Consider the following 72,089-nt stretch of genomic DNA (forward strand, 5'->3'; position numbering starts at 1 on the left):
GCTAGGACTATCCTGTTCTTATTTACAAAACTACAGATTTATGTCAAGCAAAGCCAATTATGCTTAATGTTTAAACTATTGCAGGTGCTGAATGACTTTGTTGCTAGGCACTGGAAATGAAAAATGCTCTTTTAACACATCTCATTGCAACGGAGAGCATGTGCTTCATCAGCAGTACAAACTGAACAGATGGGTAGCTTAATCCCTGCCCTGAGCTCCCTCTCCCGTTTCCCTCCCGCTTCTTCCCCTTGTCTACCTGAAACAACGTCCCACGTGTTTTGTCTTGCCTTGTAGTCCTGAAATTATTCACGTTTGAAAAAACCCTAAAATGAAGTCACCTGCCTGACGTCTACCTTGGGGTCTGTTTAACTTATTCAGAACCTGCTTGATCAAGAGTGTTGTTGTTGTGTGGCGAAAGAATGTGGGCTTTGCTGCTCTAGACCAGAGAGAGGAGCTAAAAGCAATCAAATCTAATCTAAGGTAAAGGTAAAGGTAAAGGTTCCCCTGCACATGCGTGCTACTCGTTTCTGACTCTAGGGGCCGGTGCTCATCTCCGTTTCAAAGCCGAAGAGCCAGCGCTTGTCCGAGGACGTCTCCGTGGTCACGTGGCCGGCATGACTAGACGCCAAAGGCGCACGGAACGCTGTTACCTTCCCACTGTAGTGGTCCCTATTTTTCTACTTGCATTTTTATGTGCTTTCGAACTGCTAGGTTGGCATAAGCTGGGACGAGTAACAGGTGCTCACTCTGTTACGCGGCACTCGGGATTTGACCCGCCAAACTGCTGACCTTCTGATCGACAAGCTCAGCATCCTAACCCACTGAGCCACCGCGTCCCTGATGAAGTCTAGAGGTGCCTAACCCTAACCCTAACCCTAAATCTAATCTAGAGATGGCCTAATCCAAGAGTGTCTGACTTTGGCAACTTTTAAGACTTGTGGACTTCGCCAGCCAGCATAGCTAAATTAGGGAATTCTGGGAGTTGAAGTCAACAGGCCTTTTAAGTTGCCAAGGTTGGACACCCCTGGTCCAATCAACCTGATCCAGGGGTGGGCAATGAATTTTCCAAAGGGGCCACAGGAGAAACTGGGACTGTCATGGAGGGCTGCTGACACTCCCTCCCCTGTTGATGCCCCACCCCCACTGACACTCTGCTCCCTGCCAAAGCCTTGCTGACACCACTGACACCCACCACCACTGATGTCCTGTCCCACAACCTACGCTGTCACAGGCTAAATAGGGAGTGTCAAAGGGCCAGATAGGGTCTATGGGCTGTAAAGTGCCCAGGTCTGATCTTACCTAACCGAATCAATGGAAGGGAAGAACTGTTAGGGAGGGAGGCCCATTCTAGTCGTCTTGTGTTGAACGAACTGTGAGAATTGTCATGAAAGTTCCCAGACTGACCCCTATCAAGTCCACAAATGAAACCAATCTCTTTTTCTGTTTATATAGTATTTCTACATATAGGGACACGGTGGCTCAGTGGGTTAAGACGCTGAGCTTGTCGATCAGAAGGTCAGCAGTTTGGCGAGTCGAATCCCGAGTGCCGCGTAACAGAGTGAGCGCCTGTTACTCGTCCCAGCTTCTGCCAACCTAGCAGTTCGAAAGCACGTAAAAATGCAAGTAGAAAAATAGGGACCACTCTGATGGGAAGGTAACAGCGTTCCGTGCGCCTTTTGCATCTAGTCATGCTGGCCACATGACCACGGAGAAATCCTCGGACAAGCGCTGGCTCTTCGGCTTTGAAACGGAGATGAGCACTGGCCCCTAGAGTCAGAAAAGACTAGCACGCATGTGTGGGGGAACCTTTACCTTTACTAGTATTTCTACACAGCCACCATTTCTATCTTCTAAGCCAGTGGTGGCGAACCTGTGGCACGCGTGCCAGAGGCGGCACTCAGAGTCCTCTCTGTTGGCATGCGCACCACTGCTGCCAGCAGCAGGTCCACCAGACCACCACTGCTGCCCAGAGCAGGAGCCCCACCCAACACAAAGGAGGTGAAGCAGCCGACTAGCAAGCTCGAGTAGAGGTGGTAGAGCAGAGGTCACCAACCATTGTCGATTGGTGGACTGGAAGAAAAAGGAGGGAGAAGCGTTTTACATGCATGCATGTATGCACAGGGCCACGAGCATGCATGCTCTGCAAATGGGGTGGGGCTACTGCCTGCGTGATACTCAGTAGCCCTGCCCTGTTCTTACGTGGTACAGTGCCTTGTATCTGCACCACACGGTGCGGCGGTGGCTGTTTTTGCACCTTGCAGCACGGTGGCCCATTTTTGCACCGTTTTTTGCATGCCAGAGGCAGCACTCAGAGGTACTTCTCTGCCCCCCCCCCCAAGGGCACCACAATGCTGATGCGGCCCTGGCACTTTGCGATAAATAAGTGGGTTTTGGGTTGCAATTTGGGCACTCGGTCTCTAAAAGGTTCGTCATCACTGTTCTAAGCCTTCCAAAGCAGTTTGAAGTTGCTCCCCGATTTACTTCTCTTCTGCCGTCTCTCGGTGCTGAGAATAAAAAGCGAAAACTCGTAGCTCCATCCTGAGCTGTTGCAGATCCTAAACAAAACTTTCCTCCCTCTCACTCTTGCCCAGAGGGAAACAAAATCAACCGTGGCAACTTTAGGACTTGTGGATTTCAACTCCCAGAATTCCTCGGCCACCTGGTTGAGGGACACTGAGAGTTGAAGTCCATAAGTCTTAAAGTTGACAAGGTTGGAGACCCCTGATCTGGATGCTTTCACCCCCCCAAGCTAATTGTTTCTAATTGAAGAGTTCCCATAAATGAGTCAGGAGCTGCTCATATCTTTCAAAGAGAAGGAATTTTGCAAGGCTAGGCAGATATCAGTTGGCTGAGCTCTTCAGCACTGCCGAGGTTGAAATTCTGGTCCCAGTTGTGATCATCTGTCAAAGACTACCTGTATTCTTATCTGTTAATTTTGACTCACCATAACTAAAACCGTTTAAAGATTTTAATATAGTGGTAGTGGTAGATCCGTGGTGGCACAGTGGTTGGAATGCAGTACTGTGGGCTAAGTCACTGCTCATTCTAAGACAGGGGTCTTCAAACGTGGCCCTTTTATGACTTGTGGACTTCAACTGCCAGAATTCCTCAGCCAGGCATGCTGGCTGAGGAATTCTGGCAGTTGAAGTCCACAAGTCATAAAAGGGCCACGTTTGAAGACCCCTGGTCTAAGAGTTAGATTCTGAGAGGCTCAAGGTAGACACAAGTCTTCCATCTTTTTGAGGTGGGTAAAAATGAGGGCCCAGATGGTTGGGAGCAATACGCTGACTCTGGAAACTGCTTAGAGGGCCGTACGTAAAGCACTGTGAAGCGGTATATAAGTCTAAGTGCTATTGCTCTTGCTACCTTGAGAACACTTCCCAAACCACTGTTATTAGAGAGCATTTGCAATGTATATAGTTAAAAGGTGTAAGAAAGGGAAAGAGAACAACGTAAGCTATCCAGTTCTCATACCTTCAATTTCATCAGAAGCATCTTTGTTTAAAGCTATCAGTTACCCATGGGGGGGGAAAAACATGGAGACAAATAAAGTGTACATGACAAGCAAGTATATTGTCGGTGGTAAAATTCATGCCCTCGTCACATTTGCAAGGGATAGAGTGTACAGACCAAACCTAATAGCCTTTTCTCCTTCCTGCTGCTTTGCTCATACGAATACTTGCATTATTGCTAAACTTGACATCGGCAAGCAAAGAATGGTTAAGTGCTAAACTTGGGAGTTTCAAGCTAAATTGATCCATACATTATTCCGCACTTGTGGCTGCGCACTGCTGCCAGCCATTGTTCATGGTCAATTTTCATGGTTTTTATCCAGCAGATGACTGCCAGGTGAGTCAGGAACTACCGTATTGCAAATATGCAGGTGTTCAATCACTAGCAGCTGAATCAGTCAGCGGTATAAGATTAATTCATAGTGTTTGAACAAAGAACGTAGGAGCAGGCAGAGTTTAACATCAGCCCAACTAGCCAAGATACTAACAATAAGGATAGACCCCAAAGTTCAGCAGAAGCATAAAAGTGGTAGGTAGTAGCTGCATTAGAAACCTCAGGATCCTGATGATTTTCTCAGAGTGCCATTCATTCTGTGGATCATTAGAAAAGATCTTTCAAAGATTCTATGCATGTTCTTGTAAATAACTCATGAGCATTTTAGTGCAATAGTTACTCATTCACTTGAACACTGGCCGTACGTACATCTTTTTTGTTCGCCTTTGTCACTCTGAGATGGACTTAGATATTGATATATTTCAGTCTGATGGAATATATATACAAGGGGGCTGTCTCTAAGGGAATGAGAGTCTTCTGCTTCTGCTCAAGGAATCCAGACGTATTTGTCTCTTCCCTTCATTAAGTGCTACCTCTATCCTCAAAAAAGTAGTCTTTCAAAAGGAAAGTTGTACAGTGAGAGTTATAAGAAATTTTATGAGTTCATTCTAAAATGACTTTGGATCTAATAAAGTTTCATATAACTCCCACTATACAACTTTTCCTTTGGAGATAGTTATATCAGACATGGGTACTATGGCCCCTTTATGACTTGTGGACTTCAACTCCCAGAATTCCTGAGGCTGGCTCAGGAATTCTGGGAGTTGAAGTCCACAAGTCATAAAAGGGCCATAGTTCCCCACCCCTGCTCTACATACAGGACTAACAAATATAGTCTGCAAAAATCTGGATGACCACTACATGGCAGCAAAGAGAAACAAGAAAATTCTTCCTCTGTGATGCCAACATCTGGGGGTTTTTTGCAGACAAGATCTGGTAGCCGTACTACATAAGGAGCACAACATTAGAAAAAAGTTCATGTGCCTTATTAAAAGGCTTTGTCACCCATGAAGCTCTCAGTGATAGGAAAAGGAATGAGATGTATGGATTTAGAATCGTCCAGGTGTTAAGTCCTGAACTTATAGAATTAATTTTCACAGAGAGAAGCAAACATGAAAAAGACAAACTACAACCCACTATTGCTAAGTCAATCCATAAACAAAGAAAGGAACATATCATTAAAATATGACAGGCAATAGTCTGAAGACAGAGTAGACCAAGTTCTCAGCCAGTCATTTTCAAAGCGTGCGTTCACAGGAGAGTCTCCATCTGGGATAAGGGAGAGGGACAAACCAGGATGCTATCATAAAATTTAAGTGACTTCTCATGCTGTAAAAGCTGCTCTTGGAGAAGGCTCCCTCTGAATCCTTCATCATAGTCTTCCCGCAGATTATTATATCTGCAAAGCAAAAATAAATTAAACCTCTTTTGCAGTACTATAAAACATACGGCTATGCCTAACGTCTTCAAAGTCTGATATAAGAAAAAAAAAATCAGAGAGAAAGGGAGAATTGCTAAATCGAAGCAAGGGTTCTTCCTGGCTGTCAGGAACATCTGGCCAGATTGTTCGTGTTGAAGGATAAAGTTGCCTATCAAAAGAAAGTTTAAGAGTGGGAGGTGGAATCACCCATCAACCCAGCCTGGACAACTTTGCAATTCTTCAAATTTTCTTTGTGTAAGCACCATTTCTGATAGAACTATCCTGGTTTGAGAAAGCTTCACTTCGAAAAGCTAAGCATCGAGCTCCTCACCGTCAGATTCAGCAGTTTCTAAACGGTGGAAGAACATTTTATAGTCAGAAACCTCTCCCAGGCAAGAGAGACAGACTGGTCACCCAGCATGAGATGAGGCTGTATATTGCTGAAGAAAACTTACAGCCCTTTGTATGAAACTCTTAATGTGTTTGCTCCTCAAGGACCGATGCAAGATCCTATCAGAAGAATGGATTATGTACAGGTAATCCTCAACTTACATTATCCTGAACCATTTATTTATTTAGTGACCATTATAACGGCACTGGAAAAAGTGAGTCATGAACGATTTTCACACTCACAACCGTTGCAGCAACCCCACGGTCCCGTGATTAAAATTTGGATGCCTGGCAAACCGATTCATATTTATGATAGCTGCCTTTCTGTCAAGCAAAGTCCATGGGGAAGCCAGATTTAATTAACAACCGTGTTATAACTTAACAGCTGCAGTGATTTACTTAACTTTGGCAGGAGAGGTCGTGAAATGGGGCAAAGCTCCCTTAACAACTGTCTCACTTTTCAAAATAAATGTTTAGGGTCAATTGTGGTGATAAGCCGAGGACTACCTGTAATCTTAAAATCAGATTTACTAGCTCTTATCTGCCCGGGAACCATTTAAAGTAGCCATAGGAGGGTACTCCTTCAATTTAGTGACAGACTTGTTCTACAAAAGATTAATATACCAAGAGCTGAATAGTTAAGTACTTACTTGTGTGAAGTGGTCCAGAAGCCTAAAGTGTTCACAATCATTAATGAGGCCAAGAAGAAATAAAATCTCTCAAATTTACCCTCATTTAGAAGGTTTGGAAACCACTCACCTAGAAAGGGGGGGGGGAGAAATATAGATAGATGCTGAGTCAGAATGCAAAAAAAGAAGAAATCTATTACCAAATTCTGCTTGCAATGGGCTCTTCTGGCCCAGTCCCACAATTGCAGAATTATTTTTCTGTTGTGGATTATGGGTCAGTTTCAGTAAGATTACCTTCTTATTCTTATTCTTTCATAGAGGCCCCACATTCATTTTTGACATTCTTAAAGCTCTTTAGGATAGCACTGTCAAATTCAGCAGCAACATGGCAATTTTCAAGGGTCCGTTTCCCTCCCATTCTCTTAGGAAAAATAAATAAATCTTAAAACAATAAAGCAGGCTTATGAAACCTCTGGGAATCTTAATGTACCAATATCATGCCACAATTCAAGAAAGAGGAATTGAGTTCTGCCACCTCTGGTGACATCCCACGTTGCCTATCTTAGCTTGAGTTTAGAAAATATCCATCAATGATTTGATTAAACATTTCACAGTACTATCAGCCCAGCCCTTGCCCCTCCTATCTTCTCTCACCTGTCTTTCTCCACTTAAACACCTTAATTCTTCTTGACAAATCACTGCATCTTAACCCTCTAGTTCAGGGGCGTCATACTCGCAACATCACATGATGTGTCACGACGTATCGTGACTTTTTTCCCATTGCCGGCAATGGGGTGGGCGCGGTTTGACCACGACGCATCCGGCCCGTGGGCCGGCAGTTTGACACCCCCTGTTCTAGTTAGAGGATCTGCAGAATAATCAGCTGAGACTCAACTCGTACAAGAGCTTCTAGCTTTCCTGCCTTTAAGTTCCAGAGAACTAAAGAAAGGTCCCTTATTATGAGATGTTTCCTTCACTACCGTTCATGCTTTGGACTCAGACTCCTCTTATCCAAACATTGTCTAGTCTGGGGCTTTTCCTCCTGTCTTTCCAGGTTATTCTCACAGACCACTACATCAAGAGACTTGCTTGCTCTCTTCAAGAGCTGAAGTAGCTTCTTGGATGAGAAGCGAAATGTCTTCCAAGAAAAACAAGAAAGTCCAGTTGCCTCTTGAAAAAAACACCTTTGGGACAACCATGACCTGGACAGGAAGGCTTGCAGGAATGTTGTCCATGGGGTTGCGATGGGTCGGACATGACTTCGCAACTAACAAGAACAAGAACAACAACATGACCTGGAGGTCTGAGAATCTCCATACACATTTGCAGGTAAACACACAACCTCCTATTGGTTTGACTGACATTCCCAAAGCTATCTCATTGTCTCCCTTTCAACTTTCTTCCGCTGTTGACTGTCCAGTTCAGATTTTGCTCCCCCCTCGGTTTTTCTCCACCATGGCGGACACCACACTGCAGATAGTCCTCGACTTGCAGCCATTCGTTTAGTGACCATTTGAAGTTACAAAAGCACTGAAAAGGGGACTTAGGACTGGTCCTCGCATTAACAACTGTAGCAGCAGCATCCCCAGAAACACAGGATCAAAATTCAACCGACATGTATTGATGATGGTTTGCAGCATCCTGGGATGTGATACCATTATTATTTTTTTTGCAACCTTCCCAGTCAGCTTCTGACAAGCAAAGTCAATGGGGGAATCCAGAGTCGCTTAACGAGGGGATGATTTACTGAACCACTGCAGCAATTCACTTTACCAACCATGGCAAACAAAAAATGTTGTAAAATGGGGCCCAATTCACTTAACAACTTGCTTAGCAATGGGAATTTTGGGCCTGGTTGCGATCATAAGTCAAGGACTACCAATATATTTTTTTATTTTTTTTTAATTTTAATTCCATTTATATCCTGCCCTTCTCCGAAGACTCAGGGCGGCTTACAAGCTTAGCAGTAGCCTTCATTCTATGTATATGCCTGCTTATTAGGGCTTTCACACACACCCCAAGCGGCATTATTACAAAGTCAGCTTAATTGCCCCCAACAATCTGGGTCCTCATTTTACCTACCTCGGAAGGATGGAAGGCTGAGTCAACCTTGAGCCTGGTGGGACTCGAACCTGCACTAATTGCAGGCAGCTGGTGTTACTTAAGGAGGCATTAGCCCACTGCTCCACCAAGGCTCTAATTATATATATGATTAATATATATATATAATATCTAATTAAATATATGAGGATGATGGGTGGAATCAAAGCCAAATGAAATCAGAGACCCTGTTTTTGGCTACATACAGGTAGCCCTTGACCTACGACCACAATTGAGCCCAACATTTCTATTGTTAAGCGGGACGGTTGTTAAATAGTTTTGTCCCATTTTACCACCTTCCTTGCCACAGTTGTTAAGTCAGGGGTCTTCAAACGTGGCCCTTTTATGACTTGTGGAACTTCAACTCCCAGAATTCCTCAGCCAGTGTGGGAGGAATTCTGGGAGTTGAAGTTCCACAAGTCATAAAATGGCCACGTTTGAAGACCCCTGTGTTAAGTGAATCACTGCAGTTGTTAAGCTAGTAACTTATCTGCTTCCCCACTGGCTTCGTTTATCAGAAGGTCGCAAAAGGTGATCACATGACCCTGGGATACTGCAACGGTCATAAAGATGAACCAGTTGCCATGCCTCTGAATTTTGATCAGGTGACTACGGGGATACTGCAATGGTTGTAAGTGTGAAACATGATTATAAAGTGCTGTTGTAACTCTGAATGGTCACTAAACAAGTGGTTGTAAGTCAAGGACTTCCTGTACATTCATAGCACTTTTAAGTCCCTTGCCCACACCTCTGTTACAGATGTAACTCCAGCAGCATCAATCTTGTCACCATCTATCCATCTGAATCCTAGAGGCGTTATGTAAGTACAGCTCTTGAACAAGTGACTCTCTTTTTATTCCTCTGCTCTACTTTCCATAGATTGTTAGATTTATAGTCTTAAGTTTCCCCTTTAGCTGAAAACTGCCTAGAATAGAATCTTTCTTTCTCACTTCTTCCCCACAAGTCTAAAATCCTCAAAAATGCAATCCTTCTTATTGAAGCATCTAAACTTTGTATTCCTTTTTTGGATGCTTGAGCATGTGTCTTCTCATTGTTAACTTAAGGTTAAAGGTAAAAGGTAAAGGTTCCCCCGCACATGTGTGCTAGTCGTTTCCAACTCTAGGGGCTGGTGCTCATCTCCGTTTCAAAGCCGAAGAGCCAGCGCTTGTCCGAGGATGTCTCCGTGGTCATGTGGCCGGCATGACTAGATGCCAAAGGTGCACGGAACACTGTTACCTTCCCACCGTAGTGGTCCCTATTTTTCTACTTGCATTTTTATGTGTTTTCGAACTGCTAGGTTGGCAGAAGCTGGGACGATTAACAGGCGCTCACTCTGCTACGCGGCACTCGGGATTCGACCCACCAAACTGCCGACCTTCTGATCGACAAGCTCAGCGTCCTAACCCACTGAGCCACCGCGTCCCATATAACTTAAGGTTAGCTAATGTTAATTATTTTGTTAATATTAAAATTAACAATTTAACGTTATTAATAGCATTAAAATTTAATATTAATATTAATTGTTTAATATTAACTTAACTCATTTACTCTTAACAGTCTAACTTATCATGTGTGCTTTGCAAAATAGGCAGAGAATGAACCAAACTGAAGGAGCTTCTTGGATGAGAAGCGAAATGTCTTCAAGGAAAACAAAAAACAAAAAAAGCCCAGTCGCCTTTTTAAAAAGCACCTTTGGGACAACTGCAACCTGGATGACTGAGAATACACAAACCGCCTCTCAACAATTACCATTATCACGATGTACTGGAAAAAAAGCTGTGGGCCAGGATTTTATGGTGAACTAGTAAAATTCCACTACCATATGAATTAGACGGAATAATAATAATAATAATAATAATAATAATAATAATAATAATAATAATAATAATAATAATAATAATAATGATGATGATGATGATGATGATGATGATGATAATAATAATAATAATAATAATAATAATAATAATAATAATAATAATAATAATAATAATAATAATAATAATAATAATAATACCACATCGCAAAATCTAGGTTCTAGGTAAGACGTCAATGTGTATAAAGGCCAACACCATCTAAGGAACTAGAAGCTGTGATTTGATGTTGTTATGTGTATAATAATGAATTGGTTCAGACCAATTTCCTTCCCTCTTAGCAACCAACTCAAAACACAGCATTTGAGTTTATACCACAACTTTGGATAAAGTTACTTCCGTAACTCTGTGTGTGTGTGTGTGTGTGTGTGTGTGTGTGTGTGTGTGTGTGTGAGATAGAGAGTGTGTGTGTGTTTATGTGTGAGTGAAACAAGGGGGAGGGATGATGGGAATAGGATTTATCATATATCTCATTAAAATGTCAAGGGATGTACAAGTGCCTTAAGGAACCAGCTTCCTCAGTGTGTACTGAAAATATCACTGTCACTTGTCATCTGTTTGCACTCATCAAACTTCTGAAGAAGTCTTATTTTATCATCTTCACACTATCTTTCAGAGATGTGATTTTTTTAAAAAAAGTGATGAGCACCACTTAAGCCTCTAAGTGAATATCTAAGTGAATATCTTATCCATTTTGCTAGTAGAACAGGACTCTGGAAGAACAAGATGCATTGGATGCAAACAGTGATTAAGTGATTAAGTTATAATTGCAAATGGTCGCTGAATGAAATACCAAGGTATCTCCACACCCCTCCCTTAACGGAAGACTCACGTTCACGGCAATAGAGAATGGAATTTAAAAGAACAGGTTCTCCCATTCATGAAAACAAGGCTATAGACTTCACCCTTGCTTCACCTAAAAGCTATGAATATAAATATAATCCCAGACATTGTCACTAAACTGGAAGCAAAGGTAAAATACTCCCTCCGATTGAACTCTACTCCTGGTGACCGCATGGGATGGTTAATCAATTCCTTTGACAACAATGCAACTAATCTGATAATCTCAATTACACCCGGGACTCCTTTTTTACGATAATTTATTGACTGCTTTTAACCACTTCTGCTTTATAAGGTTTCCATAGTAGCTTGAAGGAATGAGCTTGTGATTCTTTAGGCGATGGCAGGATTTTTCATGTCGCCACGAAGAATCCAAAAATTGACTGGGGGGGGGAGGAGAAACTGAAGCTTCATAATGTTGTTAACCTGGGTCAACTTTCACTCCTGTACTAAGGTGGAAAGGTCTATAGCATATCAGTGAGGTTGTTTTACTGTAGCTTTGTCCACCAACTTCAGTCTGGTGATTTGTCAGCCCATAAATCCAAATCATGAATAAATCAAATCCATGGCAACCTTTATTTCCTAAATGTGACTAGCTGACTGCATCCAAAGTGAAAATGAGGATAAAATTGTCTTCTGGAAGGGAGGGATAACTATGCCAATTGTTTGCCACAAAGAACATCATTTTTTCTCCCCCACAGAAAGAGGCCAAAACATTGACAATTCTAACTATGTTCTGGAGGTGGGTATCTGTAGGCTACACAAGGTCCGAGAACCGTTTGATGCCCCATCCAAGCATCCCAAGATCACATTGCTAGTCTGGGGTAGCACAACTTGCTACATGTAGTCCTCAATTTACAACAGTTCATTTAGTGACCATTTGAGGTTACAGTGGCACTGTAAAAAAGTGACTTAGGATCATTTTTCACACTTCAGACTGTTGCAGCAGCCCCATGGCCACGTGATTAAAATTCAGATGCTGTTCTGTCCCAGCCTACGTACGTCCTTGTTACTTCACAAGGCAACCCCTCTTTTAACAGTAGACTGGAAAAATAAACCCTTTTATATTTGAGTTACAGACCTTGTCCACAAACAAAACGGAGCACGAGCCAAAACAGGAAATAACTCACTGGTAAAATAAACAGACCACCATCTCTTGACACAGAAGTTCTTTGCAAACGGTTGCCTCCAGCAACCAGCCCTGACCACACATTCCCTTTTTGTTACGCAGCCCCCAAGGCTTCTCACTGCTTTCTCCTTCTCCCCTGGAGTCATCCCATTGCCTCCCTCTGATTTACTCATGTGACCTGTCTACGTTTACCTGCGTCTCTGAGGTCTTCCAGCTGTGCTTCCTCTGAGTCTGACTCAGCCTTCCAGCCCAGCTGGCTTTCAGCTTGACCACGAGTGGAGGGGCCAAGTTCTTCCTCACTTTGTAAGTCTGGTAACTCATCAGGGCTTTCCTCCAACTCTGATGGCTCCCCAGGCCCCTCCTCCTCCTCCTCTGATTCCCCGGACTCAGCTGCTGGGATCACAGGCTGGCACGGAATCACAGGATGCTTGGTAACTGACCCATATTTATGATGGTTGCAATGCCTGAAGTCACATGATCATTTTTTCCAAACTTTTGAAGAGCAGAGTCAATGGGGAAGCTGGATTCACTCAGCAATTGTGTTACTACCTTAACAACTGCAGTGATTCCCTTAATGACTGTGGCAAGAAAGTTCGTAAATTGAGACAAAATTCACTTAGAAAATGTCTCACTTACCAAGAGAAGTTTTGGGCTCAATTGTGCTCGCCCCCACAAAAAAGAGGCAAAGATTACATGCTTATTACCTATGTCAGGGATAGGCAACCTTGGCTCTTTTATGACTCGTGGACTTCAACTCCCAGAATTCCAAAGCCAGCATGGCTCAGTTTGGAAACTCTCCATTTCCCCTCAGCATGGCTGGCTCAGGAATTCTGGGAATTGAAGTCCACGAGTCACAAAACAGCCAAGGTTGCCTACCCCTGACCTATGTCGTCACTATGTCTCGTGGCTCTTGGTTTGAAAAGTTGCCCATTCCTAATCTATGTCCATTTCCAAATGTAACTACTGTATTCCCCTCAAAATAAGACCCAAATGGAAAATAAGGCCTAGCGTGATTTTTCAGGATGCTCGTAATATAAACCCCACCCCCAAAATAAGCCCCAGTTAACATCATCAGCTAGACAGACACATATAGTACGTCCGTTGCAACACATGATGGATGTATTGAATTATAAAATATTAATATATAATTAGATATAAATAATAGTATTGACATTATTTATTTGAATAAATGTAGATTGTTGTATATGAAAAAAATAATTCATCACTGAAAATAAGCCCTAATGGTGTCTTTTGGAGCAAAAGTTAATATAAGACGTGGTCTTATTTTCAGGAAAATACGGTATATGTGCTATAAAGTGATAAACTGATAAAAATTTTGGAAGCATATCAAGATAGCTACAGTGTAGTATAGTTGTTTTCTCTGTAGGAAGTCTGGCTCATTTGTTCTATAGGTAGTCCTCAAGTTATCACCATAATGGAGCCTACCCACCATGGTCCTATCTTCAGTGGTGGGATTCAGTCAGTTCGCACCACTTCGGCAAAACCAGTAGCCAATTCTTTGTTGCCCAGGCACAGAACGGACTTCCAGAAGCGGCATCCACACAGAGAACCAGCTGTTCACATATTTGAATCCCACCACTGCCTAGCTCAGGGCTAGGCAACCTTGGCTCTTTTATAACTCGTAGACCTCAACTCCCAGAATTCCTGAGCCAGCTGTGGAATTCTGGGAGTTGAAGTCCACGAGTCATAAAAGAGCCAAGGTTGCCTACCCCTGGCCTAGCTCATGATGGTCATAAAGGGGCATAGTCACGTGACAACCCATTTTATGATTCATTAAATGAATCCACAGTAGTTAAGCGAAAGCCATGTCAAGCAAATAAATGATTTGTTATGGGTGCAGCTTTGCCAAAAACCAGAGGTAAATGCTGGTTTTCAGCAAAACCATCACAAAACATGGTCAAGTAACTGCAGAATGCTGTAAAAAGGACATCAATGTGGTCCAGTCAGCGGAGACTTGAAGTGAAATCACAAGACTCTGTGTGTGTGTGTGTGTGTGTGTGTGTGTGTGTGTGTGTACGTGCACGCGTGTGCGTGTGCATCTATGTGTGTGTGGTGGGTGACTGTCAGAATTTGAAATCTGGGTCATAAGTAACCCCCCCTAGGTAAATCCATTGGAATTTTGAACGGTCACTAAGCAATTGGTCATTCTTTGAGGTTGCCCTGTACTTAAGAGAAGTTAATACTCACCATGAATATATGAGAAAAAAAATTATGTGAATGAAATCAAAATACCTCTCATTGCTTCATGACTGAAAACATTTTAAACCAGGGGTCTTCAAACTTGGCCCTTTTATGACTTGCAGACTTCAACTCCCAGAATTCCTCAGCCAGGCATACTGGCTGAGGAATTCTGGGAGTTGAAGTCCGCAAGTCATAAAAGGGCCAAGTTTGAAGACCCCTGGTTTAAACAGAAAATGAGATCTCAGTGATGTGCCTGTCATTTATTTTAAAATCACAGGATCCCCTTAATCAAGCATAGATGCTGGAGGTTTTTTTCCCTTCTTAAAAAAAATGAAAAATTCCTTATTCTTACAACTGTTCATAAAGTTATATTGTAATTGCAACTTTATGGTTAACAACCTCCAGAATTTCACATAAAAATTTCGGTGAGCACAAAACTCCAAAATATGACAGTAGTGTCTCTTATTTATGTGAAAAGTGGAATATGTTATGCAAAAAAGGCATATGCTTAGGAAAGAAAGACATTTCCTCTCCTTAATTGATTTATACAGGTTGCAAAAAAGCTTTTTCTTCAAGCAGGATTGTCTGAGGTTGGTGCTTTAAGTCATACAATATTCATTTTTATGTTTTGGTGAAGGTGCCAAACTGCAGACTAGGAGGATGGGAGTTGTATTTTTTTCTTGGGCACACAAACCAAATGGGTGACTTTGGACCCATCACTCTTTCTCAGCCCGAACTACCTCGAAGTGTTGCTGTTGTTATGGAGAAAATAGTGCAGCCACATTATGTATGCTGCTGTCAGGCATGAAGGATCCAGACCACATATTAAGTTCCAGTTAAGCCGATTTATTGCTCATGCCTACACAAAAGGATCTCGTCAACTAACGGTCAGCACTAAACTGACTCTAGGTAAGAGTCAACAGAATTCAAGAGGGGTTGGATGAAGACCATTTGTGAGAATGTAATGATTCCAGGCTGATTCCTCTCTTGACTCCACCCCCAGCTGTGCTTGTTTTTCCACAACTGCCTTGAATTGTACAAAATAAAGGTGGGCTTATATAGCTAAAAAAAGGTGGGATATACACCTAATAAAAAAAGGATATACACTCTTCGTGGGCCAACATCCTGACTCCATTGTAAGAACTGTATTTGTAGATTGTCTCCAGCTACTGCTAACAATGTGGAATACCCTATACCAGGAATGTCAAACTTGCGATGTCACATGATGTCACATGACATATTGGGACTTTTTCCCCATTGCTGGCAATGGGGTGGGCGCGGTTTTGCTGTGACGCATCTGGCCCATAGGCCAGCAGTTTGACATGCCTTCCCTATACAGTGTGGTTTAGATGAGGGGTCCTCAACCCCCAATCTGTGGACCAGCACCAGTCCATGGTATGCCAGAAACTGGGCTGCACAAACATACAAAGCTCCATCCGCGGGATAGAAGCAGCACACAAAACCATGCCCCCTCTGGTCCACGGAGACATCTTTCTCCACGGAACCGGTCCCTGGTGCCCAAAAGGTTGGGGGCCACTGGTTTAGATTATCACCCCCTATGCTATCCTTTCTGTACTAGATGACATTTTAACTCTTCAAGACTTTTAAACATCTACTAATTTTTGTCCGCAGGGATGCGGTGGCTCAGTGGGTTAGGACGCTGAGCTTGTCGATCAGAAGGTCGGCAGTTTGGCGGGTCGAATCCCGAGTGCCGCGTAACAGAGTGAGCGCCTGTTACTCGTCCCAGCTTCTGCCAACCTAGCAGTTCGAAAGCACGTAAAAATGCAAGTAGAAAAATAGGGACCACTACGGTGGGAAGGTAACAGCATTCCGTGCGCCTTTGGCGTCTAGTCATGCTGGCCACATGACCACGGAGATGTCCTCGGACAAGTGCTTGCTCTTCGGCTTTGAAATGGAGATGAGCACCGACCCCTAGAGTCAGAAACGACTAGCACATATGTGTGGGGGAACCTTTACCTTTTACTAATTTTTGTCCAAATTCTTTATCTCTTTAAACTTCGGTATATTTTCACTGACTGCTATTGTGCATTCCTTGCTTTGACTGCCTTCTAGGCTGTTCTTTTAAAATTATTAACAGAATAACAGAGTTGCAAGGGACCTTGGAGGTCTTCTAGTCCAACCCCCTGCTCAGGCAAGAAACCCTATATTTGATGTTGTAACTTGAGATTTGTACTAAAGATTTATGTATGTTATTGAACTATTGATTAACCCAGCCACCACATTGCTTTCTAAATACTCAAATGTAAAATTAGCAAACTAATAAAATATTATTAGGGGGGGGGGGGAAAAAGAAACGGATCATCTTACGTGCTTAATACAAGCCATCCTGGAGAAAATATTTTGAAATACGGCATGGGCATTGCTAAAAAAGTTCTGCCCACCCTATGCTCTGGTAGTGTAATGTAAGGGCTTTTAATTCATTTTCTGAGGAGAAATTTAAAAAAGGAGTTCTGTAACAGCTCCTATTAATTATTCTACCTTTCAAAATTGGAATGATTCATTATATTAGGAGGAATACAGCCGTAGCTTAGTGACCCATCTTAATCATGGAAAAAAAATCAATTCACTGCAGGTTGTTAGACTTTGCTATTTCTAATGGATGTCAATGGTCAATAGGAAGAGTATAAGAATAGAAAATCACCTATCTTCATTTTGACTGCAGAAAACATTTTTTTGGGGTGAATTACCAACAGACCATTATAGGAATTTTATTGAACATTCACATCTGACGGTCATCCTTTGATTATCAATCTTATTATTTACCTCCCTTTCGTAATGGGATAATCAGCTAGGCAGCAAAGGAAGAAGTTAAAGAAATAGGAGAAGGAAAATGAGAAAGAGGACAGAAAAATAATGTGCATGGTTTTGAACGTTTTCTCACTTGGATTTGACAGATGGAGGTGGTCTTTGTTTTACTGATTAAGCTAATTAAGGGGTGATTACAAATACAGACAATGTGGTGTAGGGGTTAAAGTGCTTGCCTAGCATTAAGGAGAACCAGGTTCAAGTCTCTCTCAGCCATTAATCAAACCGAATCTTTATTACAGTCATAGACCAGCACTTGGCATTCACTAAATGGCGATTCCCTTAGGTAAGAAAAGAATAGTAGAAAAGAATAGTGAGATCCAGACATAGTCTAAATAGACAGGTTGTTTTTTTTTACCTTGTGAACCAATGTAAGTTATTTGGATAAGGAAGGCGCCCATGATGCAACCAGCTCCATTGAAGAAAGTCAAGATTTGCATGGCAACCCCACGAATTTGGCCTGGCAGAAATCTGAATGTAATGAAGACACCTTTGCAAAGGAAGAGAAAAAAATAATTATGAAGGAGAACTACCCTGGGGATGGAGAGAGCCAGGCTAGAGCAGCGGTTAGGGAGGTGGATTGGGATATCCCAGGGGTGGGGAAACCTTGGCTCTTTTATGACTTGTGGACTTCAACTCCCAGAATTCCTGAGCCAGCACAAGTCATAAAAGAGTCAAGGTTTCCCCACCCCTGGGATATGGGAAGGAAGTGACTTCCATATCACCCTTGACATGTTCCTGTCCACATCACCCACTAGCCTTGGCCATGCCTGACCTCAGTAAACCCCAGGTCACAAAATAAAGAACCGCTTAAGCTTTTCTGCCCATACAGGTAGTCCTCAGCTTACAACTATTCATTTAGTGACAACGGCACTGGAAAAAAAGTGACTCGTGACCATTTTTCACACTTACAACCATTGCAGCCTCCTCATAGTTACATGATCAAAATTTGGACGCTTGGCAACTGGCATGTATTTATGACGATTGTAGTGTCCCGGGGTCATGTGATCACCTTTTGCAACCTTCTGACAAGCTAAGTCAGTGGGGGAGCCGGATTCAGTATACAACTGTATTATTAACTTAAGAACTGCAGCGATTCGCTTAACAACTGTGGCAAGAAAGGTCATAAAATAGGGCAAACCAGACACTTAACAACTGTCTTGCTTAAAACAATGGAAGTTTTGAGCTCAATTTGTGGTTGTAAGCCGAGGACTAGTTATACTGACACTTGGGCTAAACTGACAAAATGCATCGCTGTCACCTTCCCACCGTAGAGGGTCCCTATTTTTGTACTTGCATTTTTACATGCTTTCGAACTGCTAGGTTGGCAGAAGCTGGGACGAGTAACAGGCGCTCACTCTGTTACGCAGCACTCAGGATTTGACCTGCCAACCTGCCGACCTTCTGATCCGACAAGCTCAGCGTCCTAACCCACTGAGCCACTGCGTCCCTAGACTAGACATACCCAATTCCTACAACCGTTCTTTGTAGGTTTTAGCCTCCAGGCCCCTAATCATCTTTGTTGCTCTTATCTGCAGTCTTTCCAGAATCTCAACGTCTTTTTTTATGATAAGGTGAGGTTAAAAGGATGGAGGTTAAACTTTTCTTCAGCTCCTTTGATCACCTATAATGAATGGAAAGAGTCCCACCACCAGCAGTAAATCAGGCACTTCTCTTAACCACAAAGAGCATTATCCTTGAGCGAGCAGTCATCACAAGGATGATAAACAAAAGCTCTTTCTGTAGGAATGATCAATAAGGAGGCCCAGAAATGCAGTCAAGGAACACCAGGGTGCCGAGAATGATAAAAGAATCTCTCAACCATCCCTGGTCAAACAGGTATAATTCTGGGTTTAAGACAGTTGATCACAATCACGTGAAGTGTTAATATCATTTTATAATGCCTTGGTAAGGCCACACTTGGAATACTGCATCCAGTTTTAGTCATCACAATGTAAAAAAGATGTTGAGAAACTAGAAAGAGTGCAGAGAAGAGCAACAAAGATGAATAGGGGCCTGGAGGCTAAAACATATAAAGAACGGTTGCTGGAATTGGGTACGTCTAGTCTAGTGAATAAGGGACACGGTAGCTCAGTGGGTTAGGACGCTGAGCTTGTCGATCAGATGATCAGCAGTTTGGCGGGTCGAATCCCGAGTGCCGTGTAACAGAGTGAGCGCCTGTTACTCGTCCCAGCTTCTGTCAACCTAGCAGTTTGAAAGCACGTAAAAATGCAAGTAGAAAAATAGGGACCACTAGGGTGGGAAGGTAACAGCGCTCCGTGCGCCTTTGGCGTCTAGTCATGCCGGCCACATGACTGCGGAGACGTCTTCGGACAAGCGCTGGCTCTTTGGCTTTGAAACGGAGCTGAGCACTGGCCCCTAGAGTTGGAAACAACTAGCACGCATGTGCGGGGGAACCTTTCCCTTTCCCTTTAGTCTAATGAAGAGAAGGGCGAGGGGTAACATGATAGCAGTCTTCCAATATCTCAGGGGCTGCCACAAAGAAGGAGTCAAGCTATTCTCCAAAGCACCTGAAGGCAGGACAAGAAGCAACAGATGGAAACTAACCAAAGAGAGAAGCAACCTAGAACAAAGGAGAAACATCCTGACAGTTCGAACAATTAATCAGTGGAACAACTTGGAATGCTCCAACACTGGAAGTTTTAAAGAAGAGATTAGACAACCATTTGTCTACAATGGTATACCAGTGGAACAGCTTGCCTCCAGAAATCGTGGGCACTCCATCACTGGAGATTTTTTTAAGAAGAGACTTGACCAGGGATAGGCAACCTTGGCTCTTTTGTGATTCGTGGACTTCAACTATGAGTCAACTATGAGCTATGCTGGCTCAGGAATTCTGGGAGTTGAAGTCCACGAGTCATAAAAGAGCCAAGGTTGCCTACCCCTGGACTAGACAGTCACTTGTCTGAAATGGTATAGGTTCTCCTGTTTGAGCAGGGGGCTGGACTAGAAGACCTCCAAACTCCCTTCCATCTCTGTTCTGTTCTGTTCAATTCTATTTATTCATGAGGAAATGGAACAGAAAAGGGGTTCTTACAGGTGGGGGTCACCAGAGTTTCTGCTACGCCAAGCAAGAGATATTGTGGGGCCAGATGGAAACACGGCATGGAAGAAACAAGGAGAGCTTTTCCAGAAAGTGTCTGTTCAACCAGAGGGAAATGCTTCCGACGTAGCTCAAAGAAACCAGCGACAACCATGGAAAGAGTGGCAGATGTGTTACCTACAACTGGGTATCAGACACAAAGAACAATTAATGTTGCATAGAAATATATAAATCATAAACTGTAATAAAAATTGCATGTGCCATGCTCAGTGAAAACAAGACTTTTTAAATATTCCAAACATTTGCTATCGTAACCTCCAACTTATACCGGGCATTTTTCATTTTTTTGTTAAAGAAATTATATTTTATCTGTATCATTTTTTGTGGGGGGAAATGGGGTATTTTTCTAGACCTCAAGCTTTTATCACCAACGCCTTTACGGGTTTCTGAAACACTTCTTCTAGAACAGGGGTAGGGAAGGATGACCCCTTTATGACTTATGGACTTCAACTCCCAGAATTCCTGAGCCAGCCATGCTCGTTCGGGTAAATTCAGTCTTTGGAATTGCAAAGGGCTCAGTTCATTACGGCGGAGTCTTGCCAAATGATCTGTAATATTTCTCCCAAGGCGTCTTGCCACTTGGGCCAAGTTGTCAATTTATGAGATTATCTGCCAACAAACTTCATCTTACAAATGAAGGCAAATATACGTGTCGCAGGACAATTGTTACAGGATCCAATCTGGCTCGGTCACCAGGACTAGAGGTTTAGTCTTCTGAGATTTGTGCCAGAGCCTATCCTCTGCAAACCTCTCTTTCATCAGAACGAGAAACTGAGAGAAGTTCTCTGAAGATGGGCTCCATCACAAGTCCGAAATCTCTGGTCCCGATGACTGACCCAGATTGGATCCTGCAGACTCATCTTCTCTCTCTTAATTTTTGACATCGATTGCCCCTTCCTTTCCGAGCACTTCCCATCCCTTCCCAATCTCTCCCACCAACACTTTTAGCTCCAATTAATATGTTATTAATTAAAATATCATCTTAGGCTAGCACAATGCCTTATTTCAGGCATCTATAATCAACATTTGAACTATGAAATTATTTTCCAAGTAACACATCCAGGGTGAACCAATAGGAACAGGTGTTTAGCACTGGTGCTACACACACCTGGGTTTCAAGGTCCACAAGTTTGAACAGATTTTTCTATTTAATTCAGACAACAGCCATGCCAGGAACATTTCTGGTTTTAGCCATCCACCCATCCTTCTAGAAAGCGATGCACAATCTGTCATTTTGTACAGGCAGTCCTCAACTTACAACAGTTCATTTAGTGATCATTTGAACTTACAATGGCACTCACAAAAGTGACCATTTTTTTCATACTTACAACTGTTGCGGCATCCCCATAGACACATGATCAAAATTCAGATGCTTGGCAACTGACTTGTATTTATGACCATTGCAGTGTCCTGGGGTCACGTGATCGCCTTTTGTGACCTTCTGACAAGTAAAGTCGATGGGGAAGCCAGATTGACTTAACAACCGTGTGACCAACTTAACAACTGCAGTGATTCATTTAACAACTGTGGCAAGAAAAGTTGTAAAATGGGGGGCAAAACTCACTTAACAAATGTGTTGCTTAGCAACAGTAATTCGGGACTCAGTAATAATAACAATAATAATAATAATAATAATAATAATAATAATAATAATAATAATAATAATAATAATAATAATAATAAGAAGAAGAAGAAGAAGAAGAAGAAGAAGAAGAAGAAGAAGTTGGAAGAGACCTTGGAGGTCATCTAGTCCAACCCCCTGCTCATACCCTATACCATTTTAGTTATGGCTGTAAATTGGGGAATATCTGCATAGCAATGTTTCTCAACCTTGGCAAGATGTGTGGACTTCAACTACCAGAATTCCCCAGCCAGCATTGCTAGTTTGAGAAACACCGGCATGCAGTATCACATTCATACACATTTATAAATCACTCCGTGTACTGCACCAATGAAACCAAGAGAAAGAAGAAGCTGGATATCAAATACCACTAAATCTTTCAAACGCTTGTAGCACCATTAGATTTTAGGCCAGCATGTAACTGAAAGAATTGTCAGCATCATTATCCAAATCTTCTTTTCTGCAGCTCAGCTGAGACATTATTTTATTTTAAATCCTGAGTAATTGCCACCTGCTGTTTCATGCGCTTCTGCTTTGCACAAAGCTTAACAACAAACTTAATTAGGCTAATTCTAGTCAGATTAATATTTCCTGTCTTTCGGCACTAGCTGTGCCACATGCTACGTGCTTGCCAAATTAAATGGAGGGATACAGGAAATGTTGATTTCTAACTATGTGCATGCTTTAAGATGCACTGCAGGATGGGAGGTAGCTCAAGCTGGGTGAACACTCCAAAGGTCCAATTCATGCAAATGGAAAGTGATTTCTAAACAGGAATTGGGAGCTGCTTTACTACTTTAGAAGTAGGCAATACTACAGCTAGGAACCAGGGGGGAGAGAGGCATATCACAAAAGCAGGATTTCAGGAAATAGCCCAAATCTGAATAGAGGGGATCAAGAGCACTTAGTAATACTGTGTTCTCCTGAAAATTAGCCCTAGCTAGAAAATAAACCCTGGTATGACTTTTCAGGATGCTTGTAATATAAGCTCTACCCCCAAAATAAGCCCCAGTTAAGATCGTCAGCCAGATGGATGCATTTAGTACCATATTTTCCCCAAAATAAGACCTAACTGGAAAATAAGCCCTAATGTATCTTTTGGAGCAAAACTTAATATAAGACCCGGCCTTATTTTAGGGTAAACACGGTAGCAATAGCACTTAGATTTATATACCGCTTCACAGAGCTTTAAAGCCCTCTCTAAGCAGTTTACAGTCAGCATATTGTCCCCAACAATCTGTGTCCTCATTTTACCAACCTCGGAAGAATGGAAGGCTGAGTCAACCTTGAGCCAGTCAGAATCAAACTACTGGCACTGGGCAGAGTCAGCCTGCAATACTGCATTCTAACCACTGCACCACCACGGCTCCAGGACTGAGTCTGCCAATGAATGCCAAAAACAGGTCTGGGGAATGGTTGATCTGATGACTGGAGAAGATTTAATTTAATTTAATTTAATAATATTTATATACCGCCCTTCTCCCTAAGGACTCAGGGCGGTTCACAGGGCAAAAGTCAAATACAAAGTACAAACATTAAAAAAAGATTAAATAATTGCCCAAGTTAAAACAATTAATACAATAATAAAACCCCAAAAATAAAATTAAAAATACAAAAAATAAAAACCCCACCAATCCCCATCAGGCTAGGCCAGCTTGTACAAACAAAAATGTCTTGAGATCGCGACGAAAGGAGCGAAGATCGGGCGCCATCCGGAGCTCTACCGGCAACTGATTCCACAGCTCCGGAGCGCCCACAGAGAAGGATTTCCCCCTGGGCGCCACCAATCGACATTCTCTGATCGGTGGCACCCTGAGGAGGCCCTCTCTGTGGGAACGCACAGGGCGCAGGGAGCTTGATGCCGGCAGCAGATGTTCCCTAAGGTACTCCGGCCACATGCCATGAAGGGCTTTGAACACCATTACCAGTACCTTGAATCTCACCCGAAAGGCAACTGGCAACCAATGCAGCTCACGGAGCAAAGGTGTAACGTGGGAGTATCGGGAGACTCCCAGCACAACTCTCGCGGCTGCATTCTGTACCAGTTGGAGCTTCCGGGTGGTCCTCAAGGGCAGCCCCATGTAGAGAGCGTTGCAGTAGTCCAGACGAGAGGCCACGAGCGCATGAGTGACCGTGCATAAATCATCCCGGCTAAGATAGGGCCGCAACTGGCGCACCAGGCGAACCTGGGCGAAAGCCCCCCTAGTCACAGCTCCTATATGGTCTTCCAAGGTGAGCCGTGAATCTAGAAGGACTCCCAAGTTGCGAGCCCTATCTACGGGGGGTAATAGTTCACCCCCCCATAGCAAGAGGTGGAATGTCCGAATAGACCCGGGATGAAGGTATGCAAAGCCACTCAGTCTTGTCGGGGTTGAGTTGAAGTCTGTTCCTCCCCATCCAGACCCGAACCGCCTCCAGGCAACGGGACATCACGTTGAGGGCATCACTGGGGTGGCTTGGGGTCGAAAAGAAAAGTTGGGTATCATCTGCATACTGATGATACCCAACTCCAAAACCACGAATGATCTCACCCAGCGGTTTCATGTAGATGTTGAACAGGAGAGGCGAGAGGACCGACCCCTGAGGAACTCCACAAACGAGAGACCTCGCGGTCGACCTCTGCCCTCCTGCCAACACCGACTGCGAACGTCCCTGGAGATAGGAGGAGAACCACTGTAAAACTGTGCCTCCCACTCCCAGTCCCCTGAGACGCCGCAGCAAGATACCATGGTCGATGGTATCGAAAGCCGCCGAGAGGTCTAATAGGACTAGAACAGAGGAATATCCCCTGTCCCGAGCCCTCCAGAGATCATTCACCAGCGCGACCAATGCCGTCTCCGTGCTGTGCCCGGGCCTGAAACCCGATTGGTACGGGTCTAGATAATCCGCTTCATCCAGGACCAGAGGGAGCTGATGCGCCACCACACTCTCAACAACCTTCGCAAGAAAGCGAAGGTTGGAGACAGGACGAAAGTTGTTCAATACAGCTGGGTCCAAGGCAGGCTTCTTGAGGAGGGGCCTCACCACCGCCTCTTTCAAGACGGCGGGGAAGCTACCCTCACCCAAAGAAGCCGATATAACTGCCTGGAACCAGCTGCGTGTCCTCTCCCGGGCTGCATAGACCAGCCAGGAAGGGCACGGGTCCAGTAAACATGTGGTGGTGCTCAGCCTCCCCATGATCCTGTCCACTTCCTCCGGAGTCACAGAATCAAACTCATCCCAGGTAGTATCGACAAGACCGCCCGTGTCCTGATCGCCAGACTCTGCCCAGTCAGAGTCCAGACCGGTCCGAATCCGAGCGATTTTGTCCGACAGATGCTGGTTAAACTCCTCGGCACGACCCTGCAAGGGATCCTCCCTCACCTCCTGATTTAGGAGGGAGCGAGTCACCCTGAACAGGGCGGCCGGGCGATTATCTGCGGACGCGATAAGGGTGGCGAAGTGGTTAGACCTCGCCTCCCTTATCGCAGCGAGATAAGACCTAATGTGGGCTCTTAGTCGCAATCGGTCGGATTCGGATCGGCTGGATCTCCAACCGCTCTCTAGGCCCCGTCTCCGACGCTTCATCTCCCGGAGCTCCGCAGAGAACCATGGAGCTCGACGGGATCTGCACCGGGTCAGGGGCCGCAGGGGTACAACTCGGTCAAGAGCCTCAGTGGCCGTCCTTTATTGATTAGCCTATAGACCATCTCAGAATACAAAATACAAAGAAAGTCCAGTTGCCTCTTGAAAAAAACATCTTTGGGACAACCATGACTTGGATGACTGAGATAGCAACAGGAAAAGGCTGAACAGTTTAATGCCTATTTTGCATTTGTCTTTTCACAGGGATGCAGTGGCTCAGTGGTTAAGACACCGAGTCTTAGACCATTCAAGGTCTATCGCTTGGCAATTCAAGACTTGAGTGCCATGGGACAGAGTGAGCAACCATCACTGTCTCAGCTCCTGCCAACCTAGCAGTTCAAAAGCACGCAAATGCAGGTAGATGAGGTAGGTACTGCAAATAAGCCTGAAGGAATGTAACACCATCCCGTGTTCTGCCGTATGTTCTGTGGTGCACCGTGGTATCATGCCAGCCACATGACTATGGCAATATCTCCAAACAATACTGGTTATTTGGCTTAAGAAATGGAGATGAATATGGCTCCCTAAAGTCGGTCAAGACTAGAGGGATAAAATCCACAGGGACACCTTTATTTTTTAATCTATGGATAGTCTCAGTCATCCAAGTCATGGTTGTCCCAAAGATGTTTTTTTCAAGAGGCAACTGGACTTTCTTTGTATTTTGTATTCTGAGATGGTCTATAGGCTAATCAATAAAGTATCACTGAATGGGAATGGAAGAAGAAAGCTACAGACCCCCGTCAGCTTCACCTGCTTAGCTTCCAAGTACGGAGAGATATATGGATAGATTGACCAGGCATTGCTATCTGATAAATTCACTGGCACATCAATTTTCTTGGCTATGAAATGGAAGTGGTTTGCCATCGTGTTATTCTGTGATGTTTTTTTCAACTTTTCAATCTAGAATACAGCACTGCCTTATGGAACCAACTCCCCCCTGAGCTTCGGATGGCCCCAGATCTCCGGCCCTTTCGCCGCGGCCTCAAAACATTTCTTTTCCATCAGGCTGACCTGGACTGACAGGGATTTTAATTATGTTTTTAATTTTTAACTTATTTTAATTTTAATTTTAAATTTATTCTACAGGGGCCATTAATTTAATTTTCTTTTAACTTCTGTATTATTGTATTTTATTGTTGTTAGCCGCCCTGAGTCCTTTGGGAGATAGGGCGGCATATAAGTCCCAATAATAAATAAATAAATAAATAAATAAATAAATTTCCTAATGGTTGTCTACGGAGATCCTTCATTCATCCAAGTTATGGTTATCCCAAAGATGCTTTTTCAAGAGACAACTGGACTTTTGTTTTTCCTTGAAGACTTTTCGCTTCTCATCCAAGAAGTTGGTTCCTAATGGTTGCTTCTCAAAACATTAGCCCGATCTGATCCTGCTTAGTCAATTTCCTTTAGCTTTCAGGCTGCTGTCATGTACATACGTGGACAGATGCTGAAGTACCTTGTTTTAACTTTGCATTTGCCAGAGCATTACAGATTTGGCTTCTGACCTGTTACCGTCTTTATCCAGGCTGAGATTTCTGCTCAGTCAAGAATTTTCTCCTATCAGTTTTGATGGTAATGTTATGCACTTGTGGAAAGTGATCTCTGGGTTTGGGACCTCATACGTCAATTGGTTTCTCATAAGACCTTGACTGGATTTATGACATTACAATTAACTTCTGAATGTTTTATTGTTGGCTTCGGGCCATAAAAAGGGCACCTTCTTTCTTGGATTATTCTACTTTGAATTTGCAAACAACAGTTGTGAAGGGGAGTGATATTTCCACGCATCACAGCTTAAGCTACTTTACAAATTGCCATGAGCTCTTTTAAAAAAATTGACCAAATGCATGTGCAATAAATAAAATAATCATAATATTTCCTTAACGTGAAATATACACTGTTTAACCACCAGAAGTTATTTAATAATGAAGCTCCCTAATGATGCACAGCTATGAATTCACAAATACTAATATTGTCCGGTAATGTTACTCAAGAGATATTCTCCATCACCTTGTTAATTTACAGACGCTATTCGGAGGCCAGTATTCTCAAAAGCAATAGCTTTTCCTGTGTAAGGATTATTTGCAAGTTTCTAAAAAAAAAGTATTTATGATATACAGGTAGTCCTTGACTTACAACTGCAATGGAACCCAAGATTTCTGTTGCTAAGTGAGACAGTTCACGTGACCACGGGGGAAGCTGCTATGGTTGTAAGTGTGAAAAATGGACATAAGTCACTATTTTTAGTGATGTTGTAACTTTGAAGGGTCATTAAATGAACTGTGGTATGTCGAGGACGACCTGTATAAAAAAAAATCAGGAAAATAAGCAAATGTATAACATTAAGAAAACCAAGATCATGGCATCCAGCCCTCTCAATTCCTGGCAAATAGATGGGGAAGAAATGGAGGTAGTGGCAGATTTTATTTTCCTGGGCTCCAAGATCACCGCAGATGGGGACTGCAGCCAAGAAATTAAAAGATGCTTACTCCTGGGGAGGAAAGCAATGGCAAATCTAGACAGCACACTAAAAAGCAGAGATATCACCCTGCCAACTAAGTGCGTATAGTCAAGGCTATGGTCTTCCCAGTTGCAATGTATGGCTGTGAAAGTTGGACCATAAGAAAGGCTGAGTGCCAAAGAATTGAAGCCTTTGAACTATGGTGCTGGAGAAGACTCCTGCGAGTCCCTTGGACTGCAAGGCGATAAAACCGGTCAGTCCTAGAGGAGATCAACCCTGACTGCTCTTTAGAAGGCCAGTTCCTGAAGTTGAAACTCAAATACTTTGGCCACCTAATGAGAAGGAAGGACTCACTGGAGAAGAGCCTCATGCTCCGAAAGGTTGAGGGCAAGAGAAGAAGGGGACGACAGAGAATGAGGTGGCTGGATGGAGTCACTGAAGCATTAGGTGTGAGCCTAAATGGACTCCAGAAGATGGTAGAGGACAGGAAGGCCTGGAGGAATGTTGTCCATGGGGTCACGATGGGTCAGACACGACTTCGCAACTAACAACAACATAACATAGAAATAGCTTATAATAAAGACAAACCTTCCAAGCATTATAAAATACACAAGGGAAAGAAAATAACATTGCAGATTGACATACAACCATTTGTTCAGTGACTATTTGTGGTTACAACGGCACTGGAAAAAAGTGATTTCTGACTGTTTTTCACATTTAACCATTGTTGCAGCATGCCCATGGTCACGGGATCAAAATTTGGACACTTAGCCTGTATTTATGATAATTGCAGTGTCCCAGGGTCATGTGATCCCCCTTTGCGACCCTTTGACAATCAGAGTCAATGGAGAAGCCAGATTCACTTAACAACCGTGCTACTAACTTAACAGCTGGAGTGATTCAGTGGCAAGAAAGGTTGCAAAACGGAGCAAAAGTCCCTTAACAACTATCTTGCTTAACAGCAGTAATTTCAGGCTCAATCGTGGTCATAAGTCAAGGAGTACCTTCCATAATTTGCGCTATTTTTTCAGTACTCACCAATAGAAATCACAGGATACCATCCGCTTGTTTTGGCGTTCAACAAACAAGCATTGACGCACTCCAGAAGGGGTGCCAGAATTAAAAACGGCAAGATGCTTATTAAATTCATGGCAGCGATTGGCAAAAGGAATCCATTCAAATTCAGATTGGAATTCATTGTCTGTATATAATATCCAGATGGAATCTGAATAGCAAAGAGAAATGCTTTAGTCTGGTTGATGATCCAACCTGCTTCCACCCATGGAAAAGACAGAAAATAAAGGGATTTTTTGTTTTGTTTTCTTTTGTTTACCTCCATTTCTGAAGGGGTATGTTTCATTGCATGCTAAAATTAAAGAGACAAAAGTGTGCGTCTGAACCAAACCAAACCAAACCAAATTTAAAACCAAAGCATAACTCACTCACTTGCATAATGCATGATCTATAGAGGATTTGGAAGGCAAATAAAGGAAAGAGACGGACGAGCAATTTTGTGTTTTCCACTTGTGTTTCGGTGTAGTGGCCTCCGTAGTTTTCCTTGGCATGGTCCAGCCAGTTTGCCACATTCCCACTGAAATAGCGGCATTGTACGCAACACAGCTTCAGTGCATTGACAACTATGCCACAGATTGTCAACAGGCAACTACCTAACAACAAGACAGAGGAATTAATAATTTACAACACCGACTTTATAAGACCAAACCTGCCTGCTAGAGCAGTGGGCACTCCTGTCTGAAAGTTTTGGCAGATTTCAACTGGTGAAGAAATTAGGTCAGGGGTTTGCAGTTGCTTAGAAATCTCTCTTCACCACAAAATCCAACCTAACAATTCAAAGGATTAAAGCAACAGGGCAGAAAACCTGCATTTTACTAAATGTACTATAGAGTGGGGTCATTCTTTAGTTCCCATAGGACTTGTTTGTAGACTGAACCTCAGCATAGAAAAATTCAGTAAGATGCAGATAATAACCATATCCCTGATCTGCAAAAACACCCAACTTTTTCTTACTATTGACAGTTGGATCAACCCTAAAAGCTGAGAGCCACACTCCTAAGTGAAGTATCAGTATTATAACACCTGTAGGTATTATGGCAGCTATATCCAACTTCACAAGTGGATCCAACATTAATTTTCAAAAACAGGAATGAAAATGGCTGAATTTATGTATTCTTCTCCAAACCTCTTGGGTGATTTTGGCAGAGAATGCCAATAATAATAATAATAATAATAATAATAATAATAATAATAATAATAATAATAATAATAATAATAATAATAATAATAATAATAATAATAATAAAAATAATAATAATAATAATTTTATTTGTATACCACCCTTCTCCCGAAGGACTCAGGGCGGTGAACAGGGCAATACATGTTAAAAGACAAGAATACAAAAATTAAAAGAGATTAAACAAGATGCCCAAGAACTATAACAATAAGTTAAAATACATAAAAAGCAATAAAACCCAAACCCATCACCCATCAGGCCAGGCCGGCTTGTTCGAACAGGTAGGTCTTTAGGTCGTGCCGGAAGGAGCGGAGGTCGGGCGCCATCCGGAGCTCAACTGGAAGATGGTTCCATAAATCCGGCACGCCCACAGAGAACGCCCTCCCCCTGGGGGCCACCAGTCGACATTCCTTGATCGGAGGCACCCTGAGGAGGCCCTCTCTGTGGGAGCGCACTGGGCGGAGGGAAGTTGATGCCGGCCGCAGGTGCTCCCTGAGGTATTCCGGACCCATGCCATGAAGGGCTTTGTAGGTCATTACCAGCAAATGATGTCTTTTCATGATTGAGATCATTTTTGGATATATATACCTGCACTAAAGACCAGGTACAAGATTGTTTGATCCAGCCAAGATCTCCAGACCACTGATGGGGATCACTGATTGTCAGGTAAAGGGATGGACATAATCCAGTAGGCAATGCTTTAAGTAGCTTAACCAGTGGTGGGATTCAAATATGTGAACAACCGGTTCTCTGTGTGGATGCCGCTTCTGAAAATCCATTCTGGGCCTGGGCAACAAAAAATTAGCTATCAGTTCTGCCAAAGTGATGCAAACTGGCTGAATCCCACCACTGAGCTTAACCCTAAATTAAATAATGGTTTATTCACCACAACAAGCACTACTCAAAAGCAAACAGTTACCAATAGCTATCTAGAATAGAATAGAATAGAATAGAATAGAATAGAATAGAATAGAATAGAATAGAATAGAATAGAATAGAATAGAATAGAATAGAATAGAATAGAATAGAATAGAATAGAATAACACTTTATTAGCCAAATATGATTAGACACACAAGGAATTTGTCTCCAGTGCATAAACTCTCAGTATATAAGTTTGGGAGGATAAGAGAGGAACTCAACAGAATACATAAAATAAACAGTGTAGGAGACAAATAGCAAGAGGAAAAAGTTGATAATTGATATAAGGGATTCTTAGTGACATTGCAGATAATGAGGGTGGCAGACCAAGTGCTTAAATGAGTAAAAGTCTAACAGGATTCTGGAATTGATTTTCTTAGGTCACTTGATTCCAAGTATAAATTGGAAGAATTCCAGGCCGGGGTGCCTCTGGTTCCTTAGGCTGTCCAACAACCTTTGTGGCTAAAGATCCACATATCCATTAAATTAATGTTCTTTCCAGTTCTTATTTTGACCGTCTTAAGTTTGTTTCACCCCATGCTTTTGCGGGTGCATTTTTAAAATTTCTGTAATACGTGAAAATTGTCCAAGAAATGCAATTTTTGCATGCTTTTTCCCTATCTTCTTTTGCATGCTGTTCTCAAAAATACGCGTTTATGTACTTTGCCTAAATACCCCTATTTTAATGGCACGTCCTAGTTTAGAGACCTGTGCCGCAAAGTCTGACAAAGTCAGAACATTGAAGGAAAACCTCAGGCTGGCTTAGGACATTTGTTTGGGAAACGAAAATTAGATCAATACGCAATGCAGTATACTCAAGGATTTTGGAGAATGCATAGAGTTAAGGAGCCTTAAATTTTTCACCTTGATAAGAGGTTCCTTTCATGCTCAGGTGTCATGTCAGCCTTTACCTAATAAAACCTTAGCACTCATTTCAGCTGAAAAAATGACTGCAAATATGTAGGGTCCTGTCTGGTCAAGAAAAGGGGCAATCATATTTTCACTATTGTGCTCCATGCGTATTTTGGTCTTTGCTGGAGTTTGCAGGAAGTCCTTGACTTACAACCATAACTCAGCCTGGAACTACAGTTGTCAATCATGCGGGTCATTAAGAAGGTCATCATGTGAGTATGCCCGATTTTAGACCCTTTTTGCAGCCATCTTTAAATGAGTCACTGTGGTCATTAAGTGAATCCATTGTTCACAATGGGCATTTTTTACTGGAAAAATGTCAATGCTAGTTTCTGACAAAAATCATTTGTGAATCTCAGTGATGTTATCACAGGCCATAAACGGGGGGGGGGCAGGGACGGGAGGGGTGGCCATTGAAACTTTGAATTCTGGTCATAGGTAGCATGGGGAAAGACTCCTAAGTGGACGTTAAGCCAAGGACTATCTGTAATAAAAAATACATTATATGTATGTATCTCCAAACGTGGACGTAATATATCCTGGAATTTTGGAACAAAACTACAGGAGCTGACTAAAGTATGTTTTATAAGCTATATTCCTTTCCTACCTTTGTACCTTTTCTCCCTTTAAATCTTTGGCTCCTCTGTTCTCCTCTGACCTTGAGTTAATCTATGCTACTTAATTACAGTAGTTTAAAAGGCTAGATGGCTCTCTAGATGATTCTCCCCATCCCTATCTCAATCTTTGGTCAACTGCCAATTGTCAAAATTATAGCCGAACAAAGACATGCAAATGAAATCCTTGCTTGACATATGCTGGTCCCACATGTGAAAAATAAAAGACCTCTTTAAAATAGAACTCGGTAATTTCTTTAAGGTCACTGATGGACTTGAATTATTGGCTTGAGAGAAAATTCTAGCCAGATCATCTTATTGGAAGAAGCTAGAACAAGGTGATAACTTTAGCTATTTAGAAACAGGAGTAGCGCTGCTTGAACAATTGGTCAGGGGGTGTGAAAAGAGACAAAAAGCATCCCCAAGGAACAAAAAAACATATCCATCTATTGGGAAAATTAATGCAATCCAGAGAAGATTGGTTTGGAGTAAAATCTGGGATAATTTAGCCAAAACACGACTTCTCTCATAACCCTGGAATCCCAATCACTCTCTTTCAGAGTTAGGGTTTGGGTAGTGCTAAAAGGCACCTGATTAAAAAGACAGAGACCCCGAGTTCTAGTCCTGCCTTAGGCACAAAGTCAGCTGGATGACTTGGGGCCAGTCCTTCTTTCTCAACCTCAGGAAAAAGCAAGCAAGAGCAAACCACTTCCAAAACTCTTGCCAAGGATGCCTTCATTGCTAAACTCCTAAAATTGTCATATTCTTGATTGCAAAGACGGAAACCTTGTGATTCAGAATTTCTCAATAATGGCCTCGCTGACTGAGATGTCTAGATGTTTAGAATTGGAGGGCATCAGATTTGGTCTGGGGGAAAAAATGAAACGCCCTCAATTCAAAGTCAGCTGCTGATATCTACACAGACACATCCATGAAATTTTGGAAGGCAGCCACACTGTGGAAGTAGTTTGCCACTGTTTTCTTCAGTGGTATTGTTTTCAATACCTCATTCTAAGTTACAGACTTGAAATACAATCTTCCATTCAAGTACAAATCGGGTCTGACCTGACTGGGGTGTTTGTGCACCTTCAGATCAGTCTAGGGCTGCTTGAACTGTTGTAAGCCGAGGACTACCTGTATATCCTAGTCAAAGTCGATGTAACTGTGGCCTATATGTGAAGCTTTACGTGTTAAGAGAATCCTTACTGGACAATATTAAATGGCCAATGTTAAAATGTTCATGTTGTGATTCAGTGTCAGCCTGTGCTCCCAGCAGCTGAATCTGAGGAATCTGAGGAGGAGGAGGAGGAGGAGGGGTTTGGAGAGCCTTTGGTGTCAGAGGGAGGCTCTGATGCACTGCAGGACTCTCAGCCTGGCCCCTCCAGTCGTGTTCCTCATGAGGCTCAGCTGTGTGAGGAGAAGGTGTCGAACTCAGAAGACTCACAGCTGAATCTGTTCAGAGACGCTAGAAGCAGAAGGCAATCCAGCAGAGCAGAGCAGCGAAAATCAATGAGGCAACTCAGTGAAAAGAGGAGAAGGCATTGAGAAGCCACATCTGGGGACAGATAATAAAAGAGGAAGGTGTGGGCAGTGCTGGTTGCTGAAGGCAACCGTTCATAGACATTCAAAGAGAATCCTGGTCTGTTCTTCTGTTTGACTCTTGTTTGTTGACTCTAGTTAGATGTTTTGAATCATTTATTGAAGAAAATATTCTGCTGCTTTTTTGTTTGAAAGACTTTATAATTTTGGAATAGGAAATAAATTTGGGTTGGTTTTTCCCCAGCCTATTAATTTGTCAAAAGGAAAAAGGGGTTGTCCCTGTCACACAAACAGGGCTGGTCGTAGGCTGGAACAGAACAGTTCTCCCCACTCGATTAAATCAACCATATAATGTAACTGCTTACCTCTGGGGGGCTGATAAATCATTTCACTACGTGCCATGTGAATTGTGATCAGTCCCATAAGGACAGAAACAAACGGAATAAGAAAGCCCAGGTTTTGGGCCACTGACTGCTGGATGTACGAGATGCTGATGAAGACAAAGGCTGAACTGAGGTTGATCAACCAATAAAACCTGTAAAGGGAAATAGGCAGCAATCATTATTTTTAGAGACAGATGAAAAAGAACTTTTATTTGTGAGAAGAAACTGGTGCCTTTTCCAATGGAAGTCACAGTGCCAGCCTGAATGGGATAAACCCAGGCCAATGCTCTGCAGGATCCTGTGGTCATGTGATCACTTTTTGTGACCTTCTCACAAGCAAAGGCAGGACAAGGAGCAACGGAGGGAAACTAATCAAGGAGAGAAGCAACCTAGAACTAAGGAGAAATTTCCTGAATTAACCAGTGGAACAACCTGCCTCCAGAAGTGGTCAATGCTCCAACACTGGAGGTTTTTAAGAAGAGACTGGACAGCCATTTGCCTGAAATGGTATAAGGTTTCCTGCCTGAGCAGGGGGTTGGACTAGATGACCTCCAAGATCCCTTCCAACTTTATTATTATTATTATTATTATTATTATTATTATTATTATTATTATTATTATTATTATTATTATTATTATTATTATTATTTATTATGGAAACCAGATTCGCTTAACAACCGTGTTACTAATTTAACAACTTCAGCGATTGACTTAGCAGCTGTGGCAAGAAAGATCATAAAATGGGGGCAAAACTCACTGAACAACTGTCTTCCTTAGAAAAAGAAACCTTGGGCTTAATTGTAGTCGTAAGTCGAGGATTACCTAGTCTATCCTGGTGGGAGCAAGCCCACTAGGATTTTCACATGACAATTTCTTCACCAAGGAGTTTTGCCAGACGGCCTTCATTAGACCTCTGTTGGATTTTTTTTTCTTCTCACAATGACAGACATAATTCAAAAGTGTTTTTTTTTTTAAAAAAAAAACAACCAGTAATTTTAGATCAAAAGCATTTAAGGGACTCCAGAGGTCAAGACAGAATCTTTGTATGCTGGAAGACGAGAGACTGGGGGAATCCCCCAGTGGGTATTAACACTGAACTAAACTATCTTTCATCTTGTTAGAGCAGAATGGCAGTGACTCAGTCAGAGCCATATAACTGCCTAATGGGCCAAAGAGAATACGGGCAGCAGTTGAAGAATGGAATAATGATAGATCCAACTGGAGTGCTTTTTGAAACAGAAATAAAATCATAGGGCTGGAAGCGACCTTGGAGGTCTTCTAGTCTAACCCCCAGCTCAAGGCAGGAATCCTTATTCCATTCTGGGCAAATAGTTGAGCGTTCTTTACTTCAAAATGCCCACCAATTGAACTCCCAGGGCAGTGGTGGGATTCAAATATGTGAACAACCGGTTCTCTGTGTGGACGTTGCTTCCAGAAGTCCATTCTGCTGGGCCTGGGCAACAAAACATTAGCTACCGGTCCTGCCGAACTGGTGCAAACCGTCTGAATCCCTCCACTGTCCCAGGAGGACATGATGGCTTGGCGGTTAAAGATGTTGGGATTGTCAGCTGGGAGGCTGACAGCCTGGGTTCCAGACCTGAGCACAGCAGGATGGTGTAAGCTTCCATTACTTATCCCAGTTCCTGCCAACCTAGCAGTCTGAAAGCAGGCAAATGCAAGTAGATAAATAGGTACCACTTTGGTGGGAAGGTAGCTCACTGAAAGTAACAATGTATTCAATCTAAAAGCCCAAAAAACAACTGTTCAGAAGTCCCAAACACACCGAGGAGTCCATCATCCAACCTGACCCGTTGAGGTTCGTTCACTGAACCATGTTTAAACAGTATTCCGTGCGCCTTGGCATATAGTCATGCTGGCCACATAACAACGGGGATGTCTTTCAGACACTACTGGCTTCCTCAGCTAGGAAACGGAGATGAACACCATCTCCTAGAATCAGGCACAACTGGACAGGGAAAAACCTTTACCTTTATGGGGCAACCACAATTCTGGAAGGCAAGCTGTTTCCTTAATTAATCATTTCTCACTGTTAGGAAATTCCTCCCCTTTCCAGATTGGATCTTCCTCTGAAGAGCTTCTACCCATTGCTTCTTAGTCCTGCCCTCTGGTGCTATGGGGAACAAGTCGACCCCCCTCTTTTCTGGGACAGCCCTTCAAGTAAGTCTTGGAGGAGAGAACTGCTGAGAATCTTTTAGTGGGTGTCAAGAGTGGCCGTGGGATATCTGAATGCTGGAACCTGAGATTCTCTCCAATAAGATCACTACCACATGCCCCAAGAATGATTTTATCAAGAAAGGAGAGTATTTGTAGCTCAGGGTTGAAATGAAGGGTCCTTGGTGCTCTCTGAGTTTGGCTGTCTCCTTGCGAACATTTGCTAGCACTGATGATGTTACCTAGTTTGGGTTATGAAACACCTGCAAGAAAACAACCAGGCTCGGAGAGCACCAAGGACCCCCTCAATGATTTTATCCTTCTTTAGATTGTTTTGGGTCCCTATTAGACAACCAGAATGTGAATCAAGGCAATAGGAGGAGATCCTTCTCTGCTGTTGCCTCAACCTTATGGGACAGCTTGCACCCCAGAGGCAAGCAGCCCCCATTGTTCCCGGTCTCCTGAAAGAGTGTTAAGACCTGCCTCTGCCAACTGGTCTGGAGGTCCAAGCATGCTATGCAAACCCTCGGCGTGGCTGTGGGCTGAAGGTGCTCCCTCTGCCTTTTAACTTTGCAATTGTCCCTTTTAACCTAGTTTGAATTTGGATTTCAAACTTGTTTTCAACTATTGCTTTTATATTATGTTACTGTCCTATCTGTAAACCTCCCAGAGTCAACCTAAGTGTGCCGGGCATATAGAAATTTGATAAACAAACAGATAAATAAAATACATTCTGTTGCTTTTCATCAACTAGCATTCAGCAAATATACTGAGCCTCAATCTACAGGTATCATGTAGCCCACACAGTGTTGTGGATCCACCACTGGACCACTCTCTGGACGTGGGTTCTGAAGAGGAGAATGAGTTTGAGTTGGCAGAGGAAAGCCAAGCGATGGCCCAGGCTGGGGCTCAGAGAGTGCTAGCCGAAGGAGCAGCCTCAGTTGGGTCAATCGGATAAGTGACAGGTTGTGGCTGAACCAGGCTAGCTGTCAGGTCCCCCAAATCCTCATTGTTTCCCTTGCATAGTTATTCTAATTTCGGGGCCTGCCATTCTGCTGGGGGCGGGGCGAGCACGCTTTCGCTTGGGATAACTTTCGCTTTCTACTTTCCCTCTCCTGCCTCTATCATCTTGAGAAAGGAATGTGTCTCCCTTGTCAGGGAGACGGTTGCAGAGAAACGAAAGCTGGAGAAGACCTTGAGATGCGTGCCAACTGTGTCAGCCGGCCACACTTCGTGCCACCAGTGGATTGGCTGGATTTCAGATGGACATTATGACTTTGGAGGGAGGAGGAATTTTGTTAGCTTAACTGTACCGTTTGCACGGGTTTTCCCCCAGATCTCACCTTGACTTCCCTATTGTCACTGACCCCCTAATAAAAAAAATAGCCTTTTGAGACAACGCCTGTTTCAAGAGTTCTGCTTTCTTGGCTGGTTAGTTGAAGTGGGTCCCTACACTAGCCAGAGGTGCAGCAAGTTGGCCAGGATGCGCCAGGAGAGGGCCAGGAGCAGCTGCCACCTATTAGCAATGAGGGGAAGGTGTAGTCCATACCTCCTCATCCAAGGACACGTAGGACAGAGAGGAGAAGGCAGACTACTTGCTACAGCTAGACTACTTGAGAGGAGGTAACCTCGCCTCTGGTGAAGGGCTGCATCCAGTGGTGGGATTCAAATATGTGAACAACCGGTTCTCTGTGTGGATGCCACTTCCGGAAGTCCATTCTGGGCCTGGGCAACAAAAAAATTAGCTACCGGTTCTCCCAAAATGGTGCAAACTGGCTGAATCTCACCACTGGCTGCATCTGAGGACCTGTTTGGGGGGGCTTGAATAAACACCTGTAGAACTCTTGCTATACGTGTGTCTATGTGTGTGTGTGTGGGGGGGGGAAGCGGGGCAGCACACACAGAAGAAATAATGGCGCAATATAAATCTGTAGAGTGGCTAGGCCACTGGAAATCTACTTTATGAAGAATTGCAATTGTGTACCTTAGTGCTGTTCCCATTAACTGGCAAAAAGCACAACGTTTCAGATAAGGGCACTTCCCAGTTTTACCTGAAGAAGTCATACGTTGAATCTAAGTCCATCTGCATGCATAGATTATGTCCTACTCTTGAGTTATCACTCTTTGGGGGCCTGCTCAGGTTACCTGTAAATGCAACTCCAGATTTTCCCAGAGGTGTGAGATACATATAGGGCAGATTTATGTACTATTATATGAGGAATCACAGCTTCTCACTCTCAGATTATGGATTAATTGGCTCAAACTTTCAATCTGACAAAGATAGGGATTTGTTAACTCACTGTACATTTCTGCTTACAGATTAATGGGCAATGAGTAGCTCAAGATAAGCATTAAAATATAGAATTGTTACACATGTAACAGGAAAAAACCCCCAAAATGGAACAACTTTTAACAAGAATGTGCTCAACTTATGTATTCAATTGCAGCTGATTTGTACTGATTTTCAGTTTATGTACTACCAATTTGCAATCTAATAGTTGTAATGTTACATGATTAAACACACACACACACAGAAATCCATTTGTTAAGGTAGTCCATAAGGAATCTCTATAGGATACCAGCTTGAGGAAGCAAACAAGCAACTTACACAAAGTGTACCTTTTTCAGAACTGTTGACTTCCCGCTAGCTAAACATCTGATCCACTCCTGTTTCTTTTGTTTCAATTAATATCATATATATTCATATCCCAGCTATTATCTGGTTGTTGCTTGGTTAGAAGGGAATAATGATGTCTCCAAGTGAAGCTGTGAGCAATTAAGGTATACCCAGAATAGGGACCTCAAAAGACAAGAAGTTAGATTAATAGTGCCTTGCAGTGCAGGGGCCCTCAAAACTCAAGGCAATTATACATTTTTTAAACATAGGCTGGATCTTCCTCACTCCTCCCTCTCACCCCTCCAAGAAAGAAAAAAAAGAGGCCGAAGGTGCCAGTGATTAAAGGAGGGGGAGAGAAAAAAATACACAATGGATAGATTCACAGATTGCACTAAGCTACCCTGTGGGATGGGGTTTTAACAAAATATAACAGAATAACAGAGTTGCAAGGGACCTTGGAGGTCTTCTAGTCCAACCCCCTGCTCAGGCAGGAAACCCTATGCCATTCCAGACAAGTGGCTGTCCAGTCTCTTCTTAAAAGTCTCCAGTGATGGAGCACCTACAACTTCTGGAGGCAAGTTGTTCCACTGGCTACCTGTCGAGAAATTCCTCCTTAGTTCTAGGTTGCTTCTCTCCTTGATTAGTTTCCATCAAACATATAAAACATCAAGCATATTACATTAATTTTGTATTCACTTCATGTGTTGTAGGTAGCCAGCCACTGTGCCACCATTTATAAGTTGCTGACAGCTCTGGGTAGCTCTCCAAAAATAATAATGTATTCAATCTAAAAACCCAGAAACAACTGTTCAGAAGTCCCAAACACGCTGAGGAGTCCATCATCCAACCTGACCCGTTGGGGGATTTGTTCACTGAATCATGTTTAAACAAAACATGCCTTCATGTGATGTGACGTAACATGGTCATAAAATGGGGCAAAACTCATTTAACGCCTGCCTTGCATACCAAGAGAAATGTTGGACTCAGTTGTGGTTATAAGGACTACCTCTACCACTTTTTAAAAACCTCCCTAGTTAGACACAAACAACCTAGATTTCAATAGATCGGGGTATGAATAATAATAATAATAATAATAATAATAATAATAATAATAATAATAATAATAATAATAATTATTATTATTATTATTATTATTTTATTTGTATACCGCCCTTCTCCCGAAGGACTCAGGGCGGTGAACAGGGCAAACATATAAAAATGCAAGAATACAAACATTAAAAAAGATTAAACAGGTGCCCAGAAGCTAAGAACAATAAATTAAAATACATTAAAACAATATTAAAATCTAAACCCATCACCCATCAGGCCAGGCCGGCTTGTTCGAACAAGTTGGCCCTTGTGAGAGACTGGGGCCTTCCAACATGCCATCATAAGAAATAGCCCTTTAAGAAAAGATTTCTGAACTGGTGCTTTTTCGCCCTTCCTCTGCTCTCCTTTCCTTGGCTGCTATATGTTTTCAACTTTAATCAGCTCCCAGGAAGGATTACAAACCTCTGTAAATGGTTTGCAGAGAGATGGTCTTCCCTAAATAAACCTACATCATTTATGGCCAATGAAGCTGACTGGAAATAGATTTAGGTGAAATACTTCTCAACACAGCCTATAATTAATCTGTGGAATTCATTACCCAAGACATACTTATGGCCAAGTAATGGGGATGGCTTTAAAAGGGGTTTTTATACTTTCATGGAGGGTAGGCCTATCCGAAGCTAACAGCCTTGGAGTCCATATGCTGTCTCCACGTTTAGGGCAAGATGCCTCCCACATACCAGCTTCAGGGGAATAATGGAAGGAGAATAGCACTTAGCGATAGCCCTTAGACCAGGGGTAGGCAACCTTGGCTCTTTGATGACTTGTGGACTTCAACTCCCAGAATTCCTGAGCCAGCCATGTTGACTCAGGAATCCTGGGAGTTGAAGTCCACGAGTCATCAAAGAGCCAAGGTTGCCTACCCCTGCCTTAGACGTATATACTGCTTCACGGTGCTTTACAGCCCTCTCTAAGCAGTTTACAGAGTCAGCATATTGCCCCCAACAATCTGGGTCCTCATTTTACTGACCTCGGAAGGATGGAAGGCTGAGCCAACCTTGAGCCAGTTCAGAATCGAACTCCTGGAGTGAGCAGTGAGTTAGCCTGCCGTACTGCATTCTAACCACTGCGGCACCACAGCTAAGGGGGCGGGACCACTTGGGTAGGGTCGTTTGGGAAGTCCAAGATAGGTCATGGAAGCATCTAAAATACCTTCCAAAATGCAGAAGAGACCTCAACTGAGAGGTTCCAGGAGTCACAGAGAAGATGTTGGGGGACCCTCCTTTTTGAATCATAATCTAAGAAATGCAAATCAGCCACTGTGGAGTCAGGGAGTAGATTACTTCAGACGGCAAACTTACAGGGACGGGGGCGGGGGGAAAGATGTAGTTGTATTTGGTTAGTTCTATTACTATGAAGGGAGACAGTTTGGTCTAGTGATTAAGGTACCAGGTTAGCTATCCAGAGACCAGGAGTTCTGGTCCCAATTTAGGCACAAAACCAGCTGAGCGACCTTGAGCCACTTACTGTCTCTTAAACCTAGGAAGAAGAAGCAATAGCAAACCATTTCTGAAAAATCCCAGCAGTCACTCAGGGCCAACACTGACTCAAAGCACCAAAAGAAAAACAAAATACAGGTAGTCCTCAACTTATGACCACTCAATTAACGACTGTTCAAAGTGATGAAGGTGCTGGTCCTTGCACTTATGATTCTTAAGAGCGTCCCTGCAAATTATGTGGTCGTATTTTGGGACCTTGGCAACTGGCATGTATTTATGACAGTTGCTGCATCCTGGGGTTGCATGATTGCCACTTGCGACCTTCACAAAATGCTTCCAACAAGCAAAGTCAGTGGGGGAAACTGCCTTTTCTTTGTGAGATGTGTTTAATGACCACTGCAAAAAGGCTATAAAATTGAGCAGAACTCACAACAATTGCATTGCTTAGCAACAAAGGTTCTAGTCCCAAGTGTGGTCATAAATCAAGGACTATCTGTATTACAACAGTATTTTCCTTCCTTCCTTCCTTCCTTCCTTCCTTCCTTCCTTCCTTCCTTCCTTCCTTCCTTCCTTCCTTCCTTCCTTCCTTCCCATCCATCCTAGAAATTCATTTTCTCACTTGACTTTCTTCAACTAGCCTAAACTTCTACAAAACTCTGCTCAGATTACCTCAAGGATTTATTTTAGAAAAAAATTAATCTTTTCTTTTGTAATCAACGCTAGGAAATGTCACTTTGATTAAATAACCCACCTTCTCCTGAATTACTAGGACTGCAGTACCTTAAATTCTCCGGAGCAACCATTTAGATGTATCTTCAGCCTTAATTCTCTGGAGTCTTATTTAATCAAAATGATGTTGCTAATTAAGGATTAAAACCCAGAATTGAATTTTTAAAAAGGAAGCCCTTTCTCTTTCATTCTCTTTTGCGTAGGTCAAGGAGGAAGAATTTGCTGGGAAGAACCAAACAACACTTTTCCCTTCGGTAAAGCTGCAATATTTAGGAACAGACATCTTCCAAAAGGAGAGATGTCAAAGTAATTGGGAGGGCTGGTGGTGGAGAAAAAAGAAGCTAAGCTGAGTAAAACCATTCTCCAAGGAAACAAAAAGTAGCACATTCTCATTGAAGCTTTAATTCTCAATAATAAAATGTATTCAGCTTCATTAGAGCACATTTTCGAAGTTTCTGTGCTCCTCTCCCACGTTCACAACGGTAAAGAGTGATGAGACTGGGTCACATCTGAAGCTTCTGTAGAATGTTGTTGAGATGATCTCCTGAATTTTGTTGAAGGATAATCTGTAGCTGAGGGGAGAAATTTCCTTTGTGACATCCCTCCACTTCCAAAACTCGCACAAAAACATACAACTCAAGCCAAACAGTCAGCCATGAGGCTTTACAAGCCTGTACAGTGGGCTCAATATCAAAGAGGCTCCCTGAAAAAGAGGGGGGGGGTTTCACCCTATTTTCCAAAGCACCTGAAGGCAAGACAAGAAGCAATGGATGGAAACTAATCAAGAAGAGATCCAAGCTAGAACTAAGGAGAAATTTCTTGACAGCGAGAACAATTAATCAGTGGAACGACCTGCCTCCAGAAGTGGTGGGTGCTCCAATTCTGGAAGTTTTTAAGAAGAGATTGGACAACCATTTGTCTGAAATGGTTATAGGGTTTCCTGCTTGAGCAGGGGGTTGGCCTAGAACAAGACCTTTCAACCAGTGGTACGGGTACCACCTGCGGTACATTGGCACCTAGCAGGTGGTACGTGACCATCCTAGAAAAGTGGTAGTGGGGGAGGGGAATGAGCTGAACTGGTGGCAGCGCCGCACAAGCCTGAGCGAGAGATGGCTGGAGCTGCAGGGATGTCACGGCTCAGGGGAAGCACCAGGATCAGCTGGAGTTGGCACTCATCCTGGCGCTTCTGCTGAGCCCAGAAGAAGCGCCGATCAGCTGGAATGTTGCAGCATCTCCAGGGTCTTGTGATTTACATTCAGATGCTTGGCAACTGATTCATATTTATGACAGTCACAGTGTCCCAGGGTCATGTGGAGTGACCTAAACCTGCTGCAACCACCCAGCAGATGGGGGGGAATAAAAACCAAACACCCCACCCCACCCCCGCTGCCAATCCTCAACAGAAATGCTCACAACAATGAAAACCTCGGACAGGAGGAAGAGCACTGCTGGGCAGGCAGGCAGGCGTCTTGCTCGGCTGTGGCTTGGGGGGCACTTTTTTCAGTACCATTGTAACTTCAAACAGTCACTAAGCGAACTGTTGTAAGTCGAGGACTACCTGTACTTCATCACTTTTTTCCTTTTTTTTTCTGGTCATCAAGTTTTTGACACCTTGCTAGGTGACTGGTGGTACTCGGATGTTGCCGTATCCTAAAAGTGGTACAGTGGGTGAAAAGGTTGAAAAGCCCTGGATTAGAAGACCTCTGAGGTCTCTTCCAACTCTGTTATTCTGTTACTCAGTTGCCTTACGTGAATACTTTCTCTCCTTCATTGTTTCCATGGGTGGAATTGCAGATGCTGCTTAAGACATTGCTACCGAATAATATCAATGCTGACTTTTACCTTCCTATTTAATCCAAAAAGAAAAACAGACTATCAGTTTTAAAATGTCTATTTTGGGGGGTCCGTGGAGCTGTCTGAGCTTGGATGTTTTCTTGCAGATGTTTCATTACCAACTAGGGAGCATCATCAACGATCATGATTGTTAAGTATCATGGGTAGACCGGTCAGGACAGATGACAGGACGTCGAGGTTTCAGCTAAAGCTTTATTGTGGTTGAACTGAGGAGTCTCCACAGCTCAGCTCCTTTAAATACTGTTGCCGGCAAGCCGGTGTCCAATCCACATCCTTAAAGGGTCCCGCCAGAATGGCCTGACCAATAGGACGGGAGTTATGACGCCACCTGTTGTTGCCGGGTGTTACTCAGCTGATGTTCAGCTGAGCTGTCAGCATAACAATTATATTAAATATATAACAATGATGTTACCTAGTTGTGTAATGAAATGTCTGCAAGAAAACAACGTTCAGGGAGCACCAAGGACCACACAGTTCAACTGTGTGCTACGGTTGCAGGAATTGGGTATGTCCACTTTAATGAAAAGAAGGACTAGGGGTGACATGATAGCAGTGTTACAATATCTTAAGGGGCTGCCACAAAGAAGGGGGGGTCAACCTATTCTCCAAAGCACCTGAAGGCAGGACCAGAAGCAACGGATGGAAACTGATCAAGGAGAGAAGCAACGTAGAATTAGGGAGGGATTTCCTGACAGTTAAAACAATCAGTGGAACAACTTGCCTCCAGAAGTTGCGGGTGCTCCAGCAACGAAAAATTTTAAGAAGAGATTGGTAGCTATTTGTCCAGAACGGTATATGGTTTCTAGCCTGAGCGGGGGGGGGGGGGTAGGACTAGAAGACCTCCAAGATCCCTTCCAACTCTGATACTCTGTTATTCTTCTAATGTGCATTTCCCCCCCCCCCCCGATGTTGAAGTTGCTATTCCAGTTCCGCTGTTGGCACCACATCTGCTTACCTCAATTGCTCTCTCTCACGGATGAAAAATTATCAAGTTGCATCCGATTTGCTTGCTTAAAAAAACCAACAACCACCTCTCCCCCCCCCTCCCCTATGCTTGCCCAGGAAAGAAAAAGAAAAGCAGTTTTTGATTTACACCTCAACAATATCCTGAGAGGCTATTCTGAAGTGAGAACTTGGCTTTGTTAACAAGACTCCTAATGAAGGAAGATAAAAATAAATAAAGATCCTCATTAGCTCCAGACCTTTGAAGAGAAGAAAGGTACTATCCAGTTAGGAAGGATCTTCAAGCTTTCTACTCAATTGAGCATCTCTCTCTCTCTCTCTCTCTCTCTCTCTCTCTCTCTCTCTCTCTCTCTCTCTCTCTCTCTCTCTCTCTCTCTCTCTCTCTCTCTCTCTCTCTTTTTTTTTTTAGAAAAACCTGGGCTGCTTCCAACATATCCAAACCAGAAAAACAAGGATCGGTATACAGTTATACAAGCTCTCATTTCTTCTCCTTGGTCCAGAACTTAATTAACATTCATGAATTCGATAACTGCAAACTTTACTGAAGTGCCCATCCAATGTTTCTTTTCATCTCCCTTACAATTTGTTCTCAGTTCTGCTTTTAGGCTATTCTTAACCTTTCTTTTTCCCACCCTTTCTCAAACAAGCCTTGCCTATTCTCTTTTCAGTCACTCCTCCATTTCCAAAAAATAGAAATATATGCCCCTTTGCTAGGGACGCGGTGGCTCAGTGGGTTAGGACTCTGAGCTTGTTGATCAGAAGGTCAGCAGTTTGGCGGGTCGAATCCCGAGTGCCACGTAACAGAGTGAGCGCCTGTTACTCGTCCCAGCTTCTGCCAACCTAGCAGTTCGAAAGCACGTAAAAATGCAAGTAGAAAAATAGGGACCACTCCGGTGGGAAGGTAACAGCGTTCCGTGTGCCTTTGGCGTCTAGTCATGCTGGCCACATGACCACGGAGACGTCCTCGGACAAGCGCTGGCTCTTCAGCTTTGAAACGGAGATGAGCATCGTCCCCTAGAGTTGGAAACGACTAGCATGCATGTGCGGGGGAACCTTTACCTTTATCTTTTTACCTTGCTAGGGAAATCATAGATGCGATTTTATAGCTCAACTCTCTCCTACAAACGTTATTTTCGTGAGTCCTTCTGCAGAGAAGAACCAGACAAACACTCCCCAGATGAAGTTCCTTCAAATGCCTTAACATGCAATGAGACATTTTAGAACTTTAAAATTAAATCTTCTTCAATTAACCTGAACTGCTCTGTTAAAAGTTTTCATCACAGCTAAGCATATCCAACCGACCACCCATTCTGTATTAAATATATGACCGAGCTTTGCTAACCATCGTGCTTTCGACACCTTTTCTGCTTATTGCACTTGTGGGATTTTTAAATTTTTGTTTCAGTGTAAAATGAAGTATGAAGACAATAGTCATCCACAGTGTCTGAGCCTTAATTTCGCAATTAAAATTGGGCTAAAAATCAGAGGGGAGACTTAGCCAAGCAGTAACACATGTGAAAAGAATCTGGGTGTTCTAGTAGATCAAAAGTTCAACATGAGTCAAGAGGGTGATGCAATTGCCAAAAGACAAATGCTGTTTTGGGATCTATTAAGAGGAGCATAGGATCCAGATCACAGGATTTCTCCAGTCAGGCCCCAGTTCTGGACATCACAGTCTAAAATCCAGCTCAAGAAATGAGTTTCTTCAGAGGAAGCCTGCATAATGGTGAGGGACTGGAAATGAAGTCTTGTGAGGATTGATGAAAAGAACTGATAACAATAATCAATTTCTTTCATACGTTGGCCAGCTCCCAGCAACAAATGGGTCATTTACAAATTGTTTGAAAGGATAAAACCCAGAAAACTAACATGTGTCAAAATGAAGAATAAAAATGGCAAGGATGATCAAGCCAGCTCGGAAAACTCATACAATCAAAAGGGGTCTTCAGTTATCCTTGCCAAAGGCCTGGGAGAAGAATAAGGTCTTCAAGTCCCTTTGAAACACAAGTAGTAGGGACTGTTCAAATCTTGGGGGCAATCTTATTCCAGAGGGCAGAGAAGCTGAGCTTCTGGAGTTCTAATACTGTAGATGGCTTTGTTTAATTCAAGGAACCTGGAGTGCAACCAACCTTACCAGATCCAATCAACTGGGCAGAGACTATAGGAGACTAGCAGGTCTTCAATCAACCAGGCCCTATGCCATTAGCAGCTTTATAGGTAATGACCAACCTTGCACCCAGAAGCAAACTGGCAACCAATGCAGCTCATGAAGCAGAGCTGTTACATGGGCAGTTTGAGGCATGCCCATCATTGCTTGCATGGGTGCCCTCTGGACCATTTGAAACTTCCAGGTGGTCTTGAAAGGCAGCTCCATGCAGAGCACATTGCAACAGTCAAGCTGTGGGATGAACAAGGAGTGACTAACTATCTGAAGGGACCCACAACCTAAGCAATGTTAAAATTGGCACGAAGTTCTGCAGAGCACCCATGAAGCTACACCAAGGCCATGATTGCTACCTGCTCATCAAGCAGGACTATTAAGTCCAGGAAGACCCCCAAATTGCACATCATCCTTAAATGGGAAAGTGCCACCCTGTCCAAGATCAGAGGTGAATATCCCCAGATTCAGATGGCCCAAACACCCAAAGCCACTCAGTCTTGATAGGTTTGATTTGGAGATGGTTACTCTCCATCGAAATCCATACAGCCTCCAGGTACTGGGATGGAAGCTTGACAGCTTCACTTGACCTGAGTCAAAAGATATCACTGGATATCCTCAATGCACTCATGATACTGAACCCCAAGCTGGCAGTTGACTCCATGGTTTCATGTAGATGTTGAAAAGGATGAGAGAGAGAGAGGACATATTTACCTTGCAGCAGAGAAGATTAAGAGGAAATATATAGGAGTTTTCAGAAATCTGAAGGCCATTAAATAGAGGGAGAGTCGATTTCATCTCTTTTGCCTGAGAAATTCCAGGTTAGATATCAGGAGGAATTTTCTGACAATAAGACCTGTCAACAATGGAAAAGCTTGCCTTATGAAGTGATATGTCTTGCTTCATTGGAGATCTTTTAACAGACCTGTCTAAAATGCTTGAAAGGATCCTGGATCAAGAGGAGGTTGAACTACGTAGATGACTTTTGAGGGGCTTCTGTAATAAATTGACTCATCAGCAACCATTGGACCTTACTATTTGCCGTCTTTGATAATTAGCTATACAAGTGAAACCTTGGCATTAATTTCCATAGCCTGCAACAAACCAACCATTTTCAGATTTTCCAAAATGTTACCCTCCCACAGTTGACCATTTGTATCACCTACACCTGGCACTGACCAGTTGAAGAAGGACAGAAGCTCCTTTGGTCTATGTTCATCAACGTGGTAAACACTTAAAGGGCACACAATGGCTCTTATTCCTCCAGAGCCAAGGCAGGTGGCCAACAACGCAATGTAGAAGAGGGCTTCCTGCTTCTTTTTAGCCAAAGTGTGAAGGACGTAGTGCTTATCTATGAAAAAATCCTCAAAAGGGAAGGCCACCACAGGTAGTAGGGCTGTACCTGAAGAAAGAAAGAGGAACATCTGAAAGCATAAAATGGACATGTCATTTTGGGAAGTTCTGAGGGAACAAGGACTTTTTGAATATGTAAGTGCGTTATAAATTTTGGGAGCGGATCATGGTGGCTCTTACAAAAGGGCCAAAGGTAGCCCTTGACTTACAACCATTTGTTTAGCGAACAAATGTTACAACACTGTAAAAAGTTATTTACAACTGGTCCTTGCACTTAAGACTGTTACACCATCTCCATGGTCATGTGATTAAAACTAGGGCATTTGGTAACCAGCATTTACAATGGTTGCACCATCCCCAGGGCCATGTGATTGTTATTTGTAATCTTCCCAGTCAACGTCTGACAAGGTAAGTCAATGGGGGAAGCCAGCTTTGCTTAACAGTGTGAGTTAGCAAATGCAATGATTTGTTTAACAACCATGGCAAGAAGGGTCATAAAATCAGGCACAGCCCATTTAACAACCACCTTGCTTAGCAATGGCAATTCTGGTCCCAATTGTGGCTGTTAAGTCGAGGATTACCTATGTTACAAGTGAGGTTGGGGACTAACAAAATGGCTGCCCTAGTGGACTTTGCCAGTTAGAAGATACAGTTTACTGTCCTGTCACTCCCTCTCGATTATCTCAGTTGAAGCTTTGTCCTTTTTAAAGTCAGCACCTCCAATCAAAGCCACACTGCTGAAGCAGTCTGCCGTTCTGATTTTTTTTTAAAAAAAAATACCCCTGGGACCTCTTGCCAGAGGCATAATAAATTAATAACAGAATAACTGAGTTGGAAGGGGCCTTGGGAAGTCTTCTAGTCCAATCCCCTGTTCAGATAGGAGACCCTACAGCAGTGATGGCGAACCTTTTAGAGACCGAGTGCCTAAACTGCAACCCAAAACCCACTTATTTATCACTGGGTGCCAGGTGGGCGTGGCCTACTGGGTGGGTGTGGCTGTGGTGGTCATGGAAGATTGGGTGGGTTTGGCCAAGGTGGGTGTGGTCATCTCAATGTCGCTCGTGGGGAGGGACACCTGTGGGAACAGCTGGTTGAAGAGGGACAGTTGCCACCTCAGAGGCATGGCGCGGGTGGCCACAGGGAGGGCTCTGAGTGCCGCCTCTGGCACCCATGCCATAGGTTCGCCACCACTGCCCTACAGTATACGATTTCAGACAAATGGCTGTCCAATCTCTTCTTAAAACCCTCCAGTGATGGAGCACCTACAATTTCTAGAGACAAGCCGTTCCACTGGTTAATTGTTCTTACTGTCAGGTTGCTTCTTTCCTTGATTGGTTTCCAGCCATTGCTTCTTGTCCTGCCTTCTGGTGCTTTGGAAAATAGGTTGACCCCCCCTTCTTTGTGGCAGCCTCTGAGATATTGGAAGACTGGTATTATGTTACCTCTAGTCCTTCTTTTCATTAACCATTCATCAAAAATAATAAAGCTCCACCTTTAATTTTCTGAAATTAAACCAAAACCTGAAGTACTGTAAAGTCAGAAAGACTAGGGACAATATCACTTATTCTTTCCTTAACTTGATATCAGTTTGAATTTCCTCAAACTTGATAAAACTCTGCTTGTTGTCTCAAAGCCAGTTAGTTTCATCCATTATGGTCTACATGATTTTCATAGCATGAATGGCAGGAAATGCAACACATGTTCAAAAAAAATGTAATTTTTTTTTAAAAAGAAGCCAAATATACTATTTCAAAATATGCCGCACATTCATTTCTCAAATGTCCAGGTTGGTACAGAAACATTTCAGGTTTTATAAAGCCATCATGTGCACACCATCACCATTTGGAAATAATTGCCAGCTACCATAAGGTGCCCCAAGAAAGTGATACCTACCGATAAAATGCAGCAAAGTGCATAGGTACACCAGCCTGTTCCGTCCCACTGGGTGCTCAGCAAGCCAGCCCATCAGCACCGGGGCCACCATGCACGCCCCAGCAAAGCAAACATTGAGCATGGCGGCTTCGTAATTGTGATAACCAAGCTTGATGGTGCAGAAAAGAAGCATGTTGCAGACGATGCCGTAGAAAGTAAATTTTTCACACAATTCCACCAGCAGTAAGCAAACCATCGCCTGGAATTCTTTCTCAAACTTTGAACTAGCCAGGCCAGGTGGATTGGCTTGTCTTCTTTCTATCTTGGAAATGTGACTCAGAAGCTGTTCTTCCTGCCTCAGTCTTAAGTCTAAGAGAGGCATGGCTTGAAGGTTGCTGTGAGCAATGGAGCGTTTGTGAATGTGTCTATGTGTATGTGTGTATGTGTGTGCTTCAGTTTACCCTCTTCTATAATTAACACCTAAGTGAGAGATTTGTGTTAGATTCCATCCTTGGCCACAATTTGCAGAGTGAGTCCTATTTTCATTCTGTTTAAAAAACAGATTCAAAACATTGGTATCAATTTTATAGGATAGCACAACTTTTGCAAAAAAACCAAAGAAAAAAACAAAATCCTACCAAAAAATAAAACCACCCCTGTTTAATTAGCTTGTTAGGTGGCAAACATGATCTGTGCCCTCTCTTACACCTACCTCCAGACCACAATTGCCGATTAAAATTATGTGAATCCAATACAATGTGCAACAAACTTTATCTGTCTGTTACAGATAAAATGCCTCGGCAAAATTCAAGTATTAGGATTGAGAAAATAACATGAGGCTAATATTCCGATGCTTTAATTAAGCAGCCACGAATGAAACTGGAAGTAAACAGATAAAGATGTGATGGATACACATTACAGGGTGAACAACAGCTTATCGTTATTACATTTTGCTATTTTCTTAGTTAAATTCAGATAAGAAAGTTAATTAGGAAAAAAAACTATATTCCACTAGATTTAAGTGTAGTGAGTAGGATCTCCATCAACAAACCTTCTTCCAAATAATTGCAAAGTGCTAATGAAAAGTTTGGGAGCCATGAAGAAAATCACCTGGGATATCTCCAAACCAAAATATATTACATATTTCTTTCTTGCAACTTTGTTCTAATCTCAACCTTCTTTGCAAGGTTTCCAGAAAAATTCTTATATCTGAAATCTATGGTGTCAGTCTGCAGTTCAAACAGAGAGACCCCTTATCACAGGGGTCCCCAAATACTGGGCTGTGGACCGGCACTGGTCTGCAGCCTACCAGGAACCAGGCCGCACAAGTGAGCAAAGCCCCATCTGCACATGCCCAGGATCCAGGCAATGCATGAAACTATGCCCCCACCCCCACTCCACTCCCCAGTCTGTGGAAAAACCAGCCTTCATGGAACTGCTCCCTGACACCCAAAAGGCTGGGGGCTTTTTTCTATGCATTAATATTTAAAGCGGTGTCTCTCAGCCTTGGTCTCTTTATGATGTGTGGACTTCAACTCCCAGAATTCCTTAGCCAGTGTGGTAGCTAGGGCATTTTGAGAGTTGAAGTCCACACATCTTAAAGTAGCCAAGATTAAGAAAAACTGCAGAGACATCACTTGTTTGTAATCTTCCTGTTTTCACATCATTTATTTTGTCTATTTATACAAGAAAGTAAGCAAATTTCAGTTAAGGTGAAATCAGAGAACAGGTTCACAGTTCATACTGTAGCCATCATATTGGAAACACTGGCTGGATTCACATTTTTAAGCTGTTGCTTAGGGACTCATGGTTTTTTTTTAAAAATAAACCATAATTGGCTGAGTTCATGCCACATATTAAGCCATAAATTAACCCACTGCATAGGCCATGAGGTTTGTGCAACAGGCTAAAACATAAACCAGCCAGTATTGCAAAGCGTAAGCAGCATATACATGCAGGTAAAAAGAGAAACCATGATTTACAAATCAAAATGGCTGGCTAAACCAAACAGTTATTCTAAAAAAACAAAAACCCATGTCATATTTTTAGCCCATCTTTTCTTCAACTTCTTTTCACAAACCTGGTAAATTTATTTTATGCTAAAATAGATCGAATAATCTGCAAACTCACCTCTTAATCTGCATTCTCTCTTATGAATGAGACTTCTTCCTGTGAGAAAAACATGGATCTCATCATGTTTTTCATCTTTGATTTGTGCCTTCAGCTGGAATTAATTTGAACCGTAACATTAAACTGAATGCTAGACATTTAAATTCTTGTATTTTATGTGATCAGTGAATATTTGTAAACTCCTGGTGACCGTTTTTCATAAAGTTAACACTTTTTGAATAGTAAACACAACCTGCTCACTTATTTATCCAATTATGGCTAAAACATAAGGTAGCTTGTCTGGTTTTGTTTAGAGCACTCTGTGAATACCACTAATTTGATTGATTGCTGTGTTTGATTGATAACCCAGTTTATCAATCACACAAATGTGCCTGGATACTTCTACTCTTAATATTGCAAGCAGTCTGCTCCAACCTAGTCTCCTCTTCACTGGGTAGATAATAGTTTCCATTACTGCCAGCCAGCAAAACTACTCTGCGATGGCAGAAATGACAATCCAATTCAATTTAGGACAGTTGGTGGTGACTTACCTGTCTGCTCTTGTCCTTGGCCAGCTGCTGAGCCTTCAGTTCTGTAGTATGTTCTGAGGCCCAACCCTGAAACCACTTAGCTCCATGGAAGAAATCTTATGCACACTTACTTGCAAGTAGATCCTGTTGTTCACAACAGGACATTCTTCTAGATAAATATGCAAAGGTCAGAGCACAGTCATCAAAGATGGAGAGTCTCTTAGTTCCCCAGGAATTTACATTTCATACATTCAGCCTGTTTAGGTTAACAGAAGGAAATGTTCTACAGATTACAGTATTACAAAGTACTGTGAGAGATTGTGGTAGAGAGTTGGAATATAAGAAAGCAAAACCATTTGACCAAAGAGGGACTTTTCAGATTTAGGGTTACAGCATGTATACTTTTTTTTTAATAATTTGGAACAGTGGTCAAGCCACTCTGTAACTCAGGATATATTTGCATGATTTATGGTGTTTCCAGGAACAAGAGTTTCAGATATTATATAATATTCTTGGAAGGTCAGTGTAAACTAAAAGGGGAAAAGGTGTGGAAATAAGGCAATAAAGACACACACACTATAAACTTCCTTTCTGATTACTGGAGGGCACAATAGGGTTGCTTCCGGTTGCCTTGTTGTCTTGTGAGTCTAGCCCAGGGGTCTTCAAACTTGGCCCTTTTATGACTTGTGGACTTCCAGAATTCCTCAGCCAGCGCGCCTGGGAGTTGAAGTCCACAAGTCATAAAAGGGCCAAGTTTGAAGACCCTTGGTCTAGCCATTACAGCCTGGCTTATGACTTAGTACATTGCATGACTGCAGCCATAGAACATATAATTACAATACCTTTAACACCCTCAAACAAAAACATCTTTCTATCCCAGGTCTTTGGGAAGAACTTGATAGGTGGATAAAAGTGCCTAATCCAGCCTAAACATCTGGCTGACAAAATACATAGACTCGCAAATAGAAGTAGAATGACAATGGCAAAAGAAAGCAAAGATAGCGCTAGTAGTGATAGGCACCTTGGGTGCAATCCCAAAACAATTGGAGCACCATTTGAACACCAGCGGCATTGACAAAATTTCCATCAGTCAATTGCAAAATGAAGCTTTACTTGAAACAGCTTATATCCTGCGACAATACTTTTAGCACCATCTGCCTATCTGAGGACCTTGGGGAAAAACTGGATAGGTGGACAAAAATGCCAAATCTAGTCTAAAAATGTGGCTGACTCTGTGACCAGCACAGATAGTTCTTGTTTTATGATTGTGATTTGGATTGGCAATGGTCATTAAGGGATGCAGTCATAAAGCATGATGTCACATGACCATGATGCCTTACAACAGCAGTGGCAGCAGTTCTGGTTGATGTTGTTAATTGTGGTTGTTAGCTACGACATCACTTGATCACCATTTTATGACATGCTGCCGACTTCCTCAATAATTTTGCTTGTTGGAAGCTGACAGTGAAGGTTGCAACCTTAGGGATGCAGCGATGGCCTCAACTCCTCTTTTAATGCTGTTGCACTTCTGAATGGTGTCACTGAATTAAATGATGACCACCTGTAATATTATAAATGTCTCACCCAGCTCTCCATGACTCTGGAAAGCTCACAATAATTAAAGAAATTACAGTAAAATCAACAAAACATAGAAAAGATAAAAGATGGCAAGCATGATGGGCGCACACTGTGTATGTACGTAATGCATGCATGTATGGTAAACTACTAATGTGTTGGCATGTAGCCATGTTCAGCAATGATTTTATTACCCTGCAGGATTCAATATGGTCTCTCTTAGCATCAATGGATGATAAATACTTATTGTTCCTCTTTTCTTTCTCCTTCTATATCTCCTTCTTTGTTAGCTGCAAAGCAAACATATACATTATATCTGTGCCAGGCAGTTTTTCATGTATTCATAAGTTCCTGTCTTACTTGCACCTATCCGACGTTTTTATAATTCAGAGGTAATTGCATTGTGATTATTTTTCATGATGCGTGGTGAAGTTTTATATCGGGCAGTCGGCAGGTATTCTTTACGAGATTGTTTTCACTAATGGGTAAATTAGACCCAGCTTTATCATCTGGAAAGATTACTTTTTAAAAAAAATAAAATGACAAATTGTAAATGGGAGAAAGTACTCAAGGTTCTTCTCCATCCTCTTATCTACTAAAAAAAAAGTTCTCTCTGTCTCTGTCTCTCTCTGTGTGTGCCTCTCTCTCTCTCTCTCTCTTTCATTGCATATCAGACAGAGAGAGAAAGAATCACAAACTCCTTACAACTGAAACATTAATTTTCTTGGATTTGTTTCTAGCCACTCATTGCTAGTAATGGACAGTAACCATGATTAGGATGGAGGAAAAATCCCTTTTAACCAGGGCTTTTTTTCCTCATAGAACGCTCAGAACGGAGTTCCGGCACCTTTTTTGGATGGAACCTTGTAGGGTAGGCAAGGCGGGTTGTATGACATGTGTGAGTTCCGGCACCTTTTTCTTTTTACAAAAAAAGCACTGCTTTTAACTATACTTCCATGGTAAATATGCTCTGCTAAAAAGTGCCAGATTTGGCCCATGGCATATTCCACTGAAGCTGAGAAAGACACAATCTAAAACTTTAGGGAGACGCTTCCAGACAATGAAGATAGTTCTAAGCTTTAATTAGGTCTTTTTCAAGTATTCACTAACTTAGTTGCTGTGTTCCACCCTTACTAATCTCTAGCATGAAAGGACAATAAGCCTTACCTGTGGCACCTAGGAATTGTTAGCTCAGTGAGCTGATTACATGGATAAACTCCTGTAGTGCAGTTGTGTAGATAGCATCAGGATGAGGAATCTGAGCCTTCCACATGTTGCTGAACAGAGAAGTTTCATTTAGTGTGGTCAGGGAGAGATGCAAAGAGCTATAACTCACAACCTCATGAGAGTTAGGGTATCTATTTCTCGACAGAGGTACCATCCAATACAGTTCTACAAATGTAACATTTTTGATATGGAGTAAGTTCATAGGTAGAGATGGGGATGAGTTGTAATCTTGTTCCATTCCTTAAATCTACATGCCTGGACACAGCTGTTGTACCACTGAGTAGGAACCAAGGAATTATTACCCCTTTGAGACCCACTTTGGTGTGGAGGTTTAAGGCACCAGGCTAGAAATCAGGAGACGTCTAGTCCCACCCTAGGCAAAGTACCATTGCACAGTGCAGGAAGAGCAATTAATTTCTGATAAAAGTGGAACTTCCTTCTCCACTGAAAATTGACTTTTACCCAGATGCTTTTGGGAGGCTAGGGTGGGGGAAGTTGAAGCAGTCTGTGTGCAAACTGGCTGTACAGAGAAAGCTCTCAAATGCGATTCTCTCCAGGAAAAAAATAATCACGTAAGCTAGAATTTTAAAAACAGTTTTGTAGTTGTCTATCCAAGTTTCCTTTTTAAAAAAAATCCAACTCCTGGCAAGCGGCCTTTATGATATAGTAGAAAGAACATCAATTTCTGCAAAAGAATATCTAGGGAGCCAGCTTCTAGTCCCCATTCATCTGCAGAACTCGCTGATTGATTTTCAGCCAGACTTAAAGTATCTTTCAACTTAATCTATTTTACAGGGTAGTTGTGAAGCTAACATAATAAGGTCAGGAAAGTCGCAAGCATCTTGGTAGAAAAGCAAAGGTAGAGTTTAGTGAATATTAAATATAGTGAACTCTCATGGGCCATCTAAGTATCCTCACATCACTTTATATTCTTAGAGTTAAGAACATGGTAGACTGAAGAGTTTGTATGTTACAGAGTTGTGATAACGCCAGTGTTTCTCCCTATTTCACCTCCTAGATATGCTAATTAGAGTTTTGTCTGAAAAATATCCATTCTTCCTGGGCTAAGGGCTATGTGCTAAAAGTTGTTTGCAAAATTATCTCTACTATCTTGACTAGGTGATTAAACGATGACCTCTGTACAATGATGCCAAATTGCATCTGGGTGTATGTTCTTTGGTGTTTTGTAAAAAAGTGGTATATGTTTATTCAAATACACTTGATTTCAGAAGAGGTTCTCCAGCTGTCACTGAGGTGTGCTAGGACTGCAAACTCAAAATTAATCTGAATTCAGTTACAATTAATGTAATTGGATTGAGGCCCTTTTTAGAAGTAGCTACTGGTATGTGGATGGGTGTCAGCCTCACTTATTTAACAATCGTCTTATGTTTGTATGTAGACATATGTTTGTTGGTATGTGCGAAAAGTGTTTGAACAAAACACAAAGAGATTCTGTCTGGGAGAAATGTTTCTAAAATGCTTGAAACAAATTAGATGGGGGATAAATAGCCAATCTAGGAATATTTCCAGTGCTTATAACATAGAATCATAGGGCTGGAAAGGATCTTGGAGATCTTCTAGTCCAACCCCCTACTCAAGGCAGAAGACCTTATAATATCCCGGTCAACTGGTTGTCCAATTTTTTTGAAAACTTCCAGTGATGGAGCATCCACAACTTCCAGAAGCAAGCTAATCCACTGATTAATAATAATAAGTAATAAGAGCCTTGGTGGAGCAGTGGGCTAATGCCTCCTTAAGTAACACCAGCTGCCTGCAATTAGTGCAGGTTCGCATCCCACCAGGCTCAAGGTTGACTCAGCCTTCCATCCTTCCGAGGTAGGTAAAATGAGGACCCAGATTGTTGGGGGCAATTAAGCTGACTTTGTAATAATGCTGCTTGGGGTGTGTGTGAAAGCCCTAATAAGCAGGCATATACATAGAATGAAGGCTACTGCTAAGCTTGTAAGCCGCCCTGAGTCTTCGGAGAAGGGCGGGATATAAATGGAATTAAATAAAAATAAAATAAAAATGTATTGTTCTCACAGTCAGAAAATTTCCCCTTACTTCTAGGTTGGAATTCTCTTTAACAAGCTTCCACCCATTACTTCTTGTCCTATCCTCGGGTGCCTTGATCAACCCCCTCTTCTCTGTAGCAACCTATCAAGTACTGGAAGACAATTATCATGTCCCCTTTAATCCGTCTCTTCAATAGGCTAGAGAAGGGGTAGGCAACCTTGGCTCTTTTATGACTCGTGGACTTCAACTCCCAGAATTCCTGAGCCAGCATGGCTCAGCTTGGAAACCTCTCCCTTTCCCCTCAGCATGGCTGGCTCAGGAATTCTGGGAGTTGAAGTCCATGAGTCATACCTAGCTCTCTCAACTGTTCATTATATAATTTAACCTCCAGACCAGGGGTGTCAAACTCAATTTCATTGAGGGCCGCATCAGCATTGCCATTGCCCTCAAGGGGCCGGGTGGGTATGGCTAGTGTGGGCGTGGCCTACTGGGTGGGCGTGGCTAGAGTGCATAGGGCCTACTGGGTGGGCATGGCCAGCTCTACATCGTTCGCATCAAGGGTGCCTATGGGGGCCTGGGCTGGAGTGGGACAGATCTGAGGGTCTCTGGCAGAAGGAGGGTCTCTGGGCCAGGGCCAAGGCAGTGGGGGCCATTCTCTCACTGTTTCCAGGATGGCTTCATGGGCCACATGAAACCACTTTGCGGGCCGGATCCGGCCCCCGGGCCTTGTGTTTGACATGTCTGCTCCAGACCCTTAATCGTCTTTGTTGCACACTTTCTAAGATCTCAGCATCTTTTTTGTATTGTGGTGACCAGAACTGTTCGCAATACTCCAACTGTAGCCTCACTAGTGCAGTATAAAAGAATACTGGGAGGGGTTTTGTTTTGTTAAAAATAAAATGTATTGTAACACTTTTCAATAAAAAAAAGAATACTATCACTTCTTTCTGGGGGGAAAAATAGCAGTCACAGTTTCTTCCTGAATTCTCCTGACTCTATTTCTGCTATTTTAAGTTATTTCACGTTATAAACTGTGTTCTCCCCACAGTGGATTACAGATACACACTTTATAAAGATGTAGTTTAAATAGAAATTACGACTCAACTTTAGAGTAATGTATGCTTCTACATTCTCAAATGAGATTAGCTGTTCTCCATCTAGCCATTATCTTTCCCAAGAAGAAATGGGGTGAAACTGAGTGGGTTTCAAGTCATTCAGGCTCTCTGATATGGTTTATTATTGAGAAATATGCTTCATAGGGGGATCATGATGCATCTGTAATTGAACTGATATCAGCTGGAAGGTAGGTGTAGCTAGTTGCTTGTCTCCAGATGCAGACTTGCAATCCTTAACTCCCAGCTGCATAACAACATGTTCAGGCAGCATGTATACATAGGGGATCTACATTATAGAAATAAAAAGGCTTCCTGTAGTTTGGGGTTGGGGGATACAGCAGCCTCCAATTGTCCTCTTTGCTGAAGAAACTGTATCTCTACAAGGATTACTTTCTCCCCTCCCCTACTTTTTTTCCTCTAAGAAGACCAGGCTGATTATGTGCAGTTCTGCACAGTGTTTAACACTTCTGAGACAGGATGATTGCCTTTGACTGGTTTTTCTCAGGGGAAACCTGACAGTATAATTGGGTTCCCTCTGAAGCCGCTAATATAGATGGTTTTACTAATGACACCTCTGAACACACAGAAGCAACCCATTTTAATATGGGACCAACTTTACCAGTTAATGGAGATAGCAGGTAAGTTCTCCAACTTAAAACAGAATATTCATTTCAAGGGCAGCTACCTTATCCTTGCATAATCGCAAGGATAAATGCAGTATTGCAGGCAAACTCTGGAGTTCAATCCTGAACTGGCTCAAGTTTGGCTCAGCCTTCCATCCTTCCGAAGTTGGTAAAATGAGGATCCAGATTGTTGGGAGCAATATGCTGACACTGTAAACCGCTTAGAGAAGGCTGCCAAGCACTATGAAGTAGTAGTATACAAGTCTAAGTGCTATTGCTATCTGCAGCAGCTTCAGGTCACAATGAGTCTGAATGGGTGAGTCCCAGTTAAGATAATGAGGTGCCAGATATTGGCAGGGTGTGTAATCTAAGAAGGCAATAATGAAACTTGACCCAAGGCAGTGAGCATATCTCTTTGACAAGAGAGGGCAGCTGTGTCCTTAATCAAACCACACTAGCACCTGAGGCTACATAAGAGCACCTTCAAGCTTTTTTTTTATTTCTATGAAAAACAATTCTGGACTTTTTTTTTTCATTCTTGTTCCTTGCCCTGGATCCAGATCCTACTTCTGCTGATCTTACAGATAAATCTTTGTGGCTCTGTTTTCCTCTTGCTAGCAAACGGCTACCACTCTAGTTACAAGGCCAATTAAGGACTTTTTGAATTTTCTAAGACTTAAATGCTCTCCAGCTAACTGCTCACATGAATCCTGACTATTCTCAGTAAGTTCATGGCAGTAAAGCCATTCAGGCATAAATTCACCTAGCTTTCTTTTTTGGCTTAGTTGCCACAAGACAGGAGTGGTGCGTGAGCCAAAATTAAGAAAAGGCTCTCCTTGGCCAAAGTTTCCAGGTGCTGATTGTGCAGAAGTCATGAGTCCAGATCAATCCTTCTAAGATTGCTTTACTTAACAATGCTTTATTAGACTTCATTGCGCAACATGATTCAAAGCAACAAAAGATGCAAGGAAAACATGAGAGTGTGTTACCGCAGAGAATTCTCCACATTCCACAAATCTTAAGTTTACTAAACAAATTTGAGCTAATATTCCTAGGTCCTTTGATTTTTACACACACACGTACGTACGTTAATTTGCAATTTGTCCAATCTAACTTGGTTTTTCCAACATTTTTTGTAATATAATTCTTCATTACACGAATTATTTTTGTGAAGAGGCGTTTTGTATTGATATTTGTCTATTCTACTTACTTTACTTTTAAAAAAAAATCTACTTTGTAAATGGTACACCGCTCAACAAAACTTGGAGAATTATATCCCCCATCATGTACTCATTCACAAATGTACAATTGGGTAAGTTCCCTGTTCAAGTGCACACAAAGTAGATTGCGCTGCCTGTCACTTCCTTTCACGCTCGTCCTGTTCTGTCAGCCCTGAGCACAACAAATGAAGGAGAATGTTTCAGGCATTGCTTTGTCAATGAAGTGGTATGTAATGATAGCAATCATGATGATAATCATTTTTGTGATAGCCATTTTAATGCCTCTTCTTCTCAAACTGCTGCAAATGCTTCACAAGGACAGCTTCATGTTTAAGAAAACTAGAAGGGATTAGAATTCCCTGTCTTGAAGGGTTTGGACAAGTTTGTGCCTTAGGTTAATGAAACAATTTTTAAAGTAGTTTTTAGATTATCTATTCTGGACAGAATACTTTCCAAGGAGGCAGAGGTAAATAAATAAAATTCGATTTTCCAATAAAATAATTGTTCGGTGGGGGGAGTGTTGATAGCTAGATAGGAGACAAACATACATGCACCGAGTGAGTGAAAGAGCTGAATAACAGTACCACAGGTAGCCCTTGAATTACAACCATTCATTTATCAATCTTTTGAAGGTATAAGCCACTTTTTTCAGTGCTATTGTAATTGATCCTCATACTTACCACTTGCGCAGCATTCCCATGGTCACACGATCAAAATCTGGTTGCTTGGCAACTGATATATGTATATTTAGGATCGTTGCAGCATCCAGGCAAGGCAAATCAAGGGGGGGAAGCCAGATTTGCTTAACAGCCACAGGATTCACTCAACAATGATAGCAATTCGCTTAACAACCATGGCAAAAAAGGTCATAAAATCAGGTGCAACTCACCACCATCTTACTTAGCAACAGTAATTCTTGTCTCAATTGTGGTCATAACTCGAGGATGACCTTATTTCTCAAGTGGCGAATTTGCTGACAAGACTTGATCATACTCGATCATCAATCTATTTGGCCTTGCAATTTGTTTTCTCTATATTTTTCAAGCAATTCTACTTTTTTGCTTGTTTTTTTCCTTCAAGGAACTGTAAGGGATCTTGGCTGAGAGATGGGAATTTTGTTCCCTTCCCATTTCTCAAATAAATAAATAAATAAATAAAATAAAAAATCCCATCTCCATGGAAGGACTAAATCTACTTCATTTTCAGGGAGTGACACAGGCCCACTTTGGCTTTGTTCACGCTGCTTTCTTTGAAGTCCACATTGACCTGGAAGTCAATGACACAGAGGAGGAAGTGTCAAATGCTAAATTTTCCCTGTATGATGAGAGGATCTGGGATAATCTGGATAATTCTATGGGTCAAGAGATATTGTTTTAAAGTTCATATGTAATATTATCGCTCTGCTCCACTGGGTAATTGCCTGAGAACATTTCATCTGCCAACTGGTTCCCAGGATAGCTTTGCAAAGATAAAAAAAATAGCAAATAACAATACAGCAAAGTAAGAGTGTCGCTGTGAAGGGTTTGCTCGTGAGATCCCTTCAAAGAATTTGTTTAGCCACATTTGGGAGTATTATTTTGTTGTTGTTGTTAGCTGCGAAGTTGTGTCCGACTCATCGCGACCCTATGGACAACGTTCCTCCAGGCCTTCCTGTCCTCTACCATCTTCTGGAGTCCATTTAAGCTCACACCTACTGCTTCAGTGACTCCATCCAGCCACCTCATTCTCTGTCGTCCCCTTCTTCTATTGCCCTCAATCTTTCCCAGCATTAGGCTCTTCTCCAGTGAGTCCTTCCTTCTCATTAGGTGGCCAAAGTATTTGAGTTTTAGCTTCAGGATCTGGCCTTCTAAAGAGCAGTCAGGGTTGATCTCCTCTAGGACTGACCGGTTTGATCGCCTTGCAGTCCAAGGGACTCACAGGAGTCTTCTCCAGCACCATAGTTCAAAGGCCTCAATTCTTTGGCGCTCAGCCTTTTTTATGGTCCAAATTTCACTGCCATACATTGCAACTGGGAAGACCATAGCCTTGACTATACGCACTTTTGTTGACAGGGTGACGTCTCTGCTTTTTAGTGTGCTGTCTAGATTTGCCATTGCTTTCCTCCCGAGGAGCAAGCGTCTTTTAATTTCTTGGTTTACAGTCCCCATCTGCAGTGATCTTGGAGCCCAGGAAAATAAAATCTGTCACTACCTCCATTCTTCCCCATCTATTTGCCAGGAATTGAGAGGGCCAGATGCCATGATCTTGGTTTTCTTAATGTTAAGTTTCAACCCAACTTTTGCACTCTCCTTCTTCACCCATAAGAAGAGGCTCTTTAGTTCTTCTTCACTTTCTGCCATTAGAGTGGTATCATCTGCATATCTTAGGTTGTTGATATTTCTTCTGGCAATCTTAATTCCAAATTTTGATTCCTCGAACCCTGCCTTTCTCATGATGTGCTCTGCATATAAGTTAAATAGGCAGGGCGACAGTATACAGCCTTGCTGGACTCCTTTCCCAATTTTGAACCAATCAGTGGTTCCGTGTCCAGTTCTCACTGTTGCTTCTTGGCCCACATATAGGTTTCTCAAGACACAAATAAGATGGTCTGGTATACCCATCTCTTTAAGAACTTGCCACAGTTTGTTATGATCCACACAATCAAAGGCTTTAGCATAGTCAATGAAGCAGAAGTAGATGTTTTTCTGGAACTCCCTAGCTTTCTCCATGATCCAACATATGTTGGCAATTTGATCTCTAGTTCCTCTGCCTCTTCGAAATCCTGCCTGTACTTTTGGTAGTTCTCGATCCACATACTGCTGGAGTCTAGCTTGTAGGATTTTAAGCATAACTTTACTAGCATGAGAAATGACTGCAATGGTGTGGTAGTTTGAACATTCTTTGGCACTGCTTTTCTTTGGAATTGGAATGTAAACTGATCTTTTCCAATCCTGTGGCCACTGTTGAGTTTTCCAAATTTGCTGGCAAATTGAATGTAGCACTTTTACTGCATTGTCTTTTAAGATTTTGAATAGCTCAGCTGGAATACTGTCACCTCCACTAGCTTTGTTGTTGCTCAGCTTTTCTAAGGCCCACTTCACTTCACATTCTAGGATGTCTGGTTCGAGGTCAGTGACCACCTCATTGTGATTATCAGGGACGTAAAGGTCATTCTTGTATAGTTCTGTGTAATTTTGCCACCTCTTCTTAATCTCTTCTGCCTCTGTTAGGTCCCTGCCATTTTGGTCCTTTATCATGCCCATTTTTGCATGAAACATTCCCTTCATCTCTCCAATTTTCTTGAAAAGATCTCTGGTCCTCCCTATTCTATTCTTTTCTTCTATTTCTTTGCACTGTTCATTTAAGAAGGCATTCTTATCTCTTCTAGCTATTCTCTGGAATTCTGCATTCAATTGGGCGTATCTTTCTTTCTCTCCCTTGCCTTTCGCTTCCCTCCTTTCCTCAGCTATTTGCAAAGCTTCCTCAGACAGCCATTTTGCTTTCTTGCATTTCTTTTTCTTTGGGATGGTTTTGGTTGCTACCTGTTGTACAATGTTGCGAACCTCTGTCCATAGTTCTTCAGGCACTCTGTCTATCAGATCTAATTCCTTAAATCTATTTGTCACCTCTACTGTATATTCAACAGGGATATGATTTAATTCATACCTGAGTGGCCTAGTGCTTTTTCCTACTTTCTTCAATTTAAGCCTAAACTTTGCAATGAGAAGTTCATGGTCTGAGCCACAGTCAGCTCCTGGTCTTGTTTTTACTGACTGTATAGAGCAGACATGTCAAACACAAGGCCCGGGGGCTGGATCCGGCCCGCGAAGTGGTTTCATGTGGCCCGCGAAGCCATCCTGGAAACAGTGAGGGAACAGCCCCCACTGCCTTGGCCCTGGCCCAGAGACCCTCCTCCTGCCAGAGACCCTCAGATCTGTCCCATTCCTGCCCAGGCGCCCATGGGCACCCTTGATGCGAACGATGTAGAGCTGGCCATGCCCACCCAGTAGGCCATACGCACTTTAGCCACGCCCACCCAGCAGGGCACACCCACCCTGGCCATACCCACCTGGCCCCCTAAGGGCAACTGCAATGCTGATGTGGCCCTCAATGAAATTGAGTTTGACAGCCCTGGTATAGAGCTTCTCCATCTTTGGCTGCAGAGCAGTCAATCTGATTTCTGTGTTGACCATCTGGTGATGTCCATGTGTACAGCCGTCTCTTGGGTTGTTGGAAAAGAGTGTTTGCTATGACCATCGTATTCTCTTGACAAAATTCTATCAGCCTGTGCCCTGCTTCATTTTGTACTCCAAGGCCAAACTTGCCTGTTATTCCGGTTATCTTTTGGCTTCCTACTTTAGCATTCCAATCCCCCATGATGATAAGGACATCATTTTTGGGTGTTAGTTCTATAAGGTGCTGTAGGGCTTCATAGAACCGGTCAATTTCATCCTCTTCAGCACCGGTGGTTGGGGCATAGACTTGGACTACTGTGATATTGAATGGTTTGCTTTGGATTCGAACTGAGATCATTCTGTCATTTTGAGGATTGTATCCCAGTATTGCTTTTCCTACTCTTTTATTGACTATGAAGGCTACTCCGTTTCTTCTGAGGGATTCTTGCTCACAGTAGTATACCTGATGGTCATCTGAATTAAATTCACCCATTCCTGTCCATTTTAGTTCACTGATACCTAAGAAGTCGATGTTCAGTCTTGTCATCTCTTTTTTGACCACGTCCAGCTTTCCTTGATTCATGGATCTTACATTCCAGGTTCCTATGGAGAAAAAATCTTTACAGCATCGGACTTTCCTTTCACCACCAGACACATCCACAGCTGAGCGTCCTTTCGGCTTTGGCCCAGTCGCTCCATTCTTTCTGGCGCTACCAGTACTAGCCCTCTGCTCTTCCCCAGTAGCATATTGGACGCCTTCCGACCTGAGGGGCTCATCTTCCAGCGTTATATCGTTTTGCCTTTTGGTACTGTCCATAGGGTTTTCATGGCAAAGATACTGGAGTGGGATACCATTTCCTTCTCTAGTGGATCACGTTTTGTCAGAACTCTCTGCTATGACCTTTCTATCTTGGGTGGCCCTGCACGGCATAGCTCATAGCTTCATTGAATTACACAAGCCCCTTTGCCACAACAGGGCAGTAATCCATGAAGGGGGGGAGTATTATACTTAGTACTAATATACTAGATATTGTACAATATACTATAGTTAGTACATTATCTGTAAAATTAGAATAGAATGGAATGGAATGGAATAGAATAAAATTCTTTATTGGCCAAGTGTGGTTGGACATACAAGGAATTTGTCTCTAGTGCACAAGCTCTCAGTGTATATACAAGTAATACTGATAAACATAAACAACAGGAAAATGCATTCATCATAGTATATTGGTATATATACTATATACTATACTATAATCCTAAACTGTATTGGTGAGAACACCTCAAGAAGGTCTATTAAGATTTCTTTCTCCATCTAAGTTAGGGGGACAAGGATGAGATGGGATACCTTTTCTTTGAAACTCCCCCAATCCCCTTTTTCCAGAGCAGGGGTAGGCAACCTTGGCTCTTTTATGACTCGTGGACTTCAACTCCCAGAATTCCTGAGCCAGCTAGCTCAGGAATTCTGGGAGTTGAAGTCCACGAGTCATAAAAGAGCCAAGGTTGCCTACCCCTGTTCCAGAGGTTCATATAATCTCTTCTCATATAATTTTCTAATGTGTAGCAGATCATTGAAGAAACCATTATTTTATTTATTTATCAAAGCTGCGTGCTGCCCATCTCACCAAAGGTGACTCTAGGTGGTTTTCACTGAGTCTTCATCATAGTTAAATGCTATTGGTATCTCTCATGGGCAAGAATTTATTATAGATGTTTTTTAAAAGGGACTCTACTGCAATCTTCCCAGAACTTGGTCTCCAGTTCCAGACAGCTACAATGCTTTTGACTAAGTGAAATTTCCGGACCATCTTCAAGGACAACATCACCTGTAAATTGGTTGTGTAACAGTGAAAGATGCAGTATTTACAGCTGTCAGTCAAGTAGCCTCTTAGAAATACAAATTGCTTTGGAGGAATTAATTGAATGCCTCCACCTCTGCTTCCTTCCCCTTCCCTTCCCATATAAATATAATAAGTGATAAGTAGGAAGTAGTAATAATAATAAGTGACCCAGCAAGGCAGTGAGCCTCATTCAAAGTAATTAGCAATCCATCATTTCTCTCCACCGCACCAAATTTTTATACTGACCTTGGGCCAAATGCATTTGAGATAAAGCAGCTCTGTGTTAATTATAAATAACGCCTAAACTGCCTCCACCAAGGTTGGCCCCGGAAAAGATGGGAATGAATCTGGCAGTGGCTCAGAAGGAAGGTGAAAAAGCGTGACAGAATGAGTTCACCCAAATTCAACGCTCAGGTTGTCCAAAATCAGCGTCTAGAAAGCTGCATGCTGTTCATGTCAAGTACAGGTAAGTCCTCAACTTAAAACAATTTATCAAGTGACTAGAGTTACAACATCACTGAAAAAAGTGACTTATGACCATTTTTCCACACTTATGACTGTTGCAGCATCCCCATGGTGACATGATCAAAATTCAGACACTTGGCAACTGACTCATACTTATGACTGTTGTGGTGTCCCGGGGTCATGGGATCATGACCTTCTGACAAGCAAAGTCAACAGGAAAGCCAAGTTCACTTAACAGCTATGCTACTACTGTAGTGGTTCATTTAACAACTGTGGCAAGTAAAGTCGCAAAATGGGACAAAATTCACTTAACAACTGTCTCACTTAGCAACATAAATTTTGGGCTCAATTTTAGTCGTAAGTTGAGGACTGACTCCCTGTAGTCTACTGTTTCTGTAGCTTGCATAATTCAGATTGTTTAGTATGGTTTCTACTACTCACGGAGGTGAGAATAAATCTTAAAACAATTTTCCTGACCTCATTCCTAGTACCATTTCTGCTCTATTACAGAATCAGAATTATTTTTGCAAAAGGCACCCAACATCTATTTATGGAAATCCTTCATTGGAAGGAACATTCAAAGCCAATAATGCTCTGCTATATTTGCTTGTGCATACACTTTTTCTATTTTTCCTTAAAATATCCCATGGGGAAACCTTCAATGTGGGAAATCCTATCCATGTTACATTCCCAAGGCAAAAAAACAACAACAACCCCTATCTCCTTTTTCAGTGTTTAGGAACAGAGGTTTTTGTGAGTCCTGTAATCACACTCAAAGCAAAAAAAAAACCCCAAAAAACTTTCCTTCCCTGCATGTAGAAAGATAAGACAGCAGTTTCTCACTCCTCTGTTATTTTTCCAAGGCTGGAGATGGAAGTGGCTAAAAAAAATCAGACTAGAAAAAGCATAGTTGAAGATGCATCATTTTTGTTTTCATTTTAATTATTTACCTTTCTATATTGAGTGGAGGGAAGGATGCACTTTGAATGCTGGTTGTCCTTAAAATGTGCTTCATTTCTTGGCTGATCACACATTACGTCCTTTTTCCCCTCTGCCTTGTGAAACCCCCTTCAAGCAAAAATGGTGGGGATTGGAGGGAAGCCTAAAGGACGTGGAGAGAGAGAGAGAGAGAGAGAGAGAGAAGGAGGAGGAGGAGGAGGAGGAGAGGACAAAATTTCTTCCAAAGTCTTGCCCCACATGGATTTTGACTGCCCACAGGGGTTGCCACAGAAAAATAGGACGAGTTATGGAAAACTCTGCTCCTCAGTGACATCACTGCCCAAGCCCCCCCCCCCCTTGCAGGTGTCTCATTCTTGCTTGCTAAGCATGGAGAGCATGCTCAGTGGCTTGTTTTCTGCCAGTAATTGCCAATAAACAGCCAAGAACATGGTAACTCGTTCTGGCCTGTTTTTTGCTGCCAAGAAATAATTAAACCATTAAAATTATGTTTTGCTATCCTTGGTTTAGATTTAAAAAAAAACAATCTGAGAATTAAAGTTACACAACTGGTTCTTTATTGAATTCCAATACATTTGTATAAAAAAGGATTGTCTAAGACAGCATTTTATTGGAGATATAATAAGGAGAATGATTCTTTATAACGTGTGTTTTTACAGTGTACTATACATAACAGGTCTGGGAAGAAAGTAGTGGGAAATGCTAAAATTTTCAGAGGATGATCTTCCCCTGAACTACATATGAACTACATGGAATCTGGAATTTCCACGAACTACATGGAATTTAAAAACTGGACAATGTCAATGGAATCTCCCTGCCCTCGCTAAGGTTAAAAGGCTGATATTGCAATACTGGAAAGATAAATGTATGGATGCCCCATTCACTCAATGGACCGATGACCTATGATTGATTGTCACCCATGAGCAGATTATCTATAAACATAGATTTTGGATGGAGATGCATAATGAAATATGAAACTCAATTATTCCAAATACAGTAGGTTAGTTAAAAAAAGATGGTTATGTACATGAATTAGAAATGTATGTTCCCTGAAGATTTACATTAGACTATGTAAATATCTAGACTAATAGAGTAATATATATATATTAATCTATAAAGAATTACAACTATTAATTGCTATAATAATATACTTTGCTTCTATTTTTATATTGCATTTTTCCCTTTCTAAAGCACTTTTTGGGAGCAGAGCAGCCCACATCAATGCTAGTTTCGCCCTGTGTGTGAACCCAGCCATAAAGTTGTAAACCATACTTGTTGGCTTTATTTAATATGGGAAGCCAACCATGGTGATTTATGCCATAAACCAAGGTTAAAACAAAGTGTGGCTTAAAGCACAGGGTGTATCCAGCCAATAAATTGAAGTTCTGTGGAGGTAATACAGGAAGAAAATGGCTTTGCAAAACCCAAGAACAGAAGAGCGTGTAGGTTTCAAACTAGGTAAAACTAGCTGCTTAGAGTCCATGGGGTTAACATGTGGAATGTCATTCATAACCTGTTGGAACGTCTTAACTACTATTAACACATATTTCAGCACCTGAAATTTGAGCTCACTGATACAATGTAAGATTAAAAGATCTCTTTCACTCCAAAGTCCTACTACACATGTGCTCTCTGGAGAACAGTGACTGAAATATTTATCTGAGTTTCCCAACTAGAAACCTTGATCTGTTGGTATTTATTTAATTACATCCAGATCCGGAAAAGATAATTCTTTTGCAAGGTTCTCATGATTGAACCTTTTGCAAGGTTCTCATGACTGAGCGTACAAGAACTCTTACAACACTCTTACACGGTGGAAGCATTTTGTGCATTCGCTGCTTCACACAAGGGGGCTTGCTCTACAGTTGCATGAATTGAACAAGACAACTCAGGCGGAACTTCTTGCTCAGGATGTATGATGTATGATGTTTTTCAGAAAGAAGGTTGTTCTTGGTCTGTGGGTGGCATGTTGATAAATATATTTATATAAATAAATAAGCAGGCAGCCACATCCAAGTCCTTGCATGCACCTGCTCAACGTAGGAGCTACCAGGAAACAATGAATTCTAATCCCGCTTTAGGCGTGAAAGCCAGCTGAATGACTTTGGGCTAATCACCAGGAGACTGTGAATTCTAGTTCCAACTTAGGGTTGACAGATGGCTGGGTGACTCTCTCACTCTCACACAGCCCATCTCATCCCACAGAATTTTTGTTATGGGGAAAACAGGAGGAAGAAGGAATATTATGTATGTATGCATGCCACTTTAAATTATTTATAAAAATAATACAGGTGGCATGGAAATACATTTGAAAAGCAAACAAACAATAAACAGCTAGGAAGGATTATCTTCATAGATGATGAAGAGATGAGAAAAGTGTCAAAAATTGTCTGATAAGTAGAAGGCTTACTTTGCTTCCCGTGTTGACTTCAAACTACATTTGCTAATACCCTTGAACAGGATTATTTATTGTTGCATAGCTTCTCACCATGCTAAAAGGGCTTAGCATGTTGGGGAGGGGGCTGCAGCTGTGTTAACATAAGCCATGGTTTATGGCTTAGCATATAGAGCTCACCACCAAATTGTGCTCATTCAAAAAAGCACCATTTGCTTAATGTGAAAAGTGAAGATTTAACTTCCTGTCAGCCCCCCCACCCCGAACTTGGATGGGTGAAGAAACATTGTGCAACTCTCCAAAACTCATCAGCACAACAAATAAGTATGGCACGATGGGAAAATGTGTAAATGTGCACAAGCCCTTGTGGTACAGTTGGTTAAACTGCAGTATTGCAGGCAAACTTTGCCCATAGCCTGTAGTTCGGTCCTGATGGGGCTCAAGGCTGACTCTGCCTTCCATCCTTCTGAGGTCGATAAAATGAGGACCCAGATTGTTGGGGGGCAATATGCAAATAATGCTCATATTGTAAACTGCCCAGAGAATGCTGTAAAGCACTATGGGGTGGTATACAGGTAGTCTTCAATGGATGACCATAATTGAGGCTGAAATTTCTGCTGCTAAGTGAGACATTTGTTAAGTGAGTTTTGCTCCATTTTATGACTTTTCTCGCCACAGTTGTTAAGTGAATCACTGCAGGTGTAAAATGGTTGCTAAGTGAATCTGTCTTCCCCATAGATTTTGCTTGTCAGAAAGTTGCAAAAGGTGATGATCCCATGACCCCACTGCAACTGTCATAAATATGAGTCAATTGCCAAACATCTGAACTTTGATCACGTGACCATGGGGATGCTGCAATGGTCTCAAGTGTGAAAAATGGTCATAGGCAGGGCT

At 42.4% G+C, this 72,089-nt stretch overlaps 1 protein-coding gene across 1 annotated transcript; it reads right to left on the reverse strand.

The window, feature by feature from the left end:
- Window positions 1-5,097: 5,097 nt before the first annotated feature.
- SLC15A5 (solute carrier family 15 member 5) lies at window positions 5,098-51,224 on the reverse strand (the record flags this gene model as incomplete). Its single annotated transcript, XM_081330664.1, has 9 exons — window positions 5,098-5,245; window positions 6,307-6,415; window positions 17,612-17,743; window positions 20,312-20,500; window positions 29,122-29,308; window positions 29,530-29,750; window positions 34,684-34,853; window positions 48,923-49,145; window positions 50,990-51,224. The coding sequence occupies 9 exons, from the start codon at window positions 51,222-51,224 to the stop codon at window positions 5,098-5,100; spliced, it is 1,614 nt and encodes a 537-aa protein (XP_081186790.1).
- Window positions 51,225-72,089: the final 20,865 nt, after the last annotated feature.

This window comes from Vipera berus (genome assembly GCF_964194415.1).
Source record: "Vipera berus genome assembly, chromosome: 6".
Lineage (NCBI taxonomy): Eukaryota > Metazoa > Chordata > Lepidosauria > Squamata > Viperidae > Vipera > Vipera berus.